General features: G+C 48.2%; 3 protein-coding genes, 1 long non-coding RNA gene, 1 other non-coding gene and 1 pseudogene across 5 annotated transcripts; 3 read left to right on the plus strand and 3 right to left on the minus strand.

Annotated features, from left to right (window-relative positions):
• Window positions 1-12,190: 12,190 nt before the first annotated feature.
• LOC101772800 (transcription factor DIVARICATA) lies at window positions 12,191-14,287 on the plus strand. Its single transcript, XM_004961847.4, has 2 exons — window positions 12,191-13,202; window positions 13,297-14,287. Exons 1-2 carry the CDS (start codon window positions 12,754-12,756, stop codon window positions 13,739-13,741), a joined length of 894 nt encoding a protein of 297 aa, XP_004961904.1. The 5' UTR covers window positions 12,191-12,753; the 3' UTR covers window positions 13,742-14,287.
• Window positions 14,288-22,913: 8,626 nt separating this feature from the next.
• Window positions 22,914-26,615, minus strand: LOC101773215 (beta-glucosidase BoGH3B). Its single transcript, XM_004961849.4, has 8 exons — window positions 26,148-26,615; window positions 25,922-26,012; window positions 25,695-25,843; window positions 25,372-25,615; window positions 25,172-25,285; window positions 24,911-25,093; window positions 24,425-24,626; window positions 22,914-23,609 (listed from the first exon to the last, which is right to left on the minus strand). The coding sequence occupies exons 1-8, from the start codon at window positions 26,516-26,518 to the stop codon at window positions 23,113-23,115; spliced, it is 1,851 nt and encodes a 616-aa protein (XP_004961906.1). The 5' UTR covers window positions 26,519-26,615; the 3' UTR covers window positions 22,914-23,112.
• A 6,122-nt stretch (window positions 26,616-32,737) lies between these two features.
• LOC101781328 lies at window positions 32,738-34,888 on the plus strand (annotated as a pseudogene).
• Window positions 34,889-35,266: 378 nt separating this feature from the next.
• On the minus strand, window positions 35,267-36,448 carry LOC101773887. Its single transcript, XR_214859.2, has 2 exons — window positions 35,628-36,448; window positions 35,267-35,463 (listed from the first exon to the last, which is right to left on the minus strand). It is a non-coding gene; the product is annotated as an uncharacterized LOC101773887 (long non-coding RNA).
• A 6,315-nt stretch (window positions 36,449-42,763) lies between these two features.
• On the minus strand, window positions 42,764-46,278 carry LOC101774165 (coronatine-insensitive protein homolog 1b). The gene is made up of 3 exons (XM_004961850.4): window positions 45,511-46,278; window positions 44,074-44,548; window positions 42,764-43,987 (listed from the first exon to the last, which is right to left on the minus strand). The coding sequence occupies exons 1-3, from the start codon at window positions 46,026-46,028 to the stop codon at window positions 43,184-43,186; spliced, it is 1,797 nt and encodes a 598-aa protein (XP_004961907.1). The 5' UTR covers window positions 46,029-46,278; the 3' UTR covers window positions 42,764-43,183.
• An 11,400-nt stretch (window positions 46,279-57,678) lies between these two features.
• Window positions 57,679-59,636, plus strand: LOC101774571. Its single transcript, XR_002677079.1, has one exon. It is a non-coding gene; the product is annotated as an uncharacterized acetyltransferase At3g50280 (transcript).
• Window positions 59,637-71,184: the final 11,548 nt, after the last annotated feature.

Consider the following 71,184-nt stretch of genomic DNA (forward strand, 5'->3'; position numbering starts at 1 on the left):
AACAAGCATCAGATGCTTTGCTTGCGCCATAACCTCCTCTCTTTTCATCCCCCAAGGATGGGCTCATCTCATACGCCACGCTACGCCATGCTCTGAACCACGCTCCCTCGCAACACCCGGCGGCGCCTGCAAAAACCCGCATCAACCGTCGCCGATGCCGATGCCGATGCCGATGAACCAACCACCACCGGCGCGGGCGCACAAGATTCGCCGAGCTTTGTTTCTTCTCCCCGGAAAAAGGAGAGAACCGGCGGTCACTTTGGCCAAAGAAAAACCAGATCGAGGAGAAAAAGGGGGCCACTTCGGCCAAACAAATACTATTTCTGCTGGGAATCTTTTCTTCCCTCCCTGGCCTTGCTCTTGTCAGCACTCGGTGTGTACTTTCTTCCCTGGCAATGGAGTTCTACATGCGTCCAAGATGTCCGTTTGGTCCCTTGTTGTGTGAGGTCATGTGATGGAGGCATAGGAAAAAGTCTGGGATTAGTTTATTTCACGGGCATCCCTTCATTACCCCAAAGAGCAACCTCGCTCCTGTTTGGATAGTTGGATCCATACCGAAAGGAGGTGGAGGAAGAGGTTCCAAAGCTGTGGATGGCACTTGGGAGCTGACAGTAGCACACAGCACAAGCATGCGTGAACCTAATGCCCTTGTGGGTCTGTGATTGTGATTGGTCAATGTAAACCATAAACAAATAATTACAGATCTAATAATTGTACCTGTGTACTCGGCCTTTTTTTTGCAGCTCAACAAATCACGCCGTACTTATAAAGAACTCAAAAAATCAGAACTGATTGTTTACAAGTCCGTGGCGACAAAACTGCTTGTGGTAGGCTCTAGGTGGAGGTGCTATAAAAAAAATAGAAAAATACTATGGAGTAGCTCTATTTTCTCCCAGGGTCTGGGCTATGGTCAAGTGTTCCCATGCATTGGCCTTGTTCAAACCCAACGAAAATGCACGCAGAGAATTGTGAACAACGCAAGGAGGCTATCACCTACAGGCTACAGTCCTGATACAGAACAGAGGCACGGCCGCATGGGCGTGTGTGCGCTTGATTGCCGAGCCGGAGCGGAAAATTTTACAGGTAGCCTAGGAGGATGTGATTGGACGACGGAGGAATTGTTTACGGGCGCATGGCGCTCTGTGATTTGGCAGCGCTAGTTGAGGCCTTGAGGTTGAGGACCCTACGTGAGTTGTTGACCATATGATCTGTCGCTAACGATTGGTGTCACGAGAAGTTTTTGTTGGGCGCAGGGCGCTTGTCATTGGCTGGCAACGCAAGTACATCGAGAGCCGTACCGGGTTAGATTAGTACGAAAGGGGCCATCATTTGGATCCCGGATCTTCTGCGGCGCTAGCACAGCAGCCTAGCAGAACAGGCTTGGGGCATGCGGAAGCAGAATTCGAACGTGTCACTCTGGTTTGTGGTTTCCTCTTCAAGAGTTATCGTGTGGTAGTTTGACCTGAAGCTTAGGTTAGAACTGTTGCGTGCCTCCGCACACATGCATCAACAAGCGATCAACAATCAACTGGCGTGCTGATTGATTGATGACAATTAAAAAGAAGTATCATACTGTACGCAGCAAAGATTTATCATTATTTCGGCCTATTCTTTGGGCACAAGACATAGCAAGTCTCGAGGGCACAGCAGATCCCGCCTGCTTTGGGTAGCAACCGATCTGAAACTGAAAGGCAGGAGTAGCCGAGTTCTCGTTCCAAGTCGCCGGCTTTAATGATTCCGGCGGTGGTGGCCGCGCATTAGCGGTCAATGGCCACTCGACACCGCATTCCACTCCGGGACGAAAGAAGCCAGGATTCCTGCGCATCCACGCGCGCTCGTTCGTACACACAAACACAACAGGTGCCCACCGCCCAGAGTCTCTCTAGTCCAGGTTCGTTCGAGGTGAAATTCTCACGGCATCGGTAAAGCTTGGTCTGATCTCAATCCTCAGCCGCAGCTCACATCATCTAGCAGTAGTGGGAAACTGGGAATCAATGCCGGTTGAATCAATTACCGTAGGGGTGCTCCTGTCATCAAAGAGCATTTTGGAAACAGGACACCTGAATGGAAGCGCTCCCTTGTCAGATTGACAGGAGCATATTCTTGGAATCAATCCAGCTCGTGGCACTGCAGCTGAGCCCGTTCGGCACGGACAGTGCTGGTGGAGAGTGCGTAACGGTGGGGACTCTGGGTGGTAGTTGGTCACGTCCAACGGGACGGAACGGGACGGGACAGGGGCAGGGACCGCGCGCGGCGTGGGGCGCGACAGCGAGAGGATCCATCCATCACGCATCGATATTCCGTGCTACAATTCCCGTTGTTTTCGTTCCATGGATCACCCTCCCCCCACCCATCATCGGCAATCCGCGCCACGGGGATCACGATGAAACCACGCGAACAGCCCCCCACCACCACGAGGAACGCAGAACCCACAAACCCGGCCGCGTCCGCATCGCGCCGATCTCACATCGCTCGATCACTTTTTGCCGTTTTAATCCGATGCTCCGTCTGCTAACCGCTCGAGCTTACATGCATGCATATATGCCAATTCACGGCTAATACCGAGGACAAGCCACCAAGGCCACGATGCTTAACCGCTAAGCTAAGCAGATTATTGCTTTACTCCCAGTTAGTTCCCTGCCCATGTGCGTTGTTCACGCACATGTTAAATTTTGAAGAGTCAAATACACTAACGGCCTTTGAACTTGTCCCGCTGTGCCATTTAGGTCCACAAACTCTCAAAATCGAAATTTAGCACCCCAAACTTGTCAAGCGGTTCACCAGAGATCCATACCTCTTCGCTGGACAGTTTAGATCTGACGTGGCGTGTCAACAAGATGCCATGTTGTCATTAATATGCAAAGAGGCCCCCTAATTTCTACCATATCTTCCAGTCTAGCACTCTATTCGTCTTCTCCAACCCCTTTCATGCCTGTCGGCGCCACCGCTAGGCAACTGCTCCCTTCCCCCGTGGTAGTTGTGTTGGGCTCCACCACACCTGACCACCTCCTCCATGCATAATTGCTCACCTTCTTCTTAGCTCCCCGGCACGGGGTGATTCGACCTCCATGGCTAGCGTCATGGATGCTCCTGGTGGCCATCTTTACCGGAGCTCCGGTGAGCGGGGCACGGGTGAATAGAGGGGGAACGCCCTGAGGATTTCATTTGAATGTTCACTGGTGCTCATAACACCGGCAGCGGCGGCACAAAGGAAAGGACGGCGAGCCTCGGATATGGCTGGCCAAGGTTCTACGTACTGAGGTAGGGCCGCGGGTCTCATGCATGGTTATCGAGCGAGCTGCAGGTGAACAAGTGATGTAGCACCAGGATGCGAGAGGAGAGAAAGGGTAGGGGTGGTGCCCAGGCCTGACCGTCTGTGCCTATGCCGTGGAGCAACATTGAGCAGGAGAAGGAGATGGACAGGGAGGACCACAATGTGGCTGCCATCTGCAACCGTCGGTCGAAATCGGAGGGGCTCATCCAGGGTGCTATCACGTCAACCCGTCTTTGCGGTGAGCTCCACGCCGCCCATCCATGCCGGATGCGTCTCGTTTGCAGCTTCACCGCGCCATGTCGTGATGTCCCATCTGCCCATTGCAGGAGGTCGATGCTGCCCGGCCCATGGAGCATTGCTCAATCCACCATTGCTCCACCGTAGGGCTCTGGCGAAGTTCTTCGCCTCCCGTCTCAGAGTGGTCTCCACCGTCAGCGCAGAGAAAGAGAAGGGAGTGACAAGATAAAAGGGTTCAATTCTGGAGAGGAGAGAGAGGCCAAGGGGGTTTGTGCAAAAACAACTGCCATGCAAGCGTGCCACATCAACAAAGGCACGCTGACGAAGCGATATGGACCTCCGGTGAATTACTTCACAAGTTCAGGATGCCAGATTTCGATTTTGAGAATTCGTGCTCCTAAGTGACATAACGGGACAAGTTCAAGCATCGTAGGTGTATTTAACTCAATTTTGAATTTTCAGATCCGATGATTAGGTTGAGGAAAGGTCCGAAGAGGGGAATTTCTCGCTGCGGACATGGCAAGGGTCGGCTGAAGGAAATGACACATTGTGGCGCGCGTGTGGCTTGTGAGCCCATTTGGGCTTCTGAAGAGAGGACCATCAGAAGTTCACGGAGTACTAGCTGAGAGATAAAAAGCAGCAACCGGTGTTTGCACACTGTATGGCCACAAGGGGTGTTTGGTAGTGATCCACTCTAGAAAAAAAAAACGGCTTCACTCCACTAATTCCACAAAACTCCCTACTGCTTCACTCTGCTAATTCCACCAAACCCCCTGCTAAATACGTCCAGCTTCACAAATTCCAGTTCTAGAAAAAACGTAGAGGTAGGGTCAGATCGATATTTTTCCTGAAGTACCTTAGGAGGTGCTCCAAAAACATCAGTTTCAAACCTCCTCGTCTCGTTACACAACGTAAAGAGTTTTTCTTTCCTCTTGATTATCTCTGTTTCCTCACTCTGGCCGCTGACCATGGCTGGCACGCTGCCGTAGCCCGCCGGAGCCACGCCGTCCTGCCCACATCAGTCGCGCCCACGCCGCCCTTGCTCACCGAACTTCGCCACCCCTTGCCTGCGTCGTCCACGCGGCCCTTGCTCGCCGGACCGAGCCACCCCGCCTGGCGGAGGCGCATTGGCCACGTCTCCCTAGCCGGCCGTGGCAACGCCACTGCTGCTCGTCGGCCTCATGGGGCCACGGGGCCGCGCCGCCATCGCCGTGGGCCACGCGCCACCCCTCCCCTATCGTGAGGTGCGCGTGGCGAGGCGCGAACATGGACGCTGAGCGGCTCGTCCGTCGATTTCTCCTGTCGGCATCTATGATTAATTTATACTGATATGCAGTATCGGAGTGAGGTCAACAATATCTAGCTTGAATTAGCTTGCTTATGTGGCTCAAAATCACTTGGATTAGCTTGCTTACTTAGTCCAAATTTGGTTCTGGTTGCTTCAATTTTGGTTCCGTTTACTTCGAGCGCGAGCAGAGAAAGAGAAGGGGAGGAAAGAGAAGAGCGTTCACAAAGGATAAAATAGACTATCCACAACAAGTGCTCATATTTTTGAAACTGGAGCACTGCCACAAGCCAAACACGTGCAGCAACTCCATGTTTTTCTGGAGTTGGTGGAGTGGAGCTGCAAAATGATGGGGTTGGTGGAGTGGAATAGTTTTTTCTGAAGTGGAGTGTTGTCAAACACCCCCTATGTATATAGGCTGGAGCTGCTCCTAGGACTTGCTTTGCATGAGTAAATTTGATCCTCTGGTGGCTGATGTTAATTGCCACGCCTAGGCTAGCAGGCTATTAACTTTGTAACGTCTTCTGACACCAGAGATAATTCAAAAGTGCGCGAGAAGCACTTGGACACTAAATTTGGCTTTAGGTGGTTGTAGACAAGGTATTATAATGAGCCCCATACCATACTCCCATTGTGCAACAAATAAAAATAAGGGGGTTATTATATTTTATTAGGTGACTGAAATTCATCAAATTTATAAAGTGATGTGTTGCAACATCCGAAACTAACATTTGAAACATTGAAAAACAACAATTGCAATATTAACACTGGACTCGAGTTACAACATTATGTTGCACGTCTCATTCATCAACAACAGCAAAGAACAATATTTGCAAGAAGAGATAAAAACATATGCGGCATTAGAAAAAAACATAAATGCACCATGGAATTTGTCGCCTAAAGCAATAAAAATTTCAAGCATCTAAGGTGTGGAAAAAAACTAGGTACACGTAATGCAAGACATAAATACACCATGAAATTTGGCACTTGAGTGGTCGCTGCTAACTCCACGGCTTCTGTGTCGCAGTCGTATGATCTTTTCAAGTCTCCACGTAGGGAGGCTACTCCCTTGGGTCCTAGCATCTTGAGTACTAAGTACATGTAATGCGGGATGACCATGAACTTGGCCAATGTAGGTCTTCTGAAGATAGCGTGATACAAAATTTCAAAATCATCTACATTGAACCGGATGTACTTTGTCCAGTAGTGTTCTTTGGTCCCAAAGGTAACTAGCAAAACCACCTAACCAGGGGTACAGCCGCGTTGCTTGGGACAATCCTGTAGAACGGAGAGTTTGTCAGGTGAGCATATCCATAACGTCGAGGCCCATCTTCCTCAAAGTCTTGGCAAAGAGTACATTGAGATCACTACCGTCGTCGACGAGTACTTTGGTAAGTCGAGAGCCTGCGACTACTGGGTCGATAGGGTAACGTCCCGAGTCTAAGAAAATAGTCCTCTGATCCTTCCTGGAGATCACCTCGGACCACTTGAGGAACGTAGGTGTTTCTGGTTCAATGGACATAATCTCTTGAAGGGTTAGTTTCTAGGACCGCTTAGTAGCACTACCCAGTGTGCCGCCGAAGATGACGTTGACTGTCTTGGACGGGTTCTGGAATTTGTCATTGTCACCATCATCTTCATCTTCTTTGACCTTACCCTTGTTCTTTGCTCCAAAAGGTTTTGGCAGATCTTTCATGACTCTGCGCAAACTATAGCAATCCATCGCAGAGTGCTTATGGTGTGGGTGCCACGGGCACTGCTTTTTCAGAAGTTTTTTGAACGGAGTCCTTTCTTGATTCCTGTCGCCTTTCTTGGAAGACTAGGACATTGCTGCGACAGTATTGTCTGGCTTCCTCTTGCGATTTTGACCACCCGAGTAGTTGCCTTGGTTGTCATTATTGGGGCGATCGTTACGATTCTTGTCATTGTGTTGGCCAACTAGACTCGAACCTCTCGATCTCCTTATCTTCTTCATCTTCCCAGGCTTGTATCATGATCTAGAGAGACTTGATATCTTTGGGGCGTCTCCTGTAAAAACCTTGGAACATCCAATGGTCATAGAGACTACTCTGGAAGTAGTCTATGGCATCATACTCCGTGATGTCCACGATAGTGGCCTTCTTGTCGAAAAATGGCGTAGATAACTACACAGGGTCTCGCCTTCTTACTGTTTGACTTGAGACACGTTGATCCTGTTGCCAGGATGCTACATTGCCCCTGCGAAGTTGTTTGTGAATGCCGCCTTTAGGTGCTTCCACGTGTTGATGGAGTTCTTCTCTAGGGACTCGAGCCATGTGAGTGGCACTGCCTCCATGTAGATGGGGAAGTAGATGACTTTAGTGTCTTGGTTCACTCTTACCACTTGTACTGATAGTGAGTAGCATCGCAGCCATTGGACTGGCTTCTGCTTGCCGTCGTACTTGGTGATACCTGGAGGTTTGAACTTGTCAGGTAGAACGGTCTTCCGTACTCGTGTTGAGAAAGCGGGGAACCCGTCAGAATCCTCTCCATGGTACTCGACTTCTTGCTCACGTTTATGATGGCGTCCCTCAATGATTGTATGAGTGTCACGGCTGTTGTTGATCTTCTGACGAAGGTCACGTTCTGGGGTGCAGACTCTGGGTGGGACCCACGGTGGCCACAGCCTCCCGAGGGTTCTACCCGACTACCCTCGGCTCCTGCTTGACTCAGTCTGGCACCCTCAATTCGAGCAGCCTCGTTTCTAGCACCTTCGTTTCGATTTGGTCGCCTATGGCTACTGCCATGCTTGATGAGGTGTGTTGAATCGAGTGTATTGGGCTTTGTTGATCGAGTTGCTTGTACGCGCGTTCCGCTAGAGAAGCTAGTTGCCTGGTGTACTTGGTTTGTGGCATTGCTCGAGTAATCAGATCAATGGGTGCGATGGTGGCAAGAGAAGTACGATGTTGACGCATCTGAATTGCTTCAAACGCATGATCCAAGTTCATGATAGGTAGGTCAGCAGCAAGGCAGCGACGACGCTCTGCCCTTGCAGCGTTTCTTGCTTGCCGTTGATTCCTTTGAGCTTCAGTTTCTTCTCCTTCTACACTGGCGGTGAGCTCATCTTGCGAGACATTATCTGGGTGACGTTCACGTCATGGATTCCTTTCTGGTGGATCTTCACTATCGCCTTCTTGTGTGGTAAAGAGGGCGAAGAGTTCCCGCTCTGGAGAAAAACTACCCGAACTTGACGTGATGACCTCTATGGAGCTGTCTTCTTCGTAGATGGGTGACAGAGGGGTTCCCTCCTAGTATGGGAGGGTGTCAAGGTAGGCAACAAGGTGAGATTCGTCGTCCTTAGCAAGAGCAGGTGGCTTCATGTTGGGCCAGTAGATAAATCTGCCTTGTGGAGTTAATGTAATGATCAGGCTCTATTGCGGACCTAATAATGGAGTCTCCTCGTCCGGATCCGAGTAGTCGTCTACATCCTCAATCAAATCCGAGTTGAATTGTGATCTGGACAAGAAGCTTGGTAGGCAGCACCCGAGTTTCGGAGTTTGAACGGGAATTGACTTGTATTGCAGACCGATTTGCACGATGGCTTAAGCGCCAGCTCGTGGGAACCAATGCGACTAGTGGGAGAAGTTGAGTTGCACTCGGACTCATCCCCAAGCCTCTGAATAGGTCAAAAATTTCGCCGAAATCCTCCAGAGCTTGACGGTGAAGGTTGATGTCATACTGCTTCTTCTTCAGGGCCGGCGCAATGTGGCGGTGAAAATTTCCAGCGCCATCTGCGACGCAAACCCAAGAGCCAAAGATAAATATCGCGCCTGCTTCGAACGCGATGGTGGGCTTGATAATGACTTGAGCCACTGAGTTTGCCAGTAGATTCTCATCGAGAGCTCCTACCAGGCATGCCAGCTATCGTTGTTTAGATCCGGCAACCTACCAAGAGGGTGCCCGAGGTAGTGTTTTATGCGTGGGGCTCGCCGAGATCAGGAACTCGAAGGTGAACTCAAACACACAATTTAGATAGGTTTGGGCCGATTAGATCGCGTAAAACCCTACGTCCTGTGCGTTGGTTGTATTGTATTGATTGAATTTGTTTGGAAGGGGTCCCTGCCTCATCTTATATTGCTGGGGGCAGGGTTACAGGTCGGTTGTTTACAAGAATACTAGTTTGATTCGACGAGTGAGCCCTACTCTAATTGCTACGAGTAGTTTCCTAATTCTCGACTAGTTCATGTCCTCCACGTAGACCACGCCATCCTGCACCGTAGTCTCCATGTCTGACACATCTTGATGTACAACCTTGTATCTAGGACTGTGCAAACCTTCTGGTGGGCCCATAGATGTATGAACGACACTTATAGTATACTAAATCATGTCTCCAAGGCTAATCACTCTTTAAGAAAGTGTAGTTATGAACTTCATAAAACTACCTATGTTTCTTTAAAATTAGTGATGGTCAATGTGCACATATCGACCACATTTTCTTGCTGCAATTTCTAATGGAGAAAGAGAACCTCGCGCAAAATTCTTTTCCTTGGTTTTCCCCTCACCTTCTTTAGAAATGACACATTTCTTAACATAACATTTCGACTGTTCATACGAGAACATACTATCCTTGCATAGTTCAACGAATTTCAGTTAAATTTATAGGTTCGAAACAAAATATATCTTGTCATGAATCATGATACTTGGATATGGTTTCTACCAAAGTACGTGGAGCTGACCGTTTTCCCTGCTAGCCATCTCCTTTTCCATGGGAGCACCGTACAAAAGAGGAAATCCCTTATTTGGCCCCAGTAAAGATGATGTTTCCTTATTTGATATTGAAAAATTTTAGCTTCCTTATTTAACATTGAGTTGAACTTTCGTTGCTATTGAACAGTGGTCGTGAATTCTCGGTCCCTATTTTCTTGATCAAAATGTTATCCAAATCACCTCCAAAATTCATGAAACTTTTTCTAGCGATACAAGTGATGGAGATGAACCCATTTTGCATAAAAATAAATACATAGCATTTAACATCTTAAAACTAAAATTCACTAAATTATTCTACTTTTAAAGATTATTTACATTTTTTCGGGCATAAAATACTCTCCAAAAAATTTCTAAAAATGCCTAATATTTATATTGTTGGATGAGGTGATTTATAAAATTATTTACCTATCATAATGACAAGGCGACATTTGTATTTATTAACAAAAAAGCACTTTTTTTAAAAAACTTCAAATGTCTCTTTCTCACTTGTGACATATAATAATTTTAGAAATTACTTCATCCCACAGTCGGAATATTAGCTATTTTTTAAAGAATTTTTAGATAGTTTTTTATGCCCTAAAAATCCAGGTAATCATCAAAAAGGTCTAATTTGGTGAATTCTAGTTTTATGGTTTCTTAAGTGCTACATATTTGTTATTATGCAAAATGGGTCTTCTCTATTTGTTGTATCACTATTAAAAGTTCCATGAAGTTTGGAAATAATTTGGTTGTTGTTTTGGTCAAGAAAAAAGGGAGGGAGAATCCATAGGCTATTGTTCGCTGGAGTTAAATGACGGAATAGATGGTGGTGTCAAATAAGGAAAGGAAGTTCAACCCAGTATCAAATAAGAAAGTTTAAATTTTCCGATGTCAAATAAGGAAGCCTCATTTTTACCAGATCAAATAAGGAATTTTCTCCGTACAAAACCAAGGCCTACGCTACACTACACCTGTACACCTTACCTGTTTGAAGCACGGGTACCCTAGCTCGATATCAACTGTGGCCCGTGCCCCCGTCACCCCGTGGTCCAGCCAATAAGAGCCGGTAGGCGCCCATCCTAGCTCTACCAGGACATGTATCTGTACATTTGGCTTGAACGCCGTATGTATACTCGTACGCTACTGTAGGTCTGTAGCACCCCGATTTGGTGTCCTGCAGCGCCTTTGGTTTTTTGCCACTTTTGCTACATGCCTATGCGAACGTGCGGAACTGTTGTTGCGCGACTGCACTCGATCTGCACTGTGGCTTGGCTCCTTGGCTGCATGCATGCACCAGAAGATGCGGTGGGAAAGGGCTCTCTCCGTGACTCCATCATGTGAGCGGGGCCTCCGGCGTCAGATGCCGCTGGGAGGGAGGGACCAGAGCTCTGCACTGCACGTACATGACGAAAGCGAAAGGGAAAAGAAAGGAAAAGGTAAATCGATCTCGATACCCTACCCTAATTTCCTCCATTTTCACCCTCCGGCATCAAAGTGCCATCACCGGCGGTTGATGGTGAAATGTAGCTATTTTTTATCAGTTTCTTCACCTAACTAATCCACCACGCTGCTATTTGTCACTCTTCTTAATTGAAACTAGTTTGCTTTTGGGGAAAAAAACTTGAACGGTAAGTCTTAACATATTGCACGTTGGTTTGGTTTGCCTCCACGACTTATAGGCTTCGTTGAACTAACAACGTGTCCAGCCTATGTCATGTCGTATGACCAGTGATTTTAGGGTAATAAGTTGACAAATTACCGACATATCAAAGTAAAAGTAAAGTTATGGAGAGTTTCATTTTAATTTATTTACGTAATGTTCACAAATAAATGAGCTACACACGTCTTTGCCTCTGCCTCTCGCACATAAAAAAAATTCTTTGCAATAAGTAAAGCTACAAATCATGCATTGGGCCTCTAATTTCTTGGCTTCTTGGGTACTCCTAATTCGCTTTTGTCCATGTCAGCAATTCTTTGTTGCATGACCATGTAGATGCATCAGACTCCACTGCTATCCTCTCCATTCTCCGTTGCCGTGCAGCTTCAATTTCTGTTCTGCCACTTGCTGACACAGACGATGTGCCTCAGTTTTGGTCGTCAACGCCATTGCAATCAAAATCCACCCCTGACTTTGTGTCTTTGATCAATTGGAGGTTTCGATCTCTGTAATCCTTCACTCCTGCAGGTAAAATTGAGCTGCGTTTCTCCTGAAGTTTGTACAACCCAACAGAGGCTGGTGATTGCGTTGGCCACACCAGCTGTTCTCAACTTACACCCCCCATGATCCACCTTGTTTCTTGCAGACCACCGCCGCCATGCAGCACAATCTCAACTGATTTTTCTGATCCATACCCCCAAATTTCCTCCAGGCGCTGTTTACCTGACCTGCATCTACGTGCACACCCGGCTGCAGTCGAAATGTCGAATGCTCTCTAGGTACAGGCCTCTCTAGCAAAATCGCAGGAGAAAAACAAATGCCAACCACCATCGTCGAAGCGACAGCAAACCGGATGAGAGCATGAGACCATGGCCGCTGCCATTTTGGACCATGGCGGGGAGGAGGCTGATCACAAATTCAGAAATATAGGTATAGCAAACAATAAATGCGCATAAAGTAAAGTGGCAGTGGCCGAGTCCGCATTGGGAAAAGCGGCAAGCAACGGCCAATAAAGAAAAGGGCAAGGAGGCGAGGAGAGGACAGACGAGGAGGGGCCATCACGACGTCGCCCTGTGCGACCACACAGAAACTATTACTCCTCCAGCCTGGACTGCAGAGGGACGAACGAGCTCCTCGCGCTCGCGCCACGGGGGAAGGGAACGCCAGGCTCGAGCTCGAGCTCCCCGCTGCTCGCGGCCGCGGAGCGGGCCAAACACAAACACAGCGAGCGAGCTCGTGCAGAGTGGCGGCAGAGTGTGTTCGTGAGAGTGGGAAGAGGCCACGAACTGAGCCACGGGCCAATCGGAATCGCCCAAGGGGGCTCGCTGCCTTTCTTTAAGCGCGCCCCCGCGGTGGAGGCCGAATCATCCTCTGGCCACTTCGGCATCTCCCGGAAGGAATTCGATGCCATGACACCATAAATACCCCCTCCTCCCCGCCCGTTCCCACCTCCCCGCCTCCTCCTCCCCGGACCTCCGCTCCCGGCCGCCGCCCAAGTACGCGCTCCCCTGACAGGGAAAGAAAGGCGAAATCTTGGTCGGTCCGGCTGATCGGCAGGTGGCGGCGCTCTCTCGGCCGGCCGGAGTTTGGAGAACGATGATGGAGTCGTGGATGGAGGTGCTGCCGCCGCCCTACTTCGCGGGGCAGGCCGCCGGGAGGTTCCTGCCGGACCGGCGAGCGCCCGGTCCCGGGGCGTGGACGCAGGAGGAGAACAAACTGTTCGAGCGCGCGCTGGCACGGGTCGACTGGGACGCGCCCGACCGGTGGGAGCGCGTCGCCGCGATGCTGCCCGGGAGGATGGTGCCCGACGTCGTCGCGCACTTCGACGACCTCGAGAACGACGTCTGCTTCATCGAGGCGGGGCTCCTGCCCTTCCCCCAGTACGGCGGCGGCGCGGCGCAGAACGCCGGGTTCACCTTCGACTGGGACGGCGACGCCGGCGGCCTGGGCTTCAAGCGCTCCTGCTACATGGTCGCCGGCAAGCGCGGGCGCGGCCCCGACCAGGAACGCAAGAAGGGCGTCCCATGGACGGAGGAGGAGCACAAGTAAGCAGCCACGCCACGACCAAGAATTTGATTGATGTTGCGCGCTGAATTGGTGAGATTTCCATGGCTAATCGACTTGCTCTGCTTGTTGCAGGCTGTTCTTGATGGGCCTGAAGAAGTACGGCCGAGGGGACTGGCGGAACATCTCGCGCAACTTCGTGACGAGCCGGACGCCGACGCAGGTCGCCAGCCACGCGCAGAAGTACTTCATCCGCCTCAACTCCGGCGGCAAGGACAAGCGCCGCTCCAGCATCCACGACATCACCACCGTCAACCTCCCCGACGACGACGGCGGCAACCCCTCGCCCTCGCCGCCCTCCGTGCTCACCTCCGCCTCCACCCCATCATCCACCGGCGGACCCGTCATCTCCGAGCAGTTCGGCGTCCTCGTCGACAGCAAGCTTCCGCCGTCGCACCACTTCATGCCGCACCCCTACGGCAACGTGAAGCTCGAGCCTGGCAATTCCCATCACGGCGGCTTCCTGGACGACTCTGTTCTGATGCAGATGCAATGCGGCCAGCTGCAGCCTCTCGGCTGACTGACTGGTTCTTGAGCAGCAACAATGGCAGAAGAGGAAAAAAAACCCTCCCATCTCTGGCCATGCACGAGGAGGGAATCACCCTGTTGCTCGTGCCTGTTCTTGATTCCAAACAGGCAAACAGCATCTAGCTAGGTACAACACGTTGGATCATACAGCTACGAGCTCAGCACAACTCACAGCCGAGCTCTAGTTCTCTGCTGCAACTGAGCTGAACCCCCCTTGCCGTGTACTCCAGAGATGAGAGCAAGAAAAGAAAAGGCAAAAATAGAAGATAGGGACAATGCCCATTCCTGAATTTCGCCTCTGTGTACATAAGCACCACGCCCGCGGTGAAATAATTTCCGATTGCAATTAGTTTCCCGTGTTATGGGAGGCACGGGAGAGTGTACTGCTAGATGCTCTGATTACGCTAGCTTTTGTCTGTAATGATGCACGGATCGATTAATCTCATGTGTTTGGGTAGCACGTAGCATCAGCAGCATATTGTTTGGTGTTTTTGTAAGGGTTTTTAACTTCAAGCTGGGGGTGTATTAGCAACGGTCACACCGTCATTGACCTGTGCTTTGTTACTAATCATGATGGTGACGAAATGATTGTAGTTTTCATCAGCTGTTTCCTGTCGCCTTTGAGGCGATAAAACTCTGCTGCAGATGGATGTGGCCGTGTGGTGGGACTCCAGTCCCAGAGATTAGACGGCCAATCCCTCTCTTTTCTCTGCTGCGTAGTGTACGAGTAGTAGAATCTAAGCTAGGATAAGCTTCTCATTGACTTCTCTTTGGCGAGAAAATCCGGTGTTAAGCACCGTACTTTGTTAGCCAAATAGCAGCCTGGTTTCCAAACCAGGGGATGTTTAGATACTAGGTACTAAACTTTAGCAAGTGTCACATCGGATATTCGGATGCTAATTAGGAGGATTAAATATGAGCTAATTATAAAACTAATTGCAGAACCCCTATGCTAATTCGCGAGACGAATCTATTAAGCTTAATTAATACATCATTAGCAAATGGTTACTTAGCACCACATTGTCAAATCATGGACTAATTAGGCTTAATAGATTCGTCTCGCGAATTAGACTCTATCTGTGTAATTAATTTTGTAATTAACCTATGTTTAATACTTCTAATTAGTATCTAAATATCCAATACCATAGGTGGCAAACACCCCCTTAAAATCGTCAGATCACGATTTTGTTTATGACCACAAATGTCAGGGATCAGGCAGGGGCTACTCTATAGTCTATAGAACTGATATACGGCACCAATCAGCTTTCCTCTTGGCCAATGGGAACAGAGCACTGGAGGGCATGATTTGTTTAGCTGAAAACGGAGGCTGTACCTTTCCAGTACCTTCCTAGACGTTGATGGAGGACGCAATGGCATGGCATGGCTGGGCAGGCTGGCACACAGGCAACAGTGGCCGGGCCGGGAATGAGTTGGAGGTCCACCAATGGAGGCTGCACAAGGCATCACATGCCCGCTCCCTAGCGGCCGCTGTCCTCTTGTTTCCCAAGGCTCCTCCCCCTGCCAAGGGCACCGGCACCGAGCCGGAGGTAGCCCACACCACTCCAGCAGAAGAACCAGAGCCACACAGGCGCAGCAGTGCAGCGGGGTGCACGGCACGCAGTCTGCTCCTGTTGCCGGACGCATCTCAGCCCCCAACTTGCGCGCGAGCACACATTCCCGTCCTGTTCCTGCAGCAGATCCACCCGGAAAGGCGTGGCCGCGTGGGTTTTCCGGTGGCTCGCAGCGGCCGGGCGCCGGGAATCGGACAGTTTCGGTGGCCGTGTGCGTGCGTGGGTGAGAGCCGAAATGCCTCCCGGGAAAAGGAAAAGGGACAGGGGCTCCCTGGTGATCTGATACGGGAAGCCAACTTTTGGCTCGGTTCTGTGCAGGGGTGGGGAGAAAAGGTTGATTTGCTCGGGGGGAAGACGCAATCTTTGGGAGGAATTCCTGGCCTCCGGTGGTGGCCGCGGTATCTCCCCTGCCCTGGACAACCGTAAGAATCCCCGGGCCCTCGAGAAAGATGGGTGAATGGCTTCCGTGGCCTGTCCGGTGTCCACCACTCTATTTGATAGGGGCATATATGATTTGCACAGACATTAAACGAGCGTAGCAATTTCATAAGAATTCTCGTAAATTTCTTAGGAAAGAGTTTATTTCCAAAAGTAAAAAGTAGGGGGGAAAGAACAGATGAGCACTCCAAAGGAAAGAGGAATCCGGCAGGACCACAGACGAACAGGAACAGGGACCGTGTCCACCGTCGATGGCGACGTCAACACAAAAGGAACACTCTACTGGTACACAAACGGGGACGTCACTGGTCTCTCACTGTTTGATGTTGTGGCACTTGACTCAGCTCCAGCAAAAATTATACTACTTCACTCCTGTCACGTCAAGCCTCCACGCTCTCAGTCCAGTGCCGGTGATCCATCCAGTTCTTTGCGCATTGGTCACCTCACGCGTTATTTTACGGGGTGTCCAATCGGTAGCCGAATTTTACCGGTCTGTCCAGTGGCAAATGGAGCTAGAATGGGATTGCGTTGCGAGCTTGAGCTTGGGATTCGGTGCTACGGCCTTTCCGGCCGCTCTCGTCACATGACATGATCACAAGTCTCTGATGAACCTTACGTGCTGGTTGGTTGGTGTCCCCTTCATTGCGAACCCTCTGATCGTATTTTAATCTCCTTTGGCTCCCAGCACACTGCTGCCCGGCACTGTGGCATGTGGCAATATGTTACTGCTACAGTAGTAGCATCACGAGTATTGTTTATGTATTATTATTTTTGGGTCCATCCTACGATATAGCTATAGCTAGTATCATATCCCTCGATGCTCAAGGCCAAGAACCGCAATTGCAACTTGCAGCTGTGGGGCTGCATGTGGACCCCAAGTGGCCAGGGGCGAAAGATACATGCAATCCAACGCAAGCAAAGTGGGCGCTGCTGCGTGCCTTTCGTCTCGCCTTTTGCTTTCTTTGCTCGCTCTCACTGTCTTTTGGTCTCTTTTCCACTCACTAGGAAATGGCAATATACAATTTACAATAATGGTAGTACTAGCAGGACTAGAACTTCAGTGTCGTGCGGTCGTGCCTCTCGCAACTTTATTTACAGGAGATGAAGGTATTGCAATGATGCTATATGGACTTGAGGGAATGGTATCTCAACCATTGGTTGGAAGTTTGGAACGCAAGATTCCAACAAAATATTCTCATTGTTTGTTGTAATAAATCACGTGATACTCTATATTCGTGTTCCCATAGTTTGCCACAAATCCATGCAGCAAATGTGGCGTGACAACAATTTGTATGACAAAGAAAAAATCCGCCAAATGTGGCAAGAAAGGGCAATTAATCAAACACTCCCATTCAGCTATGAAAAAAAATTCGAATTACCATCTTATTTTCTTACCCCAGAATCGGAATGGCAGTCCAGTGGCAGTGGCGTAGCTAGAATTCTAGATCAAGGTGGTCCAACTTAACATAATTTTTTTTAACACTACAACTCTAATGTGCAAACATATATAATTTTCCAAATACCAATATCGGGGACAGTTCAACTTCTATTTGAACGGGCAGATGTGGAAAAGGAACATTTTTTTCTTCTGAAAATCAGATGAAGGAAGGAGGGTACTGGACTTTAGGCTGGATTCTAAGGTAGCCCGTGGCCCACACGGACCACCCTGTAGCTCCCCCCTGTGGCCTATAGATCATTCATGTTTAATTTATTGCTCAAGAAGTTCAGAGTCCTAGAAAATTCTAAGCTTCTCTTGTTATATAGGATTCACATAGCAATGTAGCTAGAGCTTTGGATCATAATTAGCGCTTGTCATTACATAAAGATCAATAATCTATCAAATGAATCATTGCTAATAGCCCAACTGCCCCTACTAAGGACATTTTATCCACCACCTATGAGATAAGAACATCTAAAAAAAGCTTATACATGAGTGCATGTATTTTTCTAGATTTATTTTATAAATTAACAGTTGACGGAGCTATTCAACGTGCCATTCGATAATACTCATGGTGACCTCGTCAATCTTAAGATCTGCCGGTCCAATATCTCAAAGGTGCTTATAGGATAGGGTGGGTGTGCATATATTGTGTCTATGATGTGTTTAGGAAAAACAAAATCCGCGACAACATGCGTGTCAAGTCCTAATGAACTCCACCAGACTAAGCATCACCGGTGCTGATTACCGAGAGCACACCACCTGTGGTGGTTCCTAGTTGCGTAAACGTTGAGTAACACTTGCAACGCTAAAGATCCTGCCCTCCGGGTCCAGCGACGGTGCAAGGTGCCGGTCGCTGGTGGTACCGTGGGAGCCAAGTGCTCTTGCCGTTGCCGATCAGCCATTGGGCGGCGGGTGCGTCGCATCGACACCACGGCACTTTTGGGCATTATGCGTCGGCGTCCGTAAAAGCCTCAGCACGAAGTTGGATTCAGATTCCTGGGGTTGCTCTGCAAATGGGCGTATAATTGAGCCGGGACTAGAGGCGTAGAGAGGCGGCTCGGTGCGGAGATTCCAGATTCCAATTCCGCCCCCCTGCTTTCTCGCGCCGGACCACCGAGATCTGCTGCTCCCAATGCGGGCAGAGCATATCATAATGGAAAGCGAGGAAAAGGAGCTTCACGGCGAAATGAATACTACTAGCTGTTATAAACACATGAAAGATGCTTCGCAAGGAAGCACTCAGCAGCACTACGGTTGTCTTAAGCCTCTTCTGCTTCGATCATCATCAACGAGGGTTTGAATATCACTTGAATTTGGCCGAGAATCTTCCCTAGCCAACATGCTCTAGGTTGGTCCGTTCCAACCACTTACCGAAACGTGCCATCGCATTGGGCCACAAGCGCAGAACCTATGTGTTTTATCTTTTTCTGTTTTTTTCTTCCAAAACCTATGTGTTTGCAAGCACTGTACAGCACTAGAACTGGAAAAGGAGATGAAAACCCTTGTGGAAGCTAATGCTGTCAGTGCACAATGATAGGTGCTTTCCGCCTCTAATCCACGCTAGCTCCGTCGAAAATCTGCCACTTGGGCCTCCTTTTTCCAAAACGAGGGGAAGGCAGAGGTATCTACGCCTAGATTTGGTGGAAAGCGCTTAGATCAGCCCGAGTAGGTAGAGCTAACCCCGCACTCATTTTGGCAGACTTGACATGCGCGGGTGCGCGCACTGCCGCCAGGGAGCTGATCGACGCGTGCATGCGCGGGGCAGTAAACAACTGCCCTTCACCACCGACCAGCGTACTCTAGTCTAGTGGCAGCCGAATCATGGGCCCCCTCCAGGTGTAGTTTCCCGGCAGGAGGCCGCGGGTACTTTACTCCCACCACGATCCGAATACTCGGCTCCCTTCTCCGTGCCAATCAGCTCGATTGCTTGATCGGAAGACTGCATGGGGAACACTGGGGCAACTACTACTGCAAAAAGCGCATTCTCCAAGAACATGCAAGCATGGCAGGGCGTCGAGTGACATACCTTATGTTAAACGCCAAGTTGGTGCGGTCGTGCCCAATTATCGCTGTGATGCAAAGCTCTGCACACGGCCAAGGAGGGGGAGCAAACAGGTCAAGACCAGCCGCCTCAGCAAAAGTTAGCATCGCTCCCTAGCAGTCAGTGAGGGCAACTGACCACCAACTGAACTGGCCGCTGCAGCGACGTCATGGGCGAGAAGGGTCGGACAAAATGCCACCGGTCAATATCGCCAACACGCCGGGCGGCAGTCAATGTTCCAGTGGCGTCCAGTACTCCAGTGGCCGCTGGCTCCATGCCCGGCAATAAACGGAGAGCATCCGCGTCGCTTCTTCAGACGTGTTTGATACTAGATGCTAAACTTTAGCAGTGTCACATCATATGTTCAGATGCTAATTAGGAGGATTAAAGATGAGCTACTTATAAAACTAATTGCACCACATCGTCAAATCATGAACTAATTAGGCTTAATAGATTCGTCTCGCGAATTAGACTCCATCTGTGCAATTAGTTTTGTAATTAGCCTATGTTTAATACTCCTAATTAGCATCCAAACATCCGATGTGACAGGTGCTAAACTTTAGCACGGGGTATCCAAACACCCCCCTTCATTCCGGCTGCTGCTAGCAGTGACTCCAACTCTGCATCAAGGGCCGTTCGAATCAGCAGCAGGGTCGTTCAAGCAAGCAGGTAGCCATCGCCGTAGCACGGGGACCGGGCACCCCAACTGCCACCATTACAATACGTATCTGTTTCTTTGAATCTAGCAAGACGCGTATGGATTCTCTTAGCTTAACGCTCCTTTCCAGGCAACGGATAGAGCCGAGCGTGCCAGCAAATTGTAGAACTTGGGATCGTGTCACATATGCTGATTGTTTGTGCAAGGGAGAATGGAAGAGGGACCATCCGATTATTTTGGTTCATGCACAAGTTGAAAACTGGGGATGCTGCACATGCATGACGCGAGGTTAGCGAAGATGGATGGCTCAATAATGGGCACATGCCACGAGACTGCATGGGGAACACTGGGGGAGAAAAAACAATTGCTTGTGATGTGCATGCAGGCGCAGCAAAATCAAGCGTGCTGATGGTTCAGGGAGTAGCAAAGCATCTACCAGTTTAGAGTACCCTTTCTTAACCCTGACATTTTTGGCCAGCAATCCTACTATTTACCTCTATGTGATAGGGTCCAATAGTAGTATGGGCACTACATGAATACCATACAAGGGCACAGCTCCTTGGTGACATATCCAGGACATCGTTACCAGAGGTTAACAATATACCTTTGATTTTACAGTTAAAAGCTATATTTTGTTCAAATTTGAAAGATGACAGCCATCACATCAAGCTACATGTATCTTGCAGTCTGTCTCTATGAGGTGAACCGGTGGTGAAGTGGAAGGTGTTTCCCATCGGTTGCTAATCAAGAACTAGCCCCTGAAGCTTATCAACTACAGTGGTTAGTGCTCTCCCTTCAACAGATGGGCATGCCTTAGGTTCATTTCGTCAAAGGATCTAGTGATTGGATCTGACCACAGATCCAATCATGGTGCTCTGTCACAGGTCTGTGAACGTTCACTGAGCGCAGAAGGAAGTCATCTCATGTTCATTCGCCATGATTTACCAGATATTGTGCTTCCTATAAGATCCTAAAGTAGGTGGAATTTCGTTTTCATTCTCACCTTCGTTACTTTCTACTCCTTTCGGCTATTGCTTCCCTTTTCATTTGTCCTTATCTCTTGGTATGGTTTATAGCCCTATTAACGCCTCATGAACATCAAGTCTCTACATAGAAAGTGTATACTTCCTATTCTATTTAGGAAAACGAATGGCAAAAATTTCTAGCAATCTAACTTAGCAGTAACTCAAATTCACTATTTCACAGGTGGAAACCATAAATAGACTGCAGTATCTATTCCACATCACTACCTGTTTTGTCATAATTAGGATGTGTTAATTCCACTGACCTTAGTAGAAGGCATGAAAAATTAAATTACTCAAATATTACTCCGGTCCAAGTAACCCTGTGGGAACCTGTCACAAGAAGCTCAACTACAGAGCTTCATCCACTGCCATTAGATTCGCTTGAAGAACTACGTAACTACTGAAGCGTGGATGCTTTATACTCTCAGGGTACATGTAGAAGTTTTTTTTTATAAAAGAATACTCTCAAGTGTTCAAATATCCTGAATGACGACTGTAATCCTGCTATTTGAGTAATGAAGCTCACGTTCTAAAAAAAAAGTATTCAAATATCGTGTCCTTTAAGATATGAAAGAAAATACAAGTCAATTTATTTAGATATCTTTTTTTTTTGCATTGTGAGCTTTGGCAGTTGAAATTTAACTTTTGGATAACCTAGCTACATTTCTTAGCACCTGCTACGTCACAGTTAATAATTTCACACTCTTACTAAACTTATATATATATATATCTAAAAGCACAAAACCAACCATCTGAAGAGATTACCAAGTTACCGTGCAGCAATTTCATTTAGAAATGCACAAAGTGCGGGGCTGCTCAAAATGGTCTTCTAAAGAACCTTCACTTAAAGATCCCTGCCAAATTCAGCCTTGCAGAATGTTCAAGTAATCCACAAACTACTCAAATCCACGCCTCAGGGTTGCAGGAACAGTGTTACCTGTAAGTTATTTGAAGTAAAAGTGCAGGAACATGGTTACTTTCAGCGTCAGATGTCTCAATTTCTTCTTTATAATAAAAAAACTCATCATTTGAATGACAAAAATGTGAAATTCCAGCTATGCTGGAAATGTTTTAGCAGTTCCATACCTGATGAAAAAGTTTCGTGCAAGCAAGATGTCCTTCATAATAGAACATATTGAGAACAATTCAAATAATAATGTCTTTCAGCAGTATGCTTGATGCTGAGTTGAGGATGTATTTCCATTAACCACCCCTGTTGAACTTCTCCCAATTCCCAGCAATTATCCTAGTATGACAGTAACAACCATTGTGAATAAGCAACTTTAAGCATGAGAGGAAACATGGGAGAGTGTCCTGCCAGCAGGTGATTTTGCGTAAGAGTCATTGTAACTGCCATAGTAGAAGAAGCACAAGGTGACTTCATAGTATCTCAAATAATGAGAGTTTCAGTCCGCACGGAAAACTGGAGTTGATAACAATGCCATGGCTGCAGAGATAGTATGACAGAGGCAACTGTAATACCATATTTTGTACCACTTCACCGTACTGTTTTCTTCATTTCAGATGATGTCCACTGTTAGGTATAGGACATATGCCTGCAAATCAGTTGAGATTTGTGATGCTTGCACAATATGGCTACTGGCAGTATGAGAAGACCATCAAGGTCCAAAGATATTTCCAGAAAGCAGCCACCACCAACCTACAAGATGACCGTATCATAAAATATAGACCACATTAAGAATTTTATTGCTCTGAAGCCTTCCAAGGGAGCCGTGTTGCAGGAATCTGTTTCCCAGTGCTTTGATCTTTTACCATCATGGTTCTAAGAGAATGAGCTAAGTGCTCAAAGACGTCATTCAGAGCAACTGATAAGTCTATTTAATTCTACCTCCAATGTATCATCCCTGAACTTTAATCTCCTGATATGCATCAATCCTCCCTCCTCCCTGTTCATAGTTTCCTTCTAGAAAAATGGTAATGAACAAAGCAACACTAACTGGTCAAGGGAAATGGTAATATGGACTTGATGGAAATCCAATTAGTGCACTCATGTTGAAAGGTGATCGAAGGTGTAAATAAAATCTAGGAGAAGAATACAATGTTTTTAACACATTACAATGAACACTGCTACATGATATCATTTCCCTTTTAAGTTCCAATAGCCAATGGGTACAGAGTATTTAACAACATCACAAAGATTCGAATGTATAACCAAATAAATGATATGGTTATGTTGAGCCATCACCACTTTGAAACATTTTCAACCCATATCCAACAGGGAACAGCGGATCATAGTTAGCATCTCCAGCATTTATAGGCAATTGATCAACAGACCTATACCATGTCACAGGCAATGTGCCGATGAAATCATGATCTCCAAAGAGGCAATCGGTAATTCCCGTGCATTCACTTCCAGGTAGCCAGGCAGCAACTAGAGCTTCTATCTTCTCCAGAACTTGTGACTCAATAACCAATGGCCTTCCAGATATAACAATCACCAGGGTAGGGATTTTACTTGCAACACGGGTGATAAGCTCGGAGCCATTAAATGGAATACCAAGGTCAGTTCTATCTCCTGTCCATTCAGCATATGGAACCTCTCCAACAACAACAACTGCATAGGAAAAATCCCCATTTTCAATCGTAGCTTCTGTTGGGCATTTCTCATACACAACTTCAGTTTGCACTCCCATTGATTCTTGTACGGCCTCCAATATGCTTGTACCTGTTTGATTAGATCGCATCAATAGCTATTTTTGATTTTTGAAAATAGCAGATTTGTACTGCTTTCATCTGATAAAACTAGAAATGCTCCTTTTATATAAAAAAAATAATAAGTCCATATGAAAACAGGAAGAGGTCTACTCAAAGGAAAACACAACATACTACTTCAATGATATAGTACAACCAACTTAAGCTTGTTTTTCAGAGCAACAAGTTACCATTTCTTTTCACCATGGCAGTTGAAAATGCTATATGAATTATCAATAACTAGTTAACTACTAGAGTTTCCAAGCGTCAAGTGAGAACTGGTTTATTCAGGACCAAGGTTATTCAGGATCAATGGCCATTCCTTTGGGAAAGAGGATACCCATGCTAATTCAAACTCTGGACAAGTGACAACACTACATAGCCTTCTGCACTACCTGGGAGTACCAGGCACTCTTATACTAGACAACTGTATCGTCTAGGTCAAACAATTGATTGACAGTACTCCCTCCGTCCCAAAAAGAATGCAACTCTCGAGGAGTCAAACAATTTCAAGTTTGAGCAAATTTATAAAAAAAAGTACTAACATTCATGTCTCAAAATAGATTTAGTATGAAAATATATTACATGATTAATCTATTGATATTTATTTTGCACCATAAATGTTAGTACTATTTTGTATAAATTTGGTTAAATTTAAAATTGGTTGACTTCTCGGGAAGAGAGAGTTGCATTCTTTTTGGGATGGAGGGAGTACAAAACAAAGAATGTATGAAGTACGGAAAACTTATAAATAAAATTTTATTCTTGCGAAGCAGAGTTTCATCTCACCAAGAGTTATTTTCCCACTATCTCCATGCCATGCTATCGTCCACCCACCACACTGATATCCAATATCATCAGCATGTGTTCCTGCAACCAGTATTCTTTTTGCATTTTTGGCCAATGGAAGAAATGGCGCCTTCTGATCCTTTCCATTTTTCAGAAGCACCAAAGACTTGCAAACAGCCTCACGTGCCAGCAGCCGATGTTCCTGAAAGGTCAACATATTACTCCCTCCGTTCCAAATTGTAAGTCACTCCAACATTCTTGGAAAGTCAAAGCATCTCAAGTTTGACCAAATTTATACAATAAAGTACTAACATTTATTATACCAAATAAGTACTATTAGATTCTTCATTAAATATATTTTTATAGTATATCTATTCGGTGCCATAAATATGACCTACAATATGGAACGGAGGAAGTATATATGGTTGGGAATATCAAGTTTTTGGATGACTAAAACAGAAAAATAAGCATAAAAGAGCATGTCACCTTACAACCAACTGTGTCCAGCAGAGATTGGTCTGAAAATGGATGTTCAAACACTCCAGAAATAAACTTAACCCTCAGAATCCGCTCAACAGCATCATCAATCCGAGACATTGGTATCTCCCCTGTCTCTACCAAGAACACAATATCCTCCAAAAATTTCTCAAACCTGTGAGGTATCATAATCTATAGATTGCTCAATGTAGGCAAAAAGAACAGATAACAGAAGAATGCATTTCATGTGAACACTCAATAACCATATACCATGTCCATTCCCGCATTTACTGATTGTGCAATGCAATAGCGATAATCAGACCCTCGAGGCTGTTGAGGCTCACAGAGCCTGTCGATGCCCTCCCAATCTGAAATGACAAAACCCTGAACCAGGAAGTTACGCACGTCAACATTGTAGCCAACCTAAGATTCAATCATTATTACCAAATAATGGCTATAGGCTCAGCTACCTTGAAGCCTAATTTTCCCTTCAGAACATCTGTCAGCAAATAGCGACTTGAATGCAATGGCTCCCCATTCCATTTAGAGTAGGACGCCATCACTGTAGCCACCCCTTGAGCTATACAATCAGGGTATGGTGTCATATGGATCGCTTCCAAATCTTCATACGAGCAAATGGCGTTACCCTCATTCACCCCTTTGTCCGTGCCACCATCCCCTACGAAATGCTTAGCGCAAGCAAGTACATTCTCCCTGCAAACCACATGGGCACATTTCCACAAACAGGTCGTGGGCATACAGATAACACACTAAAATATCACCATCGAAGTACCTGACCGAGGCGAGGAAGGGGTAACCATGAGGGTGGTCTGCCGGCGGCTGCCCCTGCAGACCGCTGACAATGGTGGTCATCGAGCGCACGATCTCCGGGTCCTCGCTGTAGCTTTCGTAGCATCTCCCCCACCTCGGATCCCGACAGACCTGGCATGCACCAGACCAAACGCCCATCAGGAATATCCCGCCACCAATTAATCAGGAGAGAGTTTGAATTTCACTCACAGCGACGCAGGGCGCGAAGGTCCAGTGGATGCCGGTAGCGCGGACCTCGAGCGCCGTCGCCTCGCCGATCCTACGCGCGAGCTCCGTGTCCCTGTGAGGTCGACGGTAACACGGTTGCTACAATTGGCGGATAACAAAACACAGGGACAGGGGCATAGCACGGTGACGCGGGCAAACGGTTGCGGCATCACACAGACACGTGGTCCGTGGTCCGATCGACCGATACCTGGTGGCGCCGATGCCGACGTTGTGGGGGAACACGGTGGCGCCGTAGACGTTGTTGTGACCGTGGACGGCGTCGGTGCCGTAGAGGATGGGGACGCCGAGGCGGGAGGCGAGGGCGTGGCGCTGCATGCCGTCGACCATGGCGGCCCAGTCGGCCGGGGAGGCCCGGTCGCGGGGCGCGCTGCCCCCGGCGTTGAGGACGCTGCCGGCCCCGAGCTCCGTGAGGGCGCGCGGCGACGCGACGGTGCGCTCGATCTGGGCCATCTGCGCTGCCTTCTCCCGCAGCGTCATGCGGCCCAGCAGGTCCCGCACCCGCGCCTCCACCGGCGCCGACGCGTCCCTGTACAGCGGCGCCGCCTCACCAGCCGCCATCGCGCGGGTCAGGCGGGAAGGAGCAGAGCGGAGGAGACGGGTACTGGCCGTGGCCGATGGGGACTTGGGGAGGGGGGATTTGGATTGGACACACGACACGAGAGGAACGGGTTGGTGCGCTGTGATGTTTGGTCGCGCCACCTGGCCACCTCGGGATTGCCGTTTGAAATCGTCAGCGGCTCTGGGACCCGCCATGTCGCAGTCTGCGACGCTAGCCCCGTTGATCTCGGATCGGACGATGTGCAATGAACTGACGATGGTAGTGTCCAAACCGACAAACGCCCCCCGACACAATGCAACCACGATCAACGACCACGTGGGCTCGTCGGCAGAGCTGCGGCCAGCGAAGTAGTTTTTTTTTTACTTCGGTTCTGTGTGGATGAAAATATGTTTAGCAAATAGCTTCTCCTAACTGTTTAACCTGGATAACCTTATTCATTTTACTTTTATTTTTCGGTTTATCTTTTCTTCCTATTTTTTCTCCTCTCTTTATTTCCCCTTATCTTCCTTTTTCCTTTTTTTTCTTTTTCCTTTCTTCTTTTCTCTTCTCTTCCTATCCTTTCCCCTTCCCTTCCCTTCGCTTAGCTTCCCTTCCTCTCTCTTTCTTATCCATTCACCCGCCCAGCGCCCTCCAGCTCCCCCCAGCTCCGCCTTGCCCCGTGCCCCAGCGCGCCGACGGCCACCTCTGCCCCACGCCTACCGCCGCCTGCCGTCCTCGGCCATCCTCCATTGCGGCTTGTCTGCCGCCGGCCACCACCACCCCGCGCCTCTACTCCCACGCCGCCGCCCTCAGGCCTCGTTTGCACCCACCAGCCACCTCCACCTGCGGGCCCCACTAGAGGGACAAGGGTGTCCAACGACGCGAGAAACCGTGGGGAGCTAATTTTTTTAGCTCCCGCTCCCTCAATCGGCTCCAGTCAGCGCGATTCGTGGAGCTTCTCCACCAAAGCCATTTGCCATCTTATCGTTTGGTAGGGCTCCAGCTTCAGCCGGTGGAGAAATCGAAGTTGAAGTCCTCCCAAATGGGGTTGGAGTGAACTGGAGGATCATTTCCTCACGGAGTCACAGGATCAGGGTCGCGTGGATCGCGGCCTGGAAGGAAGCACCCGTGTTGACAGACACGATGAGCCAGATGCTAGGCGAGCTAGAGTGCAGCCGCAAATCTTCCCTTTCCTTCCCATGATTTGCATGGACAAAAAATATCGTGAACATTATATTAGGTTTGGATCAAAAGATGATAGAAACGCTGGCGCGGACGTCGTCGTTTCGATGAGATCGGTTTCCCACATACTTCAAAAGCTAGATGCAGACACCATCCTACTCATCTCTTGTTGGCTAGTCATTAAACAAGTGCCCAAACACATCAGGTGGCTGGCACTATGCCATTGTGCGCTCTGACATGTCGTCGGCGTAGTGCCACCTTTTTTAAAAAAAAGGGATAATCCATAATATGTTTCCAACATAACCGAGAAACATGTTCTGCTGCATGGTCCAGTGTGGAAGAGATCTACTCCAGATTACTATTTATTTTAATTTTTTAATATATAACCTTTAACATATCCCTCGACGTAGATTATGTCCAGACACGTAACAAAAACTATATCTGGTAATAAAACTAAGGGGGGATTTGGACCGGGCTAAACTTTATTTCATATCACATCGAATGTTTAGATACTAATTAGGAGTATTAAACATAGATTATTTACAAAATCCATTACACATATGGAGGCTAAACGGCGAGATGAATCTATTAAACCTAATTAGTCCGTGATTTGACAAATGTCGGGGATAGATCCCCAGTACCCGCAAGGAAGGAAAAAGTTGGACTCCTACTAGGATTCCCCTGTAATCCGATTAGGACTCATACCGTGTACTCCTATTAGGACTTCTCCTTGTAATCCCGACTAGGACTCCCGCCCCCTTGAGTATATAAAGGAGGGCGAGGGTACCTGTTGGATATATAAGCACTTTTAGTTTTAATTTAATCCAGAAATAAATCATGAATACAATGAAGAGATAACAGATTAAACTAGACATGTCTACGCAAGATCTAGACAAGTCTATCATTGCAAATAGAATCACACATTCTATCATACTATCCAGTGCTATCAGACTGCAACAGATCATAATAGCTAGTATGGAAGACATAATTTGAGATAAGAGATCGTACGTTTCTTTCTTGATGAAGACCGGCTCCTGGACGACTACCGGGTACAGCAGGCGACGACGATCAGCAGCCTGACGTTGTTCGCGACGACGAGTGACACCCGAGCGACGAAGAGGTAGACGAGCCGTGGTGAAGGAGTCGACGAAGAACTTGACGAAGCGGAGGAAGCGATCGAGCAGTCGCGCAGAGCGCTTCCCAAAAACCTTATTCGCCCTCTCCCGGTGCAGGATCGCTGAAGATGACGGTTTCGGAGACCTGCTCTCCCAATCGCCGGTGCACGCCGACAATCGGGATGGAGTAGACTATGGTGACGGTGCAGCAGCGAGAGGAGGCAAAAACCTAACTAGTACAGACCACTTTAGGGATACCCTAACCTGGGGGCCTTCTCGTATAGTAGTCTATATCGCATCTTTTTCATGAGGGAGGTGGTCCATATATATAGGGAGGAAAAGTCCCAACACCCTCATCTATTAGCAATATGGGACTAATAGATGGTGTACCCCCTCTTTACGCTAATGGGCCTTTGGATTTATTTGAAATTCTGAAATTACTTATGGGCTAGGCCCATTATTTCAACAATCCCCCACCAGATCTCAAATGCCCATCAGAGATTTTGTCTGTTTCTCACTGCTGTTTATATACTAGTGTTTCAGCGAGGACTGTTAAGTTGAACTCTCGCCTAGAGCTTCAAGCTACATTCATCCACAACTTGAACAATGGACTAAGCCTTGAATTGCAAGTTTTGTGCGAACAAGTTTCACTCAAAGTTGGGACTAGTACCTGGCTGTCTGTAGCCTACCCCGCGGGTGGGGCATATAGGTCATACCCCCTGGTCTCTTCATGAGCTTAATAGAGATCACCCAAGTCTCACAGACTGCGACCTTACAACAGTCGGGCTCATATAATTATTTTTCCAAGATGTTCTGCAGGGCAACATCTTTGCTAATTAAAGCCAACAAAATATATTAAGGCAGTAGCCAGCCTGCCATGCAGTAGTTTGAGAGTGTTGCATCATTTCTCGAGTGGGTTAGTAGGATACTCTCATACTATCCCATGGCTTGTTCTTCCCAGATCCTACTTCACGGGATCTCCGATCACATAGGTTGGGTTACCACCATGGTGTAGCTCATATGGGTCTCATACCCATCTCCTTTGATGCATTTTCTATCACATCCGGCTCATATGCTCGTCAACCGCCTCCTCCGCAGAGGGGTACACCGTCCACGCTGCCACGTCCGGCCGCGAGGAGGCCAAGGAGGAATTGGCAGCAGCAGTGGCGGGCGCGCTGCTCTAGCACCTGTCGTGCGGCGGCGACGCGTACGGGCACCGCCTCAAGGTTTTCCACGCCGACCCTTTCACACCATCGCCGACGCCATCCGCAGCTGCACCTGCGTTTTCGACATGTTCAAACACGCCCAATGACCAGGCACATCACGATTTGATTGCCTACTGTTGACAAGTCCGAAGCAAACAAGAATTTCGAGTCCCGAACGGAAGCGGGAAGGGCAATTAATAGTCACGCGGATCAAGGAGGAAGGATCCACGGCAACAAAATAAACATCAAGGTGGCTACCATCGGCGTACTTCGTAAAAGAAATTACCTGCTATCACCGATGGAGGTCAATATACCGGATCTTGTCAAAAACACATGCAAGGCGTACACAGCCTGCATGTTCCTTGATCGGGCTATACAGTGCCCCCAATAATAAAGCGCCAGCAGCATGTATCACCGCACCGATAAGATCTTCACCTCGCGAGCATAGAAGATGTACGCGGGCACTACAGCATCAACGTCCGGCCACGCCGACTCACCGACGACTACTTCGATCACGTCGTGATGCTCATTGACGACTATTTCAGCCTTAGGAAGGCGCTCGGCAACCCGCCGACGACTTTTTCGACTACATCACGACGCTCACCGACAACTGCTCCAACTACATCGCGATGCTCACTGATGACTACTCCAACTACTCGCCTCGACTAGAAAACTAGTCGAGGGCGGGCCTCACACCGTCGGCAACTAGTCGGAATCGACTCCGACTAGTCGCCTTCATCAACAACCGTCGCAGTTTCATCGACGACCGCCACGGCTTCATCGACAATTAAGCACGAATCAAGCTAAGTCACTTTTCTAACTATTTCCTAACTTGCTTTCCTCTCACGCTCTACTCGTCGGAGGGCAGCAAACTCTCTCGCGCTACCGCGCTCTCTTTTTATCGCAACAACGACTATTCCTTTTTGTCTTCTCTTAAGGTCACTACTCTTCTCGAGCAGAACACGCTTTAACTCGTGAAAGCCTCGGGTGCACCTGTGACGCCAAATGCTAGCACACATACACGTGCAAACAGCAATGCTCATACGCGTACACGAGACACAGCTCTCACACACGCAGCGGCTACGGCTAAACGGGGACTGAGAGCCTAAAACATAATAGGCTAACTACTCGAGAAGAGTATGACTGGAACAAGAGCATGACACACAATGTTTACATTGATCGCTGAATAAATTTCAGCAGTTTTAATATTTCGCAAAAATGCTACATAATGTACGCATCTTTTCTTTTAGATCAAACTTCGGTGACGATGCTCCAGGATGCCAAGCGTACAGGCTAGTTCCAAACTCAGGGGCTAAGTGGCAATAACTACTCGACGTGGCTCCTACGGCTCACCTGGCACATAAGCTCGGGGGCTGGACGCCGCAAGACTACTTGGATGATGACTGGAGTGAAGATTGAAGATCCTTGAGTTGATTATTCAATCAATTCAAGGCTCGGGGGCTGATAAGCTACACCCAATAATTTTTCAAGCCGAAAGAAGAAGATTCAAGATTTTTTGACCCTCAGCCTGATTCTACGATTCAACCTAAGGCTCGGCGCTACTCCATATGGAGTGCAACTTTTCGTCGCCCTCCATACATGAAGACTACAATATTAAGTTGATCAAGGCTTTGAGCACACCATAGGCTCATGGCAGCTTTGAGAAGCTTTGAAAATTCCACTAGATAAAGTACTGGAGGAGCACCAAGACTACTCAGCACAAATCTTAAGACTACTCGAAGACTGCTGCATTCGACTATGAAGCGCTCGGGGCTTGTCGGGGATAGATCCCCAGTACCCGCAAGGAAGGAAGAAGTTGGACTCCTACTAGGATTTCCCTGTAATTCGACTAGGACTCATACCGTGTACTCCTACTAGGACTCCTCCTTGTAATCCGACTAGGACTCCCGTCCCTTGGAGTATATAAAGGAGGGCGACGGTACCTAGATCGGCAGCTCACCTAAGCTCAACACCCAAGCGCAGGGCGCAATATACAACACCCAAAAATAGGACGTAGACTATTACACTACTTTGGCAGCCCGAACCTGTATAAATTCATGGCTTGTGCCCTCGCTTTTACCTTCGGGTTCCAGGTCCGGCGATCCCCCAACCGACTAATCGACTACCTCGGGTACCCCATTGGTAGGCTGCCGGTATAAAACACCGATAACAATGTGCTTCTACATTTGCTAATGATGGATTAATTAGGCTTAATAGATTCGTCTCGCCGTTTAGCCTCCATCTGTGTAAGTAGTTTTATAATTAACTCAAATTTAGCCCTTCTAATTAGCCTCCAAATATTCAATGTGGCACGATCTAAACTCAAACACCCCCTAAACCCTCCCGTGAAAACTCGCCCGATGTCCCTCTAGTCGTTTCCAACCTTCCGATCGACGATGCGCCTTCCGCGGAATCCCTTCACAAATTACCGTCGTCCGTACGTCTTCCGCCCAACCCTCTGCGTCCACACTCCGTAGCACCTACGCCTCCTGCTGCTCCACCCGCCGCCCCCCCTTCTCCACCCAAACCCTACCCTTGCTGTCGCTGCCTCCCCGATACGGAGGCCGCCGTCGCCCCGCCCAACCCGCCTGCTCTGCCCTCTTATTGGACCCCGCCACGATGCTCCCATGGAGGTTGGGGCACCCGCTCTGGCGGCGGAGGCGGCGGGGAAGGAGCAACAGCTACACGTGGCGGCACCGGTGGTGGAGCTCCAAAAAGGATCGCCACACCAAGGTCGATGGTCGGGCCCGTCGGATCCGGATGCCCGCGCGGATCTCGGCCACAAGTCCGACGGCGAGACCTCGCAGCGTGCTGGCGCTGCCACAGCGGCATAGCTCATGACGAGATACCGATGACACTCGTCTGTCCCCGCTGCGGCCCGCCGCTAGCGCTCGCCGGCCGACACCGCCGCCGCCCGCATTGGGCCCGAGCCGTCGCACCGAAATGCGAGGCCTCCCCCTCCCAGCCTCTGCTCCCGACCCGGAGAGCCGTGTCCACCGCCACGTTGTTCCTCACTGCCCTCCCCTTCCCCCCTCGTCGTCGCAACTTCCCTTCGCCTCCGCGTCCGAGGCGGCGGCGGCGGCGGAAGCACAAGGAGAACGTGGAGTTCCGGAGGAGCGGTACACTGACCAGGGCTTCACTCTCCTCAAGCCGTCCTCCTGGCCCAAGGTAAGGAGCACTTGAACCTGAACGACGTATGTACTGCGTGCGTAGCAATGTAATGTAGCAGCGTAGGATGCTCTTTGTACTGGGATTGCGAATTGCGTATGTGAAATAATGTCCTGCTGCTGGGTGTGGTTGGTGAAGGAGGAGAAGGCGGGCGCGACGGCTCTGTTTTAGCGGGAGGGGAAGGGGAGTAAAAGGGTGTTTGGATTTTTAGTCTGGACTAAAATTTATGTCACATCGAATATTCGGAGACTAATTAGGAGGACTAAACATGAGCTAATTATAAAACTAATTACACAGATGGAGGCTAATTCCCGAGACAAATCTATTAAGCCTAATTAATCCATCATTAGCACATGTTTACTGTAGCACCACAAGGTCAAATCATGGACTAATTAGATTTAATAGATTTGTCTCGCAAATTAGCCTCCATCTGTGCAATTAATTTTTGTAATTAGTCTATGTTTAATACTCCTAATTAGTATCTAAACATTCGATGTGACATGAATTTTTCGAATGTGACATGAATTTTAGGAGCTACTAAAGAAACAAATGGGGGCCTAACAATATTGGGGTTGTCGTCAATCCTGTCCGGCTCAATTCGCTGACGGAGTTTGGGACGCGGCAGTTTGTCGCCGGCAGGCTTCTGCAGGCAGAGAAGAAGAAGGTATTAATGCTTGCACACAGTGTGGCAGTTGGAATGCCCCATTTAGATGAACTGCTAATGTGCTGATCAGGATTCTCATTGTCATTGATGCTACCTGTGTTCTATTTACTTCTTTTGATATGTTTGGCGAATCAGTGCTATTAGCCTCCAGGCAACTGATTGAATCTTTTCACTTAAAACAGGAAAGCACCAAGTCTGCCGAGGTGATTTCAGCTGGAGAGAGATCAGGTCATGGTGGCCTGACAGTGTATGAAATCGAGTACGCACTGGATAGCACCACGGGAGGGATGAAGCGGATCTTAGCTGCATTTGTTGCTTCAAGGAAGCTTTATCTGCTCAATATTGCCTATTCAGACGCCCATGATAAGCCCTTGGACAGCCAGACTAGAATTGCCCCTTATTTACTTCCCTCTAAACTCCCAATTTTGACACTATGCAAAAAGAAGATTCCCCATCACATCAAACTTGCGGTACATGCATGGAGTACTAAATGTAGACGAAATCAAAAACTAATTGCACAGTTTTGTTGTACTTTGCGAGACAAATCTTTTGAGCCTAATTAGTCAATATTTGGACAATAATTCACAAATACAAACGAAACGTTACAGTGTCGCATTTATAGTAAAATGCCAATTTGGCACCTCCCAACTTGGGAAGTAAACAAGGGTTCTCGAACAAGTTCTCCATTCTTGGTCCGGTAAGGCTGCCAGCTGCACCCATGAGGGTGGAAACATGGATGGAGAGGGTCTTGCTCCCTTCGATCCCAGCACAGGCACGAGCCACAAACGCAAGATCTCCCTCCCTTCCTCTCTCTCTCTCATTTGTGCCCTCTAATAAGCTGAATGGCAAGATGCGAGTTCTCAGGCATTCCAATATTTGATTTTTACTGTGGTAATCTTTGTAAAAAAAAATTTGGGAGGAGGGGGGGGGGGGGTGTTGTGGATTCAAGGTGTCCCAGAAAACTCAAGGTTAAGAAGATGAACATATATTTTGCTTTGACTTATTTTTTTGTTAGAGTTCCTTCAATCAGGTTTTTGGATTGTGCCACTGATATAGACATTCACTTCTGCTTCATGAAACAAAGCATTACCAATTGAAACATCTAGGTACGCGCCCTTTACCCTTATAAACAAGTGGAGATGGGTTTTTTTACCAAGTATTACCTGTCAATCTCCTAACAGTCACAGTCAATATGTAACAATGTGACTTCCAATTTTAGTGAACATATCATCTTATAAATAAATCTTTTTTTCTTCGACAAGCAGGAGGACTGTACTACCGAAACCTATGCAGCACAGATATGGATACGTGTATCGGTGTCGGAAGGATACGAATACGCGGATACAGCAATTTCCTAAAAAACCCGATACGCGCATACGTTTACTATTTAAAAAATAAAATAAAAACTAATAATGCATATTAAAATTTTAAAACTGATAACAATAAACCGTTGCAATTAACTACTTAAGTGTACTATTACTCCAACACAGCAGTTCTCCTTCTCAAGTCTCCTCAACTCTCAAATATAGTAGTCTCAAATTTAGAAAATTAATAAAAGGCATGCAGGCTTGCAATTCATGCAGCAGCAAGTTCCTACTTGCTGCACTGCTCATATTTGGAGACGCCATCTACTGCATACAAGCAATGAAGCAACAGGATGTCACTAACCGCACTGCAGAAATAGAATAGATCGAGAATGGGGAGAGGAAGACGAAGTGGGGAGCAAAGAAATCAAGCAACAAGCAGTCACGAACTGAAGAAGAAGAGGAGATCGAGAACGGGGAAGGGGATTAACTCAAGGAACTCGTCGCAGGGGCCTGGAACTCGTCGCAGCGGCCACGAACTGAAGAAGAAGGGGAGATCGAGAACGGGAACTCGCTGCAGCCTGGATCCACGTGGCAGGGGCGGAAACTCGTCGCTGCCGGCCAGCGAGTAGGGACGGAAGCTCGCCGCCGGCGCTGCGCCGCTGCGTGGGGGAGGCGGAGGCGTGAGGCTGCGCGTGGGAGGGCGGACCGGCGGAGGCTGGTCGCCGGCGGGCGGCGGACACGGGCGCTGCGCCGCTGCGTAGGGGAGGCGGAGGCGGCTGCGCAGGGTCGGGACTCGGGAGTAGGGCAAGGGATGGTGGTAACTGGTAAGTTGGGCTGGGCCGTATCGATTGGGCCGAAACGTTTCCGTTCCTTCGTTTCCGGCCCAATTAAGAAGGGATACGCGGACACGCCGCGGATACGTATCCCGGCCGTGTATCCATATCGGATACGTATCCGAAACGGGATACGCACCCTTCCTGGCGTATCCGTGTTTCACAGACCGAAACAACCAGAAATAAATCTCGAAGAGAGAAGAATTCAATCGCACTTCTTTAGTGCTCAGTATGACATGCCTGTTCGGCTGGACTTATAAACCGGCTGAAAAGTTGAAACGGCTGATTTGTTGTGAGAGAAAAATACTGTTCGGTGGCTGATAAGCTGAAGCGAACAGGCTGATAATTAGGAGATCTCTCACCTAGGAAAAGATGTATGTTTCAATCTCCGATGTATGTTTCATCCCACTTCTTTAACACTGCAATTTTTCTTTGTTGGTGTGGAGATACCATCCTTATCCCAAATCCTATCTGAATGTGAGCTATGTGAATTTGATGCTTGGTGTCTCAGTGATATTTTACAATCACATGCACATAACTCATTTCTAAAGAATCTATGCATGTCTAGGGAAAAAAGCACCAGATCATCTGCTCTATTCTGATATTGCGCCACTGATAATTCTAATACTGAGTGCGTGTCAGTATGCTTTCTAAGATGAATATCTCTAATTTTTTTAATATCTGCTAAAATATTATGAAATGATTTATTGCCTTTGGTGACTAATGCCTTTTCTTTTGTTAGAAGGCAGATTACTAATGAATGGCTGTTTGTAGTGACTATTAAATCTTGCTTGTGGTTACTAATGAATTTCTGTTATTGCTTAGAAGGCAGAGCACTTGGTTGACTGCAATTGTTTCAAGCATCAGAGAAAGGCACTTAAGAGACATGCAGGTTTCTATCTTCACCTGGGCCAATTAAATATTTTGAATGTAATGCACAGTTTTATGATTAGGTTATTGCTGAAATGACCAATGGAGGGGTTGTTCTGCAGCTTGGAATGCACTGGCAACATCGCTGTTATGAATGATCCAAACATGGTGTTTATCGGCAGTTGGCACCTGTTCTTTCCAAGACAGTCAGTTGCTATTTCGGTTTCCCTTCTCAGAATATTTTTTTTCTATAGATTAATGTCCTAGCTATAACCTGTCTTCTACAGGAATCAGATTATGTGTCAATTATGAATCCTCTGTTGTTTATGATTCAAATCTATTTTGCTGTGAAAGATTTAGAACTGATCACTGTAGCTACTGAAATGGATGGTGTACTTTTGTGTCAGCTCCTCATGGCCCTATCTACAAACAAAGGAGCTCCATGGTATGCTGCAGAATGCTTCGACTTAAGTGGCACTTATACTTTCTTTGTTTTGTTCTATGTTACAGACATGTCGGGGGGTGATCCCCATATTTGATTTACGATCTGCATTCATCTGTTACTTATTTCTTGTTTGTTCCAGCGTGATGGTTGTAGAGGTTTTAGTTTTAACTTTTCTTTCTTTGTAGAGCCCAAGTTGTTCAAGAGCTTCAACCAGGTGGAGCCCCCAGAAGTTTTATGAGAAGATATTCTAATTGGTGAATTAACAAGCAGGCTATGGTTGCCAAAGGAGTTCGCAATCCAATCTGTCCGTTCCTCTATTCCAATAGGATTTGGAGAGCTGACACTAAGGTGCTGAGAAGAAGAAAACACTTTGGGGCAAGGTAAAGCAAACAGGGATTTTCTGGAGCTCTTCTTCTTTCCTCCTTTTCCAATTTTTTTTTAAATGAACCAGGCAGACCTTTTCCAATTTGTTCAATATTGCTTTTTCAGATTTGGGCATTATTATGTATATCTATTTGAATCACTGTAGCTGCTAATTGTCATCGGCCAACTCTGGTGAATCTACTCTGCATGATAGCTAATGTGTTGTGAATACTGGATGCGTTTTTGAATCCTAGACTTTTGGGACACAAAATCTCTTTAGGCAGCTACACATAGATCATTGGTCTTTGCCTGAAGTTTTGCATTAACTGTGGTGAAGGTTGAAATCCCAAAATGTTGATAATAATGAAACAATTTGATTGTCAGCCTAACAACGATTGTAAAGAGGTAGAAAGTTCAGATTTTGCAATATACCTAGATGCTTGATGTGATACACATCTATGGATGTTTTCCTTTAGTGATTCTGTAGGTTGTTAGATCACAACTCCATGCTCCATGCATGACCCATAACAGACTCTTTATGTACCGATGCTTATGGACTGTGGAGGGAATTTAGTTTGCCCGTAGATCCTAGTGTATCTAGAAAAGCTAAAAGCCAAAATGAATAGTAATTTAGGACAGGAGAGTAATTTGGGACGGAAGGAGTACGTCGAAGAGTACTTATCATTGTATCGCTTTATTGTGCATTTATAAGCCTTTTCTCCTCGAATACGTTTGACAGACATCCACTCAAGTAACCCTGCCACAACGATATGTGCACGCAATTACTGCTAATAGCTGCATACGTGAACCAGTTGCGTAGAGGAAAAAGCTAAAGATGCTTAAGACTAACGTGCAGAACTCACAAATTATTGATGTCAGAAGTTCAGAAAAGGAAGCGACTAAGGTCTTGTTTAGTTGCCAAAATTTGGATTGCCAAAATTTGGAGTGCCAAAATTACTGTGCTGGCACTGTAGCACACTGTAACGTTTCGTTTGTATTTGTGAATTATTGTCCAAACATTGACTAATTAGGCTCAAAAGATTCGTCTCGCAAAGTACAACAAAACTGTGCAATTAGTTTTTAATTTCGTCTATATTTAGTACTCCATGCATGTACCACAAGTTTAAGGTGATGGGGAATCTTCTTTGTGCATAGTGCCAAAGTTAGGAGTTGGGGATGAACTAAACAAGAGCTAAGTAACATACGATGCAGTCGTAATGCTCTCATAAATATGAAAGTAGGCAAACGTAAAGCCTCCTGCAACAAGACCAGATCAGTCAAACTCGTCGTTTTGCTTGCACAAAGGAGAGTGAAAGTAAAGAGAAGGAGTGTAATATCTCTTATTCAGGAGGTAGCTCCTAGAGAGAAAGTGGACTTATAAATATGAGAGAGGATGTAGATATTTTGAACAATGTGCTATAAGATAAACCGTTGGAGCGATAATCTCTAAACTATTATTTCTATGAGATGGACATGCTTAAAGCTAGTGTACTAGCTTAACTGTTGGTGGAAGCCTCTGTAATAACCAGGATTTTTAGAAGATGAGGGGTAAGAGCAACTCTAAGAGTATCTAAAAAATTCTTCCCCAAAACTATGTATTGGGGGTTTTTCTAAAAAAATTTCCCCCAAAACCATATCAATCCACAGCAGATCGCTAATAAATTGTCCCCAATATTTCAAAACAGGCCACGTCATCGTATTGGGCCCATCAGAAGGGACGTGCGGGTGTACGGGAATCAGGATTGGGTGAGGAACACCAACGCTAAAATATACGCGGTGGCAGGCTGTTTTTTAGCGTCGCTAAAAAATTGGAAAGATTTTGGTGAACTGTTGGCGTTCGTTTTTTCTCTTTTTCTCCCTAAAAAGGATATTAGAGTAAGATTAGCAACCTTCGAACTTTTAATTGCAACTCGATGGATAGGAAATCCGATCGTGTAGTCGGAAGGAGACTCCGCTGTGGGCCTGAAGACAGTTGGGCTTTAAAATTATGGGCTGGTATGTCGTTTCGGCCATGTTGGGGAGCTCTCCCAATGTTGGGCTGATGTTAGTTTTGACCAGCTTAGAATCTTACTATTACTAGTTGGAGGCTCCTTTTGAAGCCTCCAGGTGAAGCCACCTAGGATTCTTAGGTGGATACTCTAGAAAAAGAGAGAAATCCTAGAAATTCTCACAAAAAAGCAAAACATCCGACCATCAATCGATAGATTCAAATCATCATAGCCATTGGATCTATTATGTTTTCTAAAAAATTACCCACCTATGCCATTATGAAAATAGCCTAAAGTAAACCCCTAAATCTATATATAAATTACCCACCTCTGCCATTATATAAAATAAACTAAAGTAAGCCCCTAATCTTCATCAAAATTACCCACTTATGCCATTATAAACAATATTTAAAATAACCCCTTAATTTGCAACTGAATTGCCTACCACTATTACTTAAAAAATTTAAACCCCTTAAAATTTGCATCTCTATTACCCACACATGCCATTATTAAAAATAACATGAGGTAACTCTACGTTTGAATCAAATAACCTTAATTAAAAATATACAACAATATATGATTCTAAATCGTCTATATCTTGCACTATTGGTATACGATATAATAATTAAGGTCTATACGCATGATGTATGTCACCATTTATAAGGATATAAAGTGATGAGAATATAGATTTCTATGCTAAAATTGTATCTCAAACTTAATGTTCATTAAACAAATTCAAGCGCATACCTGCGATGCAAAGTGAAAAGTTAAAGATTATAAATGTGGATGAAAATATTATAGAGTAGTTGCTAACTAAAATCTATCACAATTGGATGAAGATATTAAGTATATATCTACATAAGCATTGTGTGTTCGAATATTTAATAAACGAGAGCTAGCTTATGGTAATAGTTTTTTAGCATTATAGTCTCATTTTTTTTCATTGGAGGCTTCGAATTAGTTCCCACGAGACAAGCCAGAAAAAAAGAGACAAATTCTCATAAAAATTAAAAACATCAAACATCAATCCTGTAAACTCTAATAATCATAACCATTGATCTATTATATTTTCTAAAAAGTTACCCACCACTATTATTATGAAAATATTCAAAAATGAGCTCTAAACCTATATTTCAATTACCGAGCTCAGCTATTATAAAAAATAATCTAAAGTAACCCCATAACCTTCATCCAATTTACTAATACACATTATTATAAAGGATAACTTAAAATGTCATTCTAAAATTTTATCTATGTTATCCATGTATGTCGTTATTAAAAATAACCTAAAGTAAACATTTAAATCTTAATCTAATTATCGTCATGTGCATCATACAAAAATGTTAAAAGGTAAATTAATATATGATTTTAAATTATGTATTTATGTCATTATTAATATAAAAATACTAAGTTAAAGGATATACACATGATGACTGCCACCATTTAGACTATTTATACATGTATGTGAGGAATCGATGAAAAATATTGATTTGTATGCTAAACATAATGTATGGAGGATTGGAGGTGTGATACAAAATGGAAAAAATATGAATATGGATGAAAAAGTGCATTGAGTAATTATTAATTAAAAATCAATCACAACTGGACAAAGATAGATACATATCTCTATAAGTATTATGTTGAAGTATTGAAAAATAAGAGAGTAGTAGGTGAACAATTTTGATTATTAGCTAGAAGTTTAATTTCTAAATAATTTTTAAATACAATAGCTTCTAAAAAAATATTAGCCCGTGTGGGAGCACGGGTTGATGGACTAGTTTTTTTGAATTGTGGTAGTATTTTTAAAACTAGAGTCACAAAACCTCGGACTTCATTTTTAAAATGAATATCTTTCTTCGCCCATGTGGCCTTTGCCTTTGCATGGCAAGCATTTGAGCACCTAAGCAGTAAGCACTGGATCGTAATGGAGGATCAGATAGAGTTGCATAGTTTAAAACATCTTCGGATACCCCTGTTAGTAAATTCAAAAGGCTATCCAAAACTGCGCGACGTTTTAGAATTAATTCAAAGTCTAATCAAACTTTTTATACCAGCTGATTAGACCGTACAGATCACACGCCGCAATATTTCCCACAGCCTGACAGTAAAACTTCTTTTACGCAAATGGCGGGACATTGCTCCTCGTTATGAAAAGGTTTATTCTATGGGGCTACGCCGAAAGAAAAGCATGAATTACATACTGGCAGAAGCTATGAATTGGGAACGATGCTTCACGCTGCTCTAGAATTCAAAACCGACGCATGCAGCCTCACACTCTCACCACGCAACCACTGGGAACCGGCCAACCGGGGGATCGGTCGGTGCCTGAACACCGGCTCCGTGCCCTGGAATCTGGATCAAAGTATCGAACTGATCCTCGTGTCCCGGATCAGTGACTCTGAATCCCTGATGCACATGGGGGAAAGCCCCCTGATGCCGTGATGCGTGCGATGCACGGGAAGTCTTAACTCCTAACTTGCGGCGGCAGGTAAGATCGGAAACGTGGCCCAGCTGTCAGCTACCTAGACGCAGCTCCGTTATTCTCTCCTTTGTGCTTCGATTCAGTGGTTTTCATCAATCAAGGACAAAATCACAAAAATATATACAAAGTGCTTTGTAGTAGCATTTCGAGCGTACGAAGAGGCGAAGACACCTTGCTGTGCATGGATCGCAGGGATCAGCAGCGTCAGCCGCTTCCCCGTTGGCGTTTTCGCATGCCGTCGCCGTCGCCGTCGCGGTGAGGTCGGCTTCCCCCACCTGTCGAGTGTCGAGCGAGACGCGGACACCATCCGAGGCATCTTTTGTACGCCAGCCCTTAAAAACTAGTGCCGAGATCATCAGGCTGTGTGGCGCTACGCGATCGCGCCGTTCTTTCACACGGCCTTTTGGTCTTGATAACGTGCTGTCGCCTTCTTGGAGCCACGTCCGCGATAGAATCCTTGATGCTGACTGAGGGCTGGAAACGCAACCGCGAAGATGCCCGTCATGGCCGCGGCAACTGCAATCCTTGGTTTGATGGTGTCAAATGGTGTTTCCCTGGCAGTCCATGATTTCCTGTTCTCATGTATGGATATACATCATCTCCACTGAAAAATATTTTCATCATAAAGAGAGTTCCATGACCCTGACATAACATCGTGCACTCAGCACATACATAGCATACAAAAAAGCAGTTTTTGAGTTTGCCTCAACAACTTTGGAGCAACTACATACAATGGATAACTTCTTAATGCTCAAAGTAGGCTGCCAAAACCCAGGTATTCTTTATACCTCCAGTGGTACAAATCAGGGGGGAGCAAGCACAGACTCACAGCGTCCATCGTTACTCAGTATACATCTCCTAGGATTAGATAGCAGTACAGGCGAAAACAGTAAGCGCTTATTCAAGCACATCTCAGCTACCAGTAGCTTATTACAGTACGTAGCAGCTAGCCATCTAGATCCATACAATAACCACATATCAAGTTATCAACATTCTTGTTGACAGGGGAGGCTACGGGAGCAAAGGATTGCGGGAGAAAGACACCGGCTTAGTGTATTTACAGTCACGCAGGATACAAAGGCACCACGGATTGTGGGCAGTCCAACCTCTTCCCGGCGAGGGAGTAGTATGCAAGTATCTGAGCTTGACTATCTACACAAGGCTCCCCATCTTCATTCAACTGTACGTTCTCGGGGTTGGGAGGTGTAAACTCTATGTTCCAGAATGGCCTAGCCATGAGCATGAGGTCACGGCCAGTCTGAGAGGCTTTGTAGCCCTGCACCCATACGTACCTCAGAGACCGCATATGCAGCATTGCGAGGGCCAGAGCTCGCTCGCTGAAGCAACAACTCCTGAGTTCAAGCTTTCGCAGGTTCACACATCCCAATGCGAAACCGATCAATCCATCATCAGTTTCCCCAACATTTCCAAGAAGCATGTACTGGATGTTTCCGCTGCACTGTCCAATGTACTCAAGACCAACATCTGAAAGCCCACCCGGTCTCAAGTACAGAGCAAACCTCCGAAGTTTGGTGCAGCCCCTCAGCAGAGCTCGGACGCCATTGTCCAGTGGCAATTCTGTTATCCTCTCCTCTCTATCTAGCAGAACAAGCCGGAAGTCATAAAGTTTCTTGCAGAAAGTCCCAATAGATTCCAGGGCCCCATTGGTTATATCAGAGACATAGGCAGCAATGTATTCCAGTTCGCGGCAACCTACGGCTATAGCCGTCAAGCCTACTTGAGAGACCCCACCCTGCTCTTCTTGCGCACCTCCTTCATCGTCCCCTCGCTCAATTCTGAGCCTTTGGAGCTTCTTGCAGGTATCAGCAACAACCCCTAATCCTCTATCTCCAATCACATTCCTCACCTATTGAAAAAATGTATAAAGTTAGTTACCATGAAAAAGATCAGCAATTGAGTATCTTCATAATTTACATGACTAGGAGACATTACCGCAAGAACTAGCAAGTTCGGACATTTTGAAATGAGCTGGCAATGGTCTTCGGTGGTGAGGACAGTGTACTGCAAATCCAGCTTCTTGAGTATCGCAGAAAAAGGAAATATAATAGGCATTTCATTTGTTCCCATGAAAGTAAGACCCAAGGAGCACAATCTTGATGGAAATTTAACATTCCCGTACTTGGCAAGTTCTCCTTGCTCGTTGAATGTCCCTCCAGCAAATTCTTCCAATGCTGTGGCAGATTGGAAGAAACCTATTAAATCTGAAAGATCGCAGTCGCTAATCTTCAGGGAAATCAGTGACTTGCAGTTCCTTGCAAGAAGCTCTAGGTCAGATGGCATCACTTCAAGGTCAGTCATGTGGAAATTCAATGTTGCCAGAACAGGGCAGCTGGCTGCAAGGTCACGGATCCATTCACTGCCTTGATCGATAATTTGACATTCTTCCAGAAATAAAGTTCTCAGTGACCTGATGAATTTAGCGGAACAAGTTAGTGCGATGGTTTCATCACAATACTAGCAGCTATAAGTATGCTAAAGGGAAAAATAGTAGAATAAAAGGATGCAGTCCGGACAAACAAATGTAACTTTCTTTAGCACTCCACAAACAATGCTAGCTGTGTCTGACACTGAACTGTATATCATGAGGGGAATCAGGAAACAAAACCTAGACTTTTCCCATACCACTGTTTTCAGTGTTGCTTGACCATTTTGTTAGAATTTCAGAAGCTGGAGAAGCACATTAGTCAACTCAAACCAGTACAGATTGTTCAGTGGTTTAAGTGTTGTGGTATTAAATGTTTCCAAGAATCCAAGAAATGCAATGAATAAGTATAACAGTTAAAACAATACTACAGACGTACAGGTTACTAAATTTAGGGTTATTCAAAGACTCCTTTTCGGGTAGATCTAACTAAATGCTCCCTTATTTGATTCACTGTTTCCAGTGATGTGCTCAATGCTTTCCCCTTCTCTTCATATATCCAATTAAGGCATCAGAATCATCAAATTATGCACAGTTAACACCATTGCATTAACCTTTTCTTTTGAAATTCTCTTTGGAGAAATCTACAAATGAAGCCACGAATTGTAATCATACAGGAATGAAAGTGCACTCTTAAGGCATCTGCACACCTTCTGTGCTGCTGATCGTACGATCTCTAATCATTGAGGTCAGGCGCCCAAATTTGGGCGCCAGATCTAGAGCCACCTTTTCGGAAAAATCCTCCCAAGGTAGAACGAGTTTCTACGTGCAGAAAGAGATGCTCAGTTCAGTGCTATTTACTAGTACACCATTTCGGGGGGAGTCAACCAAACAGTAGCTAACGCCCGCCCAGTCATTGTCACCATCTTCCGAACCCCAATTCGAGCTACTTCTCCCCACACCAGATCGGAGCAAAAGGGGTGCAAGAGAATCGAGGAGTCGCGAACCTGCAGGAGCGGGCGACGAGGCGGAGCCCGTCCGTGGAGAAGCCGGTGCACTTGTCGAGCTTCAGCTCCTGCAACATGTGCCCCCTGGCGCGGACGAGCTCGGCGAGGTCGTCGTCGGTGACAACCATCCGGCGGAGCTGGAGCGCCTTGAGGCACTCGAGCGGCGCGGCGAGCTCGGTGACCCACGGCCTCGCGTAGGCGCCCCAGTCCTCCGGGATGAGCCCGTACATGGCCGCGCGGGGCTTCCCCTTCACCGCGAGCGACTCGAGCCGCGGGAACCGCGCCAGCAGGCGCGCCGGGGACACGGCGTAGCAGAAGGGCACCGTGACGTGCTTCCGCGAGAGCGCGTCGATGCGGTGCCAGCGGCGGCACACCAGCGAGGCGGCCTCCCTGTCGCGCGGGTCCTCCACGAACCCCATCACCAGGTGCAGCATCTCCTCGGGCACCCAGCCGCCGTCTCCGCCACCGATGCTCAGCGCGCGGGTGAGCCGCCGCGGCTCCGGCGCCTCCCCGCCCATCGATCCCGATCGGGCCACGAGCGAGCGGATCAGGCCCTCGCAGGCTCAGCTGGCCTCCTACGGCAGGAGCTCCGCGACGGCTCGCCGGGGATATGCTCCGGCGAGGGGCGGAGACATGGGGATTCCCTCCTCCGCTCCCTCTCGGCCTGATTCGGTGGTGGCTTGAGCAGGAGCGAGCAGAGGCGGAGAGAATTATTGGAGGGAGAAGCGCGAGTGGAGAGCAGAGGGACGAGGTGGGGTGGGGATTGGGGAAGCCGGGTAGGGGCGTTTACTTCTGCGCGATCCAGCTGGGGATGCCGAGCCACGTCGGCTGGGGGCCGGGCGGGGAATTTGCTCGGCACACACGCACGCACGACACGGACACACGCACTGTCGCCTCTGTGTCTGTGGGGTGGCGGTGGATGCCGTCAAGTGAACTGGTGATGAACAGGGCGGTAAATTTAAACCAGGGGCAGGATGCGGTAGCTAGCACTATACCATGTGAGCGTTAGTTGAAGCGATGATTATCGTCAGCCTGTACTTTTAAGTTTTGAGCCTTGAGGTTAGTAACTTTAGTTCTTCCTAATTATGTGCTAACATGAAAGTTATGGAGGATGTAAAGCATATATCATATCATAAAGGAAGATTTTATAAGCTTCGAAGATCTACTTTGTTTGGCTGGACGGGCTATTAAGATGAATAGGTAATTTAGTTCAAGTTGGCTCATATCATCTTTTAGAAAAAGTTTTAGTAGATGTGTCACCATCACAATATATGCATAGCTTGACACGTGTATATACAGAGATATAAATTGCTTTGAAAGACATTATTTTCTAGCACAACCATCTCTTTTGGTATATTGTCTCAACATCCTTGACTAAAAAACAATTGGTACAATTCGAGTACATAGTTGTGCGATTGTTGCATTAATTTTCTTGACACACTGTCGTTGGCCTAGGTACACATTGAGATCGGGACTAAGTAACTCCTTTTGCTTCTAATACCTTGTTATCACCGAAAGTCCTAAACAATAACGTAACTCAGTAGAACTAGATTTTAAATTATGAAGAGAGGTATTTTGATTTATCAATATTTAGGTTGTTAGAAAAATATAAATACAGAAATAAATATGTAGAAAGTAGATGACTACTAGTGTTCATATGTAAACCAGAAGATGGTCGGATCTATAAAAGAAATTTGCACTGTTTGAAGAGGGAAAGTTCGTGACGGCTTTTATTGCACTGCTTGTTACTACTCTCTTCGTTTCAAAATGTAGACCCCTTTAGTTTTTCTAAATAAATAGATTTTGCTATAAATTTTATGTATTTAGAAAAGTCAAAATGACCCACATTTTCAAACGGAGGGAGTAGAGCGGAATCGTCTTGGTTCACCACCTGATCAGATAGCAAGTCACAGGTGATTACTAGAGGCAACGTGTTTTTGTTTTTTTTTGAAAATAACAGGTAGCGTGTCTAGGGTGGTACAGACGCACAGTTATATGCAGGCGTTCACCGCACAAGCCCGGGTGCCCGGGTGCACGTAGCACGCGATGGCATCAGCATTCACCAGCAATTATGCTCTTTTCTTAAGTTTTTTCTTGCGGCCGGGAAAGCAGGTCGGGGATTGGGCGGTGGCACAACCGAGCGGGGCCGGCGCGGCGGGGATGCATCTCCGATCTGAGCCTCACCTCGTTAGTGGGCATCTGGACAAACCGTACGTCATTAGGGCATAAAAAATGCCTCTCGTTCGCCGCTACGCCAGTGCCCATCTTACCCTCACTCACTGACGCCGCTGACATATTCCAGCCTCCCCGGGCCCGCTCGCTTGATCCGGGTCACCGGGTGCGTGCGTGCTCCGCTGCTGCGCTCATGGCACCGCCCAAAAATATTCGCCGCCGAAGTAAATCTCTACCGTGCCGTGCGGCTGTTTCCTTGGGCTGACGCGGTTGTTTTGTAAAAAAATTTCCCTTCGAATGATTCTTGATGATTTTGCAAAAAGATTCTGTAATTGACCCGAAGTCTATTTTTCTTAATGAATCCACAATCCACTTATTTGTGGGCCTCCCTTCTCCTTTCCTAACTTCGATTCACCCTTGGATCATTGATACCGATGCCCAATGGAACACGACAGTCGGTGCGTGAATCAAATTCAAAATTGAAGTAGAAATCAATACCTATCAGCGCATGGATTTAAAAAAACAATGCAAGCAGCAAATCCGTTGCTAGCTTTACCAGCCGAATAATCCTACTGGGTTATGTTCATGACAGCCCAAACTATGAATAGGTATCGGTTCGAAAAAAAACTATGAGCAGGTATCATCATATATTTATATAATACCATATCGCTGGTGGAATCTCGGATATGCTTGCTCATAATCAATTAACATACTCAAAATCTCGTGACAAGAGTGAAAACACAAACTCTTGCGGCTGCCCGCTTGGATACATAGGAGGGCAGACCCATAAATCACGAGAAACTCAACAGGCCCAAAAAATCAAGGAAAAAAATAGAGGATCCGGAGCTGTGAGGATCCAAAAATTTAGGGAAGAAAAGGAAGAACTACGGAAAGAGGTCATGGAATGATACACAGGTCCAGATGAATAGGTTGCCGGCCACCAGGAGCTCACTCTCGGGGATGTGTCGCTCTCAGCTCACAATGTTAAAAAGGAAAATGAGATAGGAAGCTAGGTTCCACAATTGAGTAAAAGTCAGTCCATAAATAGATGCCGCTACCACAGCTCCACCCTCCGTTCCTCGACCACTGTCACGCACCTCAAGATCCTCTCCTTCCCTCCCATTTACCGCCTCGAATCCCCTCCCTTAACGGCCAGCGCTTCCCCGAGCTTCCTCTATTGATGACTGCCACCCCTAGCTCCATCCTTCCTAGGGGGCTGCAACAATAGTTGGTAGGCAACGCAAACAGGGATGGAGGTCGGGACCTCACACCCACCCTCAATGACGTTCATACCCTTCAAATCCGGAACTAAGGCCTCCACATGTACCAATTCGGGGCTTGATTTTGCACTTGATTGGAACGATTTGGAGTTAATTATAGAAGAGAGGTGGATGAAAACGAGAAGAGGAGGAGAACACACTCCTGCTCATGCCGGCCAGAGGTGCTGTGGCCTAGCACTCGAAGCGGGAATGAGACTAGGCACGGGGAGGACGAGCGCTTGGCTCGGCAACGGTGAGGATGTCAAGATGCGCAGCGCTTGGGAGACGGCGAGGACGGGGCAAGATGCGGGTGGCGTCGATGGATGAAGGGGCAGCGACTGGCTGGATGACAATGAGTACGAGGAAATCGAATGAATGGATAGAGCGGAGGTTAAGTGGTGAATTTTTTTTATTTCCATATGTATGTCCCACGTAATAAATAGATGGCATCAAACCACCTACAAATATCTTCTACTACTATACTTGCAAAGAGAGGATTACTAGGAACAACACACTAATATATTATGGTGAAGCTAACATATTAGGAACAAACGAATAATAACGTGAGAGTAATTAAGAATCCGTAGCAATTATTTCTGCTAGTACAGCTAGCAGCCAATAAGAATTTCGATATAGCAGCTTGCATATAATCACCTTGGCGTTGGCGAGCAGGTTTTTTCTATCCTTTTCCGTTGAGAATCGGCGAGATTTTCCATGATGCTGCCTGCACTGAATGGACGGACAGTTTGTACTTGGTTGAGACAGTTTATGAGCTCATAAAGAGCCAACTCAACATTTTGCCAACATGGAGGAGAGAGAAGAGCAGGAGAGAGAAGAAGCTGAGCTTGTTCGCTTCAGCTTATAAGTCGGCTGAAAAGCTGAAACGGCTGATTTGTTGTGAGAGGAAAATACTGTTTGGTAGCTGATAAGTCAGCTGAATAAGCTGAAGCGAACATGCCCGCTATTTCTTATTCCCACAAGGTGCTCGCGGGGCCTGCTCTTGCGCACGCTGCGTCCTGTCTCTCTCCCTCGTTTCCCCATCTGCGCTAAACTGTGCAGGCCGGGAGCACCGACGGGCGCCCGTGCACCGACGGGCGCCCGTGCGCCGACGGGGCCGAGCTCGAGCCGCCGGAGGAGAGGGAGGTGACCTCGCCAGAATCAAACTCGTTGTTCGCGAGCTGGAAGGGTGCGGACGGTCGGACCGCGGACCAGGACCGCCGCCGGCGGCGCGCTGCGAGCGAAGCGCGGAGGGTTGGACCGGAACCGGCTGCGGCAGCGGTGCGCGTGACGAGAGAAACGAGGACGGCCTCGCCGGCCGGCGGGCACATGAGGCAAGGTGGAGAGTGGACGGCCTCGCGTGGGGCGGCTGCAGCGTGGTCGGCGGCGGCCACCGACGAGGAGGCGGGAGCGGCACCACGGAGGCCGCCGGCAGCTCAACTCCATCAAGCGTGCAGCGGTGCAGCCTCCGGGGTGGACCATGGCTCGCGTCTCGGAGGCCATGCCGGCCTGCCCCTCCGTGGCTCTGTGTGTGCGGCTGTGCGTGGAAACAAACGGGTGAGAAAGAGATAGAGTAAAAAGGTCAGTTGGGTGGGTCCCACGGTCACTTTGAGAGGCGTGCGAAGAGCTAACCTGATGGACGAGCTGTCTTTTATATCGACGTGGCAGAGCCACGTAACTCCATGAGCTAGTAAGCCAGCTCAACCGTTGGACACGGCCTTATGGAGCTAGGGCCGCGGCATATTTGACAGGGAGTATTTTTCAATTTTCATGGCGACAAGAAGGTCCAACCGGGCGACTTTTTCTTCCAGGCATCTGTAAAAGGTCACAGGCAGCACGCAGAACAGGAGGCGCGCGAAACATCATCACTCACCGGCATAAAAGGTGAGCGTGCACTGTGCGGCTAGCCAGCGCCAGAAACGGAAAGGGAAGTGTGACCTCCATTACCTAAAAAGATGGTACTTTCCGCCAAGTTTCAAGCCGGAGCTGAACAGTGCGCTGTGCATCTGTGGTTTTTCTTTTTTCGTTTGAGACGTGCATATGTGGAATTAGTACTGAGAAATGGTCTCCGTTTCTGTCGAGCCACAGTCTTACTAGCTTTGCTTAAGACTGGAAGAAAGAAACAAAGAAAATGAAAACTCTCTCTTCCTTACTACCAAATCTAGAAGACTAGAACCGTGTGCCTTGCCAAATGCCCCCTGACTGCTACATAGACCAATGATGAGCCGAATTAGAAGAAAGGGCTAGGAGTATTACTAGATCTCAACATCCTAGCCCCTAGCTCTTCGTGGTAACCTATACATGTAGCCTACTCTAGTCTCCTAAGCTTTTTCAATATGATCTGCAACAGTCAACACACACATCCACTTGCTTGAAAATTTTGTTTTCCCTCCTAACCGCCATGCAGCGCGGCGCCCGTGAAAGTCCGCGCGGATCGCAGCAACCTTATCTCTCTGGTGCTCTCATACCTGGCGTGCGTCGTGAACTCGTGACGTCGCACGGACGCCGACAAGTACGAGCAGCGACCGCTACAGCAGCAGCTACAGCCGCGGCGCGGCGCCGGCCTGGAACCGGTGGACGAGGACGACGGGTGGATCCGAGGCGGGAGCTGGCACAGCATCAGCTTGCATGCTGGCAGATGCAGGTGCAGGCGCAGCGTGCCGGAGCCGGATCTCGAGGGCGGAGAGAATCTGCGGCGGCGTAATCCGACCTGCAGCGCGCTCGTCATTTCAGGTGCACCTGGGTCCTGGGCTGGACGGCGCGGCGGCCCACGCGGCCCTGTCCCTCGCGCATCATCACCATCCCGCCGCAACCGGGCGCTAGTTGAGCCCGACGCTCGCCGCTGACGGGTGGGACCCTGCGGTAACGGTGCCGTGAGAAGAGGGCCTGCGTCTTGCCTTTTCTGCCCTAACCACGGGTCCAAACTCCAACCAAGCCATGCCATCATTTGGGAATTGGGAAGCTGGGTCCCAGTGTTTGGGAGGAGGGGGTTAAACTTTAGCCATGTCACATTGGATGTTCGGATACTAATTAGGAGGACTAAACATAAGCTAATTACAAAACTAATTGCAGAATCCCAAGGCTAAATTGCGAGACGAATCTATTAAGCCTAATTAATCCATCATTAGTGAATGGTTACTGTAGCACCACATTGTCAAATCATGGACTAATTAGGCTTAATAGATTCGTCTCGCGATTTAGTCTAGGGGTTGTGTAATTAGTTTTGTAATTAGTCTAGGTTTAATACTCCTAATTAGTGTCTAAACATTTGATGTGACGGGAGCTAAAAATTTAGCTCCCTCTCCCAAACACCCCAACCGGCCAGGCGGCCAGCCGTTGGACGATGACAGGGAGATGAGGCTGCAGCGCGGATTTGGTTGGCGAGAGTCGCCGGTGGCGCCGGGCAGGCCGGAGCCGACGGCCACTTGCGGCCGATGGCGAACAGGAGCCATCGCCAAGTTGCCCGTACTTCACGAGAATTAAAAAATATGAAAGCATAAACCAACCCCTGTTCGCAAGTGGCTCCCTGGGAGTACTTGCTCTGCACACTATCAAAAAGTCGAGAACGACAACTAATGCAGAGGTTTTCAAGCGATAAGCTTCGGCGCTTTCTTTCCATCAGTTCTGAATTTCTTTCTTCATATAAAATCTTCTTATCGTGGCTCCATCTCTGCCTCTCCCTTTCTGGCCTCGTAGGAGAGAGCTGCAGGTTTTCCTCTCCTGGGTCCCACAAGTCTCGATCGATCGAGCGATCGATCACCTTTCACCATCGCAATTCGTCTCTCGTCTCTGTTCTACGAATGGTCAGTCAATCGATTTGCTGACGAATATCTTGAGTACGTCGAACGTCACGTTCGTTCTCGTCCTTGGGGGTGGGGGGATGCCCACACTCCCGTCTCTTATGGTTTTGTTTTTATTTTCTTTCGGTGCTGATGATGGTGCAGCTGGCTGCAGGGCAAAGAAAATACCTACTTCCATGCCGTCGTATTAATACTGGGAATATCGATGTCGGCTACTGCACTTGGAAAACGTAGCCCTGTTGTTTCTGTCACGAGCTCCTAAAATTCCTGTCACATACTAATCCTAAAATTCCTGTCACATACTAATTAGAAATATTAAATATAGACTAATTACAAAACCAATTGCACAAATGGAGGCTAATTTGCGAGACGAATCTATTAAGCCTAATTAGTTCATGATTTGATAATGTGGTGCTACTGTAAACATGTGCTAATGATGGATTAATTAGGCTTAATAGATTCATCTCGAGAATTAGTCTCCATTTGTGTAATTAGTTTTATAATTAGCTCATGTTTAGTTCTTATAATTAGCTTTCGAATATTCGATATGATATGAATTTTAGTCCGCATTAAAGATCCAAACTCTCCGTAGCCGACCGGTCCACCTCCATTTTTTTAAAAAAATTCCACACATATCACTAGAGAAGTTCGAGCTAAAAACGGCAATTGTGGAAACTGAATGAAATTGACACCTCAAGTGAAGAAGGTATGAGCCACCACTCACAGAGCGTCTATATGTGGCTCTAGATGTTTTCGATGAAATGGTTCTTTTCAACTTTGTCAAAGGGTGGTGTATGTTTACACACTGACCAGGCAATTCAAATTCGGGTCGTTAGTGGCTATTTCTCAATATCTTGAGGCTCTCAAGTTCCTTTTATGTTGGTCTATTTTTTTTCCTTCCGAACATGACATCAATCATCACTCCAGAAATAAATACAAAAATACAACAATTATTTTGGAGGAAAATCAACCTTTGCTTATCATGGCTTGAAAAGAATTACTCCAAGTTCTTGTTATTTTAGATTTAAATGTTCTAGAAACAGCAGTCACTGTTTTTCCTTTATCTATGCGGTAGAAATTAATTGATGACAATGCTAACTTTTTGCGAGGAAGCACAAACAACGCATAGCTCCACTAGACCTAGAAGACTCCCGAGCGCTCCAGAGAGGCGACTCGGGAGGCGATAGCTCGACACCCTAGCAGCCGGGCTACCTGCCTGACTCCGGCGATCGGTGGCGGCGCCGAAGCTAGCCTCCGCGTTGCGCTCTCTCCCTCCCTCGCTACTCCCACTTCGCAAACCCTAGGCGCCACCGATCGCTTGGATCCGCCGCCGGTCGCCTACTGCTGCTGGCAGATCCACCCCCCTGAGCCTAGATCTACACATCCCTGGCGCGGGGGTTCCTTCCCCGATGATGACCGCCGCGTTCCCCCCCCCCCTCCGCCGCTCGGAGGACAGGGGACCGCGGTCGGATCCGCGTCCCTCCCCTTGCCACCCCTTTCGTTGGAGGGCGGGTGGCTGCGTCCCTCCCCGGCTATCGGGTCCACCGGGGGCGGGGCCCTGTGCACTGCCGCCGCGTGACCGGCTGGGTGGACTGCAGCCGGATCCGCGTCCCTCCCCTTGCCTCCCCTTCCGCTGCCGGAGGATGGGCGGCGAGGAAGGCCGCGTCCCTCCTCGGCTGTCGGGTCCGCCGGGGGTGGAGCTCCGTGCGCCGCTGCCGCGTGACCGGCCGGGTGGCCGTCCCCCTACTGGCTATGTGGCAACATTCTTCGGCTCCTTGGCGCCAGATGGTCCCCGTGCTCCTGGTGGCGGTGGTGATTTCTGGGGAATGAACAAGAGGTAGGCGAAAGCCTTGTGCCTGCTTGCGGGTTGATGACGGCGACGCCCCCGGGCGCCGCTTCCTTTCTTGAAGGCGTCATTCATTCCCCTTTTTCCTCCCCTACGGCAAGCTTTAACTGAAAGCCTGGACCGTGTTAGTCGGATGACGACGGCGTCAGTGGTGTCACCCCCTCCCTTGAGGCGTTGTCTTGGAAGCTCAGCGGGCTCTTGTTGCCGTCACTGCAGGGATTGTTGCTGAACGCCGCCCCTAGTCATCTCCGGCTGGTCAGGGTCCTCGTGGTGGTCGTCTTGGAAAGTGTCTTCTTTTGCGCCTGCCCTCGCTTCGATTCGTCTACCTCGTCCTGGTTGCTTAAGTCGTCGTCGTTTGGCGGATGCTTTGCTGCCGTCGTTGGTTGCTCCGGGCGGATGCTTTTTCGCCGTCGGTCGTGCTGGTTGGGTGGATGCTTTGCCACCGTTATTGTTTCGGGCGGATGCTCTGCCGCCGTAACCTTTAGCACCCTTGTTGAGGTTGTATCTTTTGGCAGGTTTAGAAGAGTGGCTATGTCTAGGTCTGTGGGTTCGAGTGTGCTTCCTCTTTGTTGCTTCGCGTTGTGTGGTGGTTGTTTGTGTGTATTTTCAGTGTTTCTTTTTCTTTGGTCCTTTGTGCTCTCGTGCTAATCACTCTGCTTGGCTTCATCGAGATTGTGTCTGTAAATTGCTTTCTTCTTAGTCGATCGAAAGGCGCTTAGGCACTCTAGAAAAATTGCTAACTTTTTGCATCTACTTTAGGGCACGTGTGAAAAGGAAAGGAGGGTGTAAAAGCTAGGCATGTACTTTAGATGTTGCGCGAGAAATTCAAATATTTTCTCTGTATTTATATTTGATTTTTTTTTGAAAGGACTCCATTTTCATTTACGTGATTTTTCTGTAGCAATTTGATCATGCATCTTTTTTGCATAAAATGTTGTTACACGGTTCAAAATCTATAGTGCTAACTGCTGTAGTGAAGCATATTCCTACAAATCACATATATGTAATTACAATTTCAAACATCTATAGACTTTTAGAAGTAATAAAAACACACGGTCAAAATTAATACGGTGGTGCCAGGTAGATGAAAACGGAGGTTAGTATCTGCTTTCATTGACACTATGGTAGTGTACTGTTCTCTTTGGTACAAGTACTACCACTGTTAATTGAGACCTTTCCTCACCTCCTCATGTCACAGTCATCTTTTACCATAGGATGATGACGAACCTGCAGTTGTTGATCTTTCTTATTATCCGGTACGGACTACTATACCGTTCCTTTCACCTTTGAATCTTCATTAGTATCTGCAGCTCCAAGACGACACCAAAACGGGAAAAAACCTGCGCAGCTGCCTTTAATTTGTCTCGTCAAGACGTCAACTGAAGAGGAACTCAACCGTAGCAACAACGACGCAGCCATTGGACGGTAAGACGAGACCAGCCACCGGCCCATCCGCGACGTCGAGGGGTTATGGTTATCCATCCATGCCGCCCCGTCCCCGACTTCTAGAAGGCCAGGTTACGTCCTCGACGAGACAAGACGGTGGATGAAGTCACACAGGAGCTCGACGACAGCGACGCAGGCGATTGCAGCGAGCAAGTAGATTTTACTGATTTCGAGCTGTGTCCTTCCAGTTAAACGCCGGTCGAGATATTTGTTCGCTACTTGGGCAGTAGATAATGATGAGTCCATCAGGCGGCACGTAACGCTCGATCCTAGGCAAAATGTGCAGCGCGGCTTCCAGGTTCTCGGTACCTGCTCGCCGGCCGTCGCTGTCGGTGGTCGGTCCATGCCATGGCTCCGGCGTCCTGGCTCGCGACAGCGATGGGGACCGGGCGGAGGGGATCGGCCGACCTGCGCGTCCGTTGAGCTGGTGGCGATCTCTCGTGCAGCCTTGCCGGGGTACGGCACACATGGTGGGGCAGCCCCTGCCGCCCTGAATCCTGATGCCGTGGGGGAGCCCTGCAACGTGGTAGGACACGGGCGCAGGAACAGGGAGGGATGGAGGATTCCGTCGGTACGGACGCAGGGTGGATGCCACTTCCACTTGAAAGCCGCAGCCCGCAGGGATGGTCCAGGAGCGCGACGAGAATGCTAGGCTGGCAGTAGCTTGGGCTCGAAGCGTGGTGGGTGGTAAATGAAACTGACTGTGCTGGTGGGTTTTATCCCAGAAGGCCTTAGGCCCAATTAGCTTTCATTTCTTGTTAGTGGGCCCTATCTTGCACTCAGGCCCATTCCAGAATGCGTAGTGTTCGCTACGCTTTCTGGGCCCATAGAGTTTTTTTGGGCAGATTCTGGACCCGTAGAGTTACACAACAACAACTTGACAAGTTGCTTGCTCCCCTCTGGTCATCACTCATCCATCAGATTTTAGCAGCCACGGACGGCCCGACGGGACAAGACAACGACGACGCAGCGGCAGCGCGGCCATGGCACGGTGCTCCCCGTCGCGGCGCGTCGGTGTTGCTCTCGGCCGACGCCCCGTCGCTACCGCGCGGCGGCAAGGCAGCGTGCCGAGCCATGCCCCCTTGTGGCCTTGTACAGCGTACCGTCCACGAGCCACCGAACCCGACGGCGCGCCCCCTCCCGAGTTCCGACGCGAAAGCTGTGGCTCCGCCGCTTCCACGCTGCCCGCGCCGGGGATCCGGGCCCCGGGGGCCATGTGCGCTGCCACCCGCCGCGGCCGCCGCGCGTGGGCTCTGGCCCCCGCCAGGCCCGGGTGGCCGCTGTCTGGTGCCCGGTGCTCTCCCCCCGCCCCCGCACGGCCACGGCCACGGCCAGCCCGTGACAGGCTGACAGCAACGCCGCACCGTCGCGGGAGATACGCATTTCGCGAAGCCGTGGCGGCTTGTGGCGGCGTGGTGGACCACGAGACAGGCCGCACGAGGGGCGGTCGCTTCCAGCACGTGTGCGCGACAGCCGTCGGATCACCACCGCGGTTAGGCCACGAGACAACGGCAGAGCATGACAGCCAAGCCCTGAGAGGCTGATGCTTGTGTGCTGTTGGTTCGCTGCTCCCTTGGGGTAACCTTCAACTCCTCCCTCGATTGGTAGCCTGAAGCTGAAGCTCTCCGGAAATGGGCCCAGGAATGCGACACGTCCAGTCGATATGCAGTTGGACAAGGGCAGGTGCACGAATCCAAGCTCCCTGGATGCCTATATAACGTCCCCAGCACCAAGCATCACCACACACTACAAATTGCTCCAGATAAGCGCGGTCCGAGGATGGCTCCACCGATACCCGCCGCCGATGCCGTGGTGGAGGCTGCCTCGGCCGTCGGCGCGGCCCCGGCCATCGCGCCGAACGGAATGGCCCGCAAGGACGTGCCGGCGCCGCCGCCGATCTCCGTCGTCTCGAAGCAGACGGTTCGGCCGGCCGGCACATCGGCGGTTGGAGACCTCAGGCTCTCGGTCTCGGACATGCCCATGCTTTCGTGCCACTACATCCAGAAGGGGCTCTTCTTCCGGCCTCCCGGCGTGGTGATGGCCTCGCTGGTGCCGTCGCTCGTCGCGGCGCTCTCACGCGCGCTCGGTGTCTTCCCTGCCCTCGCCGGCCGGCTCGTCACGCTCGACGACGACAGCATCGTGATCCGCTGCGGCGGCGACGCGGCCGTCGAGTTCTACCACGCCGTCGCGCCGGCTCTGTCGCTCGGCGACTTTCTCGTGCCCGGCGCCGACGTTCCGATCAGGCTCACGAACGGCCTGTTCCCTATGGACCGGACGGTGAGCTACGGCGGCCACGGCCGCCCTCTCACGTCGTTCCAGCTCACCGTGCTCGGCGACGGCGCCGTGTTCGTCGGCTTCGTCGCCAACCACGCCGTCGTTGACGGCACCTCCTTTTGGCACTTCTTCAACACGTGGGCGGGGCTGTGCCGCGGCGCGCCGGTCCGGGAGCCAGACTTCCGCCGCAACTTCTTTGGCGACTCCACCGCCGTCCTGCGCTTCCCCGGCGGCGTGGGCCCGGCCGTGACGTTCGACGCCGAGGCGCCCCTCCGCGAGCGAATCCTCCACTTCAGTGCCGCCGCGATTCGCGAGCTGAAGGCGACAGCCAACCGCTGGAAAAGAACCGGTCAAGACTCCGAGGTTAACGGCAAGGTCACGCACGACTCCAAGGTTCAGTGCGGGTGCCGCGAAATCTCGTCGTTCCAGTCGTTGTGCGCGCACGTATGGAGGGCGGTGACACGCGCGCGCCGGCTGTTGGCGGCCGACAAGACGACGACGTTCCGCATGGCCGTGAACTGCCGGCACCGCCTGCGCCCGGCGATCTCCCCGCTCTACTTCGGCAACGCCATCCAGAGCGTGGCGACGAAGGCGACCGTGGCCGAGCTAGCGTCCAACGACCTGGGCTGGGCGGCGGCCAAGCTGCACGCGACCGTGGCGGCGCACGAGGACGGCGCGATCCGGCTGGCGGCGGCGGAGTGGGAGGCAGCGCCACGGTGCTTCCCGCTGGGCAACCCCGACGGCGCGGCGCTCACGATGGGGAGCTCGCCACGGTTCCCGATGTACGACGGGAACGACTTCGGGTGGGGCCGCGCCCTCGCTGTGCGGAGCGGCCGCGCGAACAAATTCGACGGCAAGATGTCGGCGTTCCCGGGCCAGGCTGGGGATGGCAGCGTCGACGTGGAGGTTTGCCTCGCGCCTGACACCATGGCTTGCCTCCTCCGCGACGAGGCGTTCTTGCAGTACGTGACAGAGTGAAGCATCTGATGTGCGACATGCTTGTTGCCGCGCAGCTCCACCGTTACTGGATTTGCACGCTTTCAAAAGATATCAAGTGCTTGTGAGTTGTGGCCTTGTAGTTGTAGAGATGTCGTACTGCTGGTTCCTTCGTGATGCCGTTGTAGGCTAGTACTTGGTGACTTGTGTTTGTGAGTAGGGTGCAAACTAGGATGATGTACGGATGCATTCACTACTCCCTCCGTTTCAAATTGTAGGTCGTTTTGATTTTTCTAGGTTCATTATTCTCCAACACTCCCCCTTACGTGCAGTCTCATTTAGGGCGTATACGTGGAAATTGGAGTGGGCTGCAATTATTTTTTTAACCGCCCCCGACATGATTTGAACTCAAGATCTCTGACTCTGATACTACATTAATTAAGTTACATGCACCCACATGTTCAACCTAAATGACTAAACTAATAGGAGGAGGTAGACAATTCACTTGTCCAACAGAACGGGCGAATATTGTCCTGCCATGTTTCAGTCAAACAAGACAGCACTTCCTACATAAAAACGAGACATAGCACGTTTAGGTATGTCCAGTGCAGACGCACCACAATTAGACCTGAAAACTGATGTGGACTAGGGTCCCGATCTTCCGAAAGGTTCAGTTAATCGACGATTTGGGCGGAGTCGCTACGCAAATCGATCCGGCTTCCGAACAACACGTTCCGAACCCCGCAATCGCAGCACAACGTCTCCTCAGGTTATCGACCGGCGATGCACGGTCGACCTTGCCAAGAAGGCTAATCCTTGCCTGCGAATCGAAGAACACAAGCAAGAACAAGGAAGAATGCAAACCAAATTTGCGGATGAATGATTAAGCTCACGAGTTGGGGTTTTACAAACCGATGACGGCGAAACTGTTCTTGACAGATTAATCTAAGCAAAACCCAAAACCTAACAAAGGTGACGGCTACTGTTATATAGGGGTTAGGGTCGTGGTCGACCCCCTGGACGCGCCCCTAATGGGCCCAATGTCGATACACGGCCCAAAGGCCAAAATAAGGCGACGCAGCGCCAGGACAGATTCTGGACACCATCTTGTTTCGACGATTCCCGTTGACTCAGGATGAATTTAGGCATGGAACCAGTGCCATTGGAAAATAGATCTTCTAAACTTTCCAACCATATATAGAACATCCAAAACGGAGTCCGTATGCGGTCTGGGCATCCAAATCACTGTGGGCTGCTCCTGGACACCGAGGTGGACTCGAAGTCGACTTGGCTTGGGTCTCCAACTCGAGTTGTATGTCCTTGCTGGTCCTCCACGCCTCCAAGCCTCTCTCCATGCATCTCCTGGTCCTCTCCTTTGTTCCTAATCAAAATATAATCATTGAATAGCAATCTATTCTTAAAATCATAAAATGAATTGGTTAGGAACGATCTCACCTCTAAATGCAATTGTCGTGCGCGAGCTCTAGTGATTGGACCTTGAATATCCAGCGGAGTATCATGTGCATCCGGAGAGGTGATGTCCTCATCATCCTCCCCCGCTTGAAATGGAGTCGTCCTCGACTCAAGCTCATCGTCTGCTCCCAAGTAAGGCCTCAAATCTGAAATGTTAAAGGTAGGACTAACCCCGAACTCGGGAGGCAACTCAAGTTTGTATGCATTATCATTAATCTTCTCAATTATCTTGAAAGGACCATCAGCTCTAGGCATCAACTTAGACTTTCTCAAATCTGGAAATCTATCCTTTCGTAGGTGCAACCAAACTAGATCACCCGGTTCAAGTTTAACTTCCTTTCTACCTTTACTACCAGCAATTCGATACTTTTCGTTCATTTTTTCAATGTTGTGCTTAGTTGTTTCATGCATTTGCAAAATAAAATCAGCGCGTTCTTGGGCATCCGTATGAATCCTCTCACTAGTAGGCAAAGGCAAAATATCAATAGGAGCACGGGGGTTGAATCCATACACTACCTGAAAAGGACTTACTTTTGTGGTGGAATGTGTTGCCCAATTGTATGCAAACTCCACATGAGGCAAACATTCTTCCCACATCTTCAAATTTTTCTTCAAAACAGCCCTCAACATGGTGCCTAAAGTGCGGTTCACCACCTCTGTTTGCCCATCAGTTTGTGGATGACAAGTGGTAGAAAATAATAATTTTGTACCCAACTTGTTCCACAAAGTACGCCAAAAGTGACTCAAAAATTTTGCATCGCGATCTGAAACAATAGTAGAAGGCATACCATGCAAACGTACAATCTCTTTGAAAAAGAGGTCAGCAATATGAACAGCATCATCACTTTTATGACATGGTATAAAATGTGCCATCTTTGAAAAACGATCCACAACAACAAAAATGCTATCCCTCCCCCTCTTAGTCCTAGGCAATCCCAACACAAAGTCCATAGAAATATCCGCCCAAGGAATAGAAGGAACAGGTAGTGGCATGTATAAACCATGTGGATTCAAACGAGACTTAGCTTTTTGACATGTTGTGCAGCGAGCAACGAACCTCTCAACGTCTCTCCTCATTTGTGGCCAAAAGAAATGTGAGGCCAAAGCGTCCACCGTCTTCTTGGCACCAAAATGCCCCATCAATCCTCCTCCATGCGCTTCCTGCATCAACAAAAGACGAACGGAACCAACTGGAATGCATAGGCGGTTAGCTCTAAACACAAAGCCATCATTGATCACAAACTTATTCCATGTACGTCCCTCTTTACAATTGAGCAACACATCCTTAAAGTCAGGGTCAAGCGCATATTGTTCCTTAATTGATTCAAGTCCAAAAAGACGACAATCAAGTTGGGACAGCAAAGTATATCTTCTAGATAAAGCATCGGCAATCACATTGTCCTTCCCTTTCTTATGTTTGATGATATAAGGAAAAGATTCAATAAATTCAACCCATTTAGCATGTCTACGGTTCAGATTGTTTTGAGAACGAAGATACTTAAGCGATTCATGATCAGAATGAATAACAAATTCCTTAGGCCACAAATAATGACGCCACGTTTGTAAGGAACGTACAAGAGCATACAATTCCTTATCATACGTAGAGTAATTCAGAACAGCACCATGCAATTTCTCGCTAAAGTATGCAACGGGTTTACCATCTTGCATCAAAACACCACCAATGCCAACTCCACTAGCATCACATTCAAGCTCAAAGGTCTTACCAAAGTTTGGAAGTTGCAGCAATGGCGCACGCGTAAGCTTGGCCTTCAAAGTGGCAAAGGACTCGTCCTGTGCTTTTCCCCAACGAAACACCACACCTTTCTTCGTCAACTCGTGTAATGGCGCAGCAATGGTGCTGAAATCTTTGACGAAGCGGCGATAGAAACCTGCAAGACCAAGAAAACTCCTCACCTGTGTGATGCTTTGGGGCAGCGGCCAGCTCTCAATGGCTTCAATTTTCATTCCATCCACCTCAATTCCCTGTGGAGTAACAACATATCCAAGGAACGAAACTCTATCGGTGCAAAAGATGCACTTCTCAAGGTTAGCAAACAAACGTGCATCTCTCAAAGCCTCAAAAATAGCACGCAAATGCTCCCTATGTTCATCCAAAGACTTGCTATAAATTAATATATCATCAAAGTAAACCACCACAAATCGACCAATAAAAGCCCTCAAAACCTCATTCATCAAACGCATGAAAGTACTCGGTGCATTAGTTAAACCAAAAGGCATGACTAACCACTCATACAACCCGAATTTGGTCTTAAAAGCTGTTTTCCATTCATCTCCAAGTTTCATTCTTATTTGGTGGTAACCACTACGCAAGTCAATCTTTGTGAAAATTATAGAACCACACAACTCATCAAGCATGTCGTCTAACCTAGGAATAGGATGTCGATATCGAATGGTAATATTATTGATGGCTCTACAATCAACACACATACGCCAAGTACCGTTTTTCTTTGGAACCAAAAGCACAGGAACAGCACAAGGACTAAGGCTTTCACGTACATACCCGCGGTCCAAAAGGTCTTGGACTTGTCGCTGTATTTCCTTAGTCTCCTCGGGATTGGTTCTGTAAGCAGCACGGTTTGGCAAAGTGGCTCCCGGGATCAAATCGATTTGATGCTCTATTCCTCTCAAAGGTGGCAGCCCCAGGGGTATCTCAGCTGGAAAAATATCCTCATACTCCTGCAAAATGTTAGTGATAGCAGGAGGCAAAGAGCTAGCAATATCATCAAGAGAGAACAAAGCTCGTTTGCATATCAACGCATAGCAAACATCATCATCAGAAATTTCAGCAAGATCACATTTTGTTGCAAGCATAACTCCCCCCTTTAATTTAATCCCCTTTTCAGGTGGAGAAACAGAATTAGCAACTTGCTGATGTTTAGAATTATCATTGTTCAAAGTAGCAGCACGTTCCTTATCAGCTTGCACAATTTCAATAGGGGTCAAAGGTACCAAAGTAATTTTTTGTCCTTTATACATTAAGGTGTATTTATTACTTCTACCATGGTGTGTAGCGTCATTATCATGTTCCCAAGGACGACCCAACAGAAGTGAACAAGCTTGCATAGGTACCACATCACAATCAACAAAATCAGCATAAGCACCAATGGAAAAAGAAACTCTGCAAGTTTGTGTTACCTTAGCTTTGCCAGAGTCATTTAACCACTGAATATGGTATGGATGTGGATGCGGTCGTGTGGACAAGCCAAGCTTCTTGACCAAATCTGAACTCACCAAGTTGTTGCAGCTCCCTCCATCAATAATCACACGTGCACGACGGTTCTTGATGACGAAGAAAGTCTGGAACAAGTTGTGGCGCTGTAGACTCTCCGGCTGCTGAATTTGCGTGCTGAGCACACGCTGAACAATAATGTTCATGTAGGCTGAAGTATCCGCACCACGAAGGACATGTCCCTCGATGTCCTCGGCAGCGATCTCTTCATCAACATCATCTTCAATGTCAGAGGTGCTGATGTAACCTCCATCTTCTGTAGCAATGTATGCCCGCTGACTTGGGCATTCCTTCTGCACGTGGCCAAATCCCTTGCAGCGGTGACACTGAAGGGCAGTCGTGCGTCCCGTCGAAGTAACGGAGGATGCACTTTGTGCAGGAACCTGCAAAGAATTTTTACCTGAACCCGAAGGTCGTACAGGCGTTGGTCTTGGCGTTGTAGAAACTCCAGAGTCTGCTGGTCGTGTGCTCGCTGGTGGGGGTGCGCGAAAAGAGGAGGACTTGGTCAGCCCCAAAGATGGTGTCATACGCTGGTATGAGTTACCAACCTTGCTCTTGCCCTGCAACTCACGCCCCTGCAATTCCTTTTCTGCAAACATAGCCAACTGAAACAACTGGTTGACAGAGTTAAAATCCTTATAATCAACTATGTCCTGAATTTCGCGCCGCAAACCAGAATAAAAACGGCAAATAGCATCCTCATTGTCCTCAACTATGCCACAACGCATCAAACCCTTCTGAAGCTCACCAAAATATTCCTGAACAGATTTATCTCCCTGATCTAAGCGCATCAAATTCTTACGCAGTTCTCTATGGTAAGAAGGTGGAACAAATCTATCACGCATAGCAACCTTAAGTTGTTCCCAAGTAGTAGGTGCAACACCCGCAGCAACTAATCCAGTCCACCAAATGATAGCAAAATCTTTAAACTCACTAGTGGCTTGTCGAACTCTATGTTGCTCAGGCACAAGGTGGGCACTAAATTTTTGTTCAACCGTCATCTCCCAATCAAGATATCCCTCAGCATCATAATGTCCAGAGAATGAAGGTATAGTAAATTTAATCTTAGCATAAGGGTCATCGGGAGCACGATTAGCACCTGCGTTCACACGAACACGTCGTCGTATACGTACCTCTCGTGTTGCTACTTGGTCTATGTTACCATGGCCATCATACACCACATCTTCATCGGCTGGTGGTGGTGGTGGTGGTGGTGGACGGGCTTCCAACGCAGCAACCCTGTCAGCTATTGTGGTTATCCGTCCATTCACCTCCCCAAAAATGTCAGCAAGCCTGAGTCCATTGATGGAGTCGGTGACGGCCTTGGCGACCACCTCTGTTATCCTGGTCTGTGTGGCATCCATAAAAGCTTGCAACTGTCCTTGGCTGACACACTCGTTGAAGTCCTTGGGAGTGCCTCCATCGTTATCTGCAGCCATTGTAGATAGAAAATAGGAACAAACGGTGAAGGTTAACCCTAATAATCTCCTACACAGGTGTGGTGGTGTCTCTCAAATCAAACAACACAGCAAAAGGAAACACCTTACCAAGCTCTTACAAGGTTCTTACCAGCAAGGCAAAGGATACCTGAAAGGCGTAGACCGCGATTGCAAGGCTCAAGAACCTGTGCTGCACAGAAGTAATATGTGGAGCTATAGGAAGGCCAAAGATATGTGAGTGGAACACAATTCACTAGCAGATAGCAATGCTGAATAAATGTCCAAAGCTACTTGTCCCTAGTTGCTGGCCTACCCGTGTCCTTAGAACAGTAGTGTCAACAAATAAGGAACAAGGATGGATATGAAGAACAACAATGATACAAGATCAGCAAGTATCCCGCACAATATCAGCAAACAAGTGGTTCCTCTCCACGTGCCTCCTGCTGTTTCGTCTTTTAGCACTAGTAAAAATCAAATTGTTTTTCTTTTTTTTTTATTTTTTTGATATTTTTTTTCTCAGCCAGGAGCACAAAAATAGGAACACCACAAAGTATTAGCTCAATCCGATGTAAGGTGTGATCGGTAGAAAATCACGAGCATTTCACAAAACCGATACTGGAACTTGGGAACTCGAATCGATCCCCTTCTGAATTTTTTTTGAATTTTTTTAATTTCGGTTTGACTGGCAAAGCCAGTGAATCCTATGTGCAAAAATTCGATAGCTTTCCGGGAAAAAAAAGAACGCCTCAATCGGAGTTCCGAGCGAAAAGTTATGCCCGTTTTAAGGAGGACCCTCCGATGTAGGGTTTTGTGGCGGTCGAGATGGAATCGGGTGGGGAGAAAAAGATGGGATGATGATGAGGATGATGGCAGCGGAGTATGGATCACACAACCGAACTAAAACACGATCTAAACCAGCAACAATGACATGAACTAGGACACAAACTCAACACTACGGACTCTGAAAGAGAATTATGCAAAAGGCTAGACACGGTCTTGGACGGGGAAATTTTTTTGGCTTTTCTGTGGACTCTAGGATGAATGCGAAAATAAATCTAACTAGGGTAAGGGTGAACCTGACGGTATACCTGAAGCTCTGATACCACTTGATGTGGACTAGGGTCCCGATCTTCCGAAAGGTTCAGTTAATCGACGATTTGGGCGGAGTCGCTACGCAAATCGATCCGGCTTCCGAACAACACGTTCCGAACCCCGCAATCGCAGCACAACGTCTCCTCAGGTTATCGACCGGCGATGCACGGTCGACCTTGCCAAGAAGGCTAATCCTTGCCTGCGAATCGAAGAACACAAGCAAGAACAACGAAGAATGCAAACCAAATTTGCGGATGAATGATTAAGCTCACGAGTTGGGGTTTTACAAACCGATGACGGCGAAACTGTTCTTGACAGATTAATCTAAGCAAAACCCAAAACCTAACAAAGGTGACGGCTACTGTTATATAGGGGTTAGGGTCGTGGTCGACCCCCTGGACGCGCCCCTAATGGGCCCAATGTCGATACACGGCCCAAAGGCCAAAATAAGGCGACGCAGCGCCAGGACAGATTCTGGACGCCATCTTGTTTCGACGATTCCCGTTGACTCAGGATGAATTTAGGCATGGAACCAGTGCCATTGGAAAATAGATCTTCTAAACTTTCCAACCATATATAGAACATCCAAAACGGAGTCCGTATGCGGTCTGGGCATCCAAATCACTGTGGGCTGCTCCTGGACACCGAGGCGGACTCGAAGTCGACTTGGCTTGGGTCTCCAACTCGAGTTGTATGTCCTTGCTGGTCCTCCACGCCTCCAAGCCTCTCTCCATGCATCTCCTGGTCCTCTCCTTTGTTCCTAATCAAAATATAATCATTGAATAGCAATCTATTCTTAAAATCATAAAATGAATTGGTTAGGAACGATCTCACCTCTAAATGCAATTGTCGTGCGCGAGCTCTAGTGATTGGACCTTGAATATCCAGCGGAGTATCATGTGCATCCGGAGAGGTGATGTCCTCATCAAAAACCACATGGGCTGTTAGAATAATCCCTCTCCCGTTTTTACACTGACATTTTGTCTTGAAAATGAAATTGAAAATGGGAATGTGCCTCAGAACAAGAGCATGGTCAATGACGCAACTTGTGACGAAATAGCTAACCACTTGATCTTCCAAGGCACCATGGCCACTAGTTTGGGGGCTCGATCGGCCTAGCAACTAACAGGGCAACAATGGCCATGCTATGGCTCACTTAATGCCGAGGGATCTTCCCAGCCCTACTCCCTGCACTACGACTGATTCTTGCTATGGAAACACAAATAAGATGTGATGCTCCCCTTCACGAACCGATCCCTATCTCGGATGCAAGCGGCCTGCAAAGAAGACGCGCGCGCTCACTTGGAGCTGTCGATTGGCGCATGGTGACCATTCTATTATTGATGCCTGGTGCTCCATGAGGCTTTGGCTTGCCAAAAAAATCGTCTAATCAATCATCACTAACTCATTGTCGCCCCTTTCGTCCCTCCCCCATGGCAAAACACATGCGGTAAACTGCAAAACTCCCAAGTAAATCGCAAACAAGTCTTAAATAGTTAAACACACAACACATACAAATGCACATTCACATAGACATAATCTAGTAGTTTATGGTCTCAAGTTCAGCGATGCAGATGTGACGTTGCAGGTGACGTGGGTACTTGTATCGCGACAGATTTACGCCATTGCAGCAGCAATGTTTTAATGCATGTGTCGCGACGCAAGGTGACTCGGAGAGTAGGTCATGGTAATTGTTGAACGTGTGTGTATATGTGTACATGTCTGTTGCAACGTGCTCCTCCTGGAATAGCTCCGGACCATGATTTATTTGTAGCATTGACTGAGTGCATGTTAGTTAAGGCCTTGAGCCTCTTGTACATGTATATAACTCTATCTAATGATCAATGTAAAGTTGTTGTTGATCAAAACACTCTCTCGCATTCTCTCGTTCTACAGTAATGGCAACATTTAAGTTATCAATCATGAGCCAAAATTAGGGTTGGGTCGGTGCGAGGTGAAGTAGGCCTAGGAGCGGAGTGAGAGGTTCCAGCTCGAATTTAGTTTGGAAAGTTGTTTAAGAGTTGTTGTGGTTTGATTTTATTTAAACTTAGGGTGTGTTTGGTTTGGGGTTGAACTGGGTTGGAACGGGTTCGACCCCATCGACCCGCGTTTGGTTGAAAATGCATCTGGGTTGGATCGGACCCAGGAGGGATATACCGTGGAGATGCGGGTTCATTGCGTCCGCTCAAAACGACGGGACGCACTCGACCCACTTCTATCCATCCATCTTCGTCTCAAGTCCGTCCGTGGGACGCACGGAGGCCGCCGGCGCTGGTGTCGGTGTCAAGAATCATGGGTCAGGACTCTGGCAAGTAAATTTGTTTTCTATGCGCGTAAGGCTCAGATGGTTGCACGAGAGCACACGAGATTTATACTGGTTCGGGCAGGAATAGCCCTACGTCCAGTGTGGGAGGCTGCTTGTGTTACTTGTGCCAAGTTTGTAGTAGGGGTTACAAACGGGTGAGAGAGGGAAGCTGGTCCCAAGTCTCTGTGGGTGTTTTTCGTCTGGTGGTTCGGTTGGTTCGTACTTGGGTGAATTCGGGGTTCGGTCTCTCTGGATCCTTTGCCCTCGGCCCCCGGGTCTCCTTTTATAGTGCAAGGAGGATACAGGGGTTACGAATGAGCTGGGCGTAAGGAAAGTAAAAAGGTAGAAAGGTAAGCAAGGAAGGCAATGCACAGGAAGACGGGCCGAGCCACCGGGGTTGCCGCCTTCCCTTCTGATTTCTGCGTTCCGTCAGCATGGCCACCGAGGAGGGGTGGTTGCCGTTGGGTCCCATCGATGACCCAGCGGTCGGCCACTGTAGCCGAGCACGCGAGACGTGTGTGGCGACCGACCACTATAGCCGTGCGAGTTGATGATGATGACTGGCCACTGTAGCCGTGCACGTCGCGGGCGATGCTGACCACTGTAGCCACGCGTGCTGGCCGGGGGGCGCGACCGATGTGCCCTTCTTGCCAGGCCGAGCGGGAAACCGGGCGACGCGCCCTCCTCCGTCAGGTAGCATGGGCGACGAGTGCCCTATGACAGACGTTACAGTGGGAGGTTAGGACGGTGCAGTCGTGGCAGCAGTGCACTGCCCAACATTCCGGCGGGTCGCGTCAAGGAGTGCAGGCGCATCTCCCTGTGTCAGAGCCGTATTCCGGACATGCGCGTCCCATCTGCATTTATGGCGAGATCGGTGAGGACCCACGAGAGCTGCGTCCTCGTCTGCAGGTCCGCGCATGTCCTCGGTCGAGGCGAAGATTTGACCTGTGGGGCCGGATGCGTCCGACCCAGCGTCCCGAGGTCGGGCGAGATGGAGCCTTGCGGCAAGGGGTCGGGCGAGATGGAGCCTTGCGGTGAGGGGTCGGGCTCGTCCGACCCCTTGCGCCCGGGGTCGGGCAAGGCGGAAGCTTGCGGCGAGGGATGTGGAGCGGTTCTCGGGCGGTCGGGCGCGTTTGACCCTAGGGCCATGGGTCGGGCGAGGCGAAGCGGAATATTCCCTGGTCGTGTCAAGTCGGTGGAGGTCACTGTCGCTGGAGGTGGACCCGGGCCCTTACGACCGTCGAATAAGGAGAATAACAAAGTCGTTAATATTTTCCCCCGACAGCTGGGCTGAGTGGAGGTGGTGAAGCAGGGACCTACGGAGGGTGCCGGTGGCACTAGGCCGAGAGGAGGTGGCGGAGCAGGGGCCCGACCGGGCATTGGTATTTATACTCCTCTCCTTTCTTTGTTGCTTGTGGTTCTTCAAGGGGTATTTGTACTCCTCTCCCAGTTGGTTGGTTGGGAGGCGGCTCTAGGCGAATGGTCTCCGGTAGAATTGTAGAGGCTTGGTAGACTTGACGTCGAAGAAATCGAAGAGTGACCTGGCCTCGGAACAGGCCAGGCCGATCGACCTGGGCCATTTCTGGCCCATCTGGTCCTCCCTTTTGCGTGTTGGCTTTCCCCGACAACCCACGTCCAGTTATGAATTCATCTCCGCATGAAAAATTTCTCTGATTATGCAGTATAATAATTAATCTAAAAACACAACTTAAATATCATAAAAAGGGTGGCAACAAGGAAAGCCAACAAGGCGGTTACTATAGAGAGAGTCTACATACATTTGATCTATACAACCTGACTATTCCTGACCAAATTTATACATAGAAAATTGTGCATTGTAATTAATTGAGCCAACAAGAACCTTTATAAAAATGTTAGAGCTAAAATTTAGCATTGTAATTAATCTAATTTATTCATCGAACAAGCATCCATATCTTCGTGAACTAAAGTAGTAACAGTAAATTTGATCCTAAAATATCCATCTTATCATCATAAAAGTGGTTCAATATCTAAATTGTGTCATCATTAACAAAAGTGCTGACGGAACATAAAAGAAATGTCATTAGGGCTAGGGTTGTCAGAATATAATTCAAAAATGTCCACCCTAATTTCTCTATAATAAAGTATGCCACAAGAAAGGAATTCTCTAGAGACATAACTCTATCATGGTGAGAAAAAAGACTTCCTTATTTATGTAGGCATATTTTCATGCTTAAAGAAACATTTAAATCAATTGCCACTTTAAGAATCTCATCAATGATATGTATAGTTGCATCAGGACCTCCTAGGGCACGGATAAGAGTTCTCCTCCTATGGTTAGCTATTGTCCGAAAATATCTGGTTTTCCTATCCCTCTCTTTAATATTTGTCGTCCTTGATATTTTC

The sequence above is a fragment of the Setaria italica genome, chromosome III, assembly GCF_000263155.2.
Source record: "Setaria italica strain Yugu1 chromosome III, Setaria_italica_v2.0, whole genome shotgun sequence".
In the NCBI taxonomy this organism is placed as follows: Eukaryota; Viridiplantae; Streptophyta; class Magnoliopsida; order Poales; family Poaceae; genus Setaria; species Setaria italica.

Coding starts and splice junctions, on each gene's coding strand:
- LOC101772800 (XM_004961847.4), top strand. CDS start 12,754: ATGATGGAGTCGTGGATGGAGGTGCTGCCGCCGCCCTACTTCGCGGGG. Junction 13,203..13,296: donor TGGACGGAGGAGGAGCACAA/GTAAGCAGCCAC, acceptor TGCTTGTTGCAG/GCTGTTCTTGATGGGCCTGA.
- LOC101773215 (XM_004961849.4), bottom strand. CDS start 26,518: ATGGCGGCTGGTGAGGCGGCGCCGCTGTACAGGGACGCGTCGGCGCCG. Junction 26,013..26,147: donor GTCGGCATCGGCGCCACCAG/GTATCGGTCGAT, acceptor TCGACCTCACAG/GGACACGGAGCTCGCGCGTA. Junction 23,610..24,424: donor TAGTGGGAAAATAACTCTTG/GTGAGATGAAAC, acceptor CTAATCAAACAG/GTACAAGCATATTGGAGGCC.
- LOC101774165 (XM_004961850.4), bottom strand. CDS start 46,028: ATGGGCGGGGAGGCGCCGGAGCCGCGGCGGCTCACCCGCGCGCTGAGC. Junction 44,549..45,510: donor CTCGTCGCCCGCTCCTGCAG/GTTCGCGACTCC, acceptor TAAATTCATCAG/GTCACTGAGAACTTTATTTC. Junction 43,988..44,073: donor CGAACTTGCTAGTTCTTGCG/GTAATGTCTCCT, acceptor TTTTTTCAATAG/GTGAGGAATGTGATTGGAGA.